This window comes from Cornus florida, unplaced genomic scaffold, assembly GCF_030987335.1.
Source record: "Cornus florida cultivar Cherokee Brave unplaced genomic scaffold, ASM3098733v1 CherokeeBrave_3.0.0_Hap2_Chr06, whole genome shotgun sequence".
Lineage (NCBI taxonomy): Eukaryota > Viridiplantae > Streptophyta > Magnoliopsida > Cornales > Cornaceae > Cornus > Cornus florida.
The window spans coordinates 67556489-67628577 of record NW_026775576.1 but is presented as its reverse complement, the minus strand read 5'-3'; the positions used below and the strand labels follow the sequence as shown (position 1 = coordinate 67628577).

Sequence of the window (72089 nt, the reverse complement as noted above, 5' to 3'; positions counted from 1 at the left end):
CATTTGTTTAAAAAAAAAAAAAAAAAAAAAGACTTTAAACAGTATCATCGGTGTATCCTAGCCGTATCCAAAAAGTATCCTTACATATCCAAGCCATATCCAAAAATTAAAATTTTATTTTTAAAAAACCGGATACTTATCTGGAGTATCAAACACGTGTCCGGGTGTATCCTAAGCGTATCAAGACTGGATACATGTCCGATACCAATTCACTCTACCCTGTTGCTGCATCATATGTTCTTTAATTTTACTAAGGCTTGAGTAGATGAGAGTATCATGTTGTCTTAGGTGTGAGTAGCTAGGCTTTATATCCAGCTGGCTTTGACATGCATGCAGTTTAGCTTTTGCTTGTTTCACCATATACCTGAAAAGTCACTAAAAGCATCATGGTTGAGAGCTTTCAGGGAACCTTTAAGAAGTTCTAGTTTGGTAATAGCCTAAAATAGGGATACCATGGACAATAGTATTATAGTAAATAGACCAAACTCTAGAAAGTCAGAGTACTCACACCCAAACTTGAAAAAACATAAAGGCAGTCTTTTTTCTCTGAAGTCCAAGGTTCACAACTCATATTTTGTTGGCACAACATCTAAAATTAAAGGATGGAGTTACAGGTTGCATTAACACCCTTTGTTGATAAACAGAATTTATTTTAAATTTATAAAGAAAAGAACAGAACAATAAATTTGTACTCTTTTTTATTTGAGTAAATTTTTATTTGATATTTGAGAATAGGAAAATACATAAGTATGTAAGCACTTTTGATTTGAACAACTTTACTCTTAATAGAAACTATAAGTTTGCTTAAGTGGTACTCCCTATTTAATTTTGACAAATTTTCCATTACGGTGTACATGCAGTGAAGCACAGCTTGCGTAACATGCTTTGGAAAGCCACCGAAATGTTAGGTATAGAATGCTTAAATAATAGTCATTTTAGATCAATGAAGAAAACATTTTTATGACATACATCACAAACATTTATAGTATATATGCCTTCTCTCCTAACTTTATCTTATTAGGTGGACCATGTTAATTGAATGGATTATCATTTTATATTTCGCCATGTTAGTTGATGCTTAATGATTGTAATTTAGTGGTACTTAAAGTTTGAAAGTTCAAATCTTTATAATGACAAAGTGGGTGTTTGAGTACTTTCTAACATTTTAAAGTAGAAAATGAAAGTTTATGTACAGACAAAGTGGGTGTGTGAATACTTCTTTCACCTTCCAAGTATAAGGTGGAGGCTTCCGTAAAGACAAAGTAAGGATGTGAATGTGTCTCTTGTAAATGATAGTTGATCATTTCATTTGCACACTTGAATTTTAATTATAATATTAAATGGTTAAAATTTACACTTACGTAAATATGATAAATTTTTGAGATGGCTATCTTAAAATATAATTTGATGATATCTAACTCACTCTTTGTTTATAGCATTCATTACATTCTTATAAATGAGTTCACTTGAATTGAAGCAGTACCGCATGTCAAGCACATCAGAGACACGAAATGGATGCATGATCAAGCAATTCAGTTTGTGAAACAAGTTTGTGTCGAAGCTGCAAAATTAGATTTTCCAAAAGCTAACGGGATAATTGGACCATCGATACTTGTCGCAACGACTTTTGGTATTTCTGAAGTTGTGGAAGAGATTCCAACTGTATTTCCAGAAGCAATTTATGTTAAAAACGAGATGAACCAGAACGTGTTCCATGTTGCAATTGCAAACCGTCACAAAAACGTATTCAACCTTATTTATCAATTTCATGATGAATTTATTGGACAAATTAATTTGTCATCACAAGATTTAACTGGAAATAGCGGATTAGATTTGGTATCATGTTTGAACAGTGAACAAGAACTCAATCTTAGAGGTGATGCAGCTGGTGCAACCCTACAGTTGCAACGTGAATGGCAGTGGTTTAAGGTAATTTTTTTCTTTTCTTTTTTGTCCAACTTAATTTTCTTTTGAAAAATAAATAAAGAACTAAACAATGGACTTTTGTTTAGCAATTAACAATAACCTAAACATTAATTTAAAAGAAGGCACAAGTCTCGTTATTCAGGCCTCATCTACACAAAATTATGTTTATATTTTCTGTTTAGGAATTCTTTTAAGCCAAACCTTTGAATTCTTTTTATTTCTTTATATATATATTTAAATTACTAGGAAAGATTTGTACTCTTTAGATCATAGAGAAATTTAATTTTAGATTTGCTAAAAACTAGAAAAAAAAAATTTATTTATTTATCGTCTGTAGACAAATATATTCCTTCGTCGATTTACATCATTCTATATATTTTGAATGGCATCATCATTAATTCTATATATTGAACTATCAAAATTGTAAAATTTATAAAACTTGATTTCTAAATGGTAATTCGTCATACTTAATACAGGAAGTAGAAAAATCTTCTTGGACGTATAAAAACAAGTGGAAAATTGGAGCAAATACACTTGCACAGCCAACTCATGTACAATTGTTGCAGCTCTTGTTGTTACGATAGTTTTTGCAGCTGACATTACCGTACCTGGTGGAAGTAATGATAACAATGGCCTTCCAAAACTTTCTAAAGATAAAGCCTTCCCAATATTTATTATATCTGATGCACTTGCTCTTTATTCATCTACTTCTTCTCTGTTAATATTCTCGTCTATCCTCACTTCACGCAATGTAGAGGTTGATTTTCTCCACGCCTTGCCGAAGAGATTAATTGACGGTCTCATAACCCTATTTTCGTCCATAATATCTACGATGATAGCTTTTGGTGCCACACTGTACCTTGAATTTGGACATAACAAAGCATGGATTCTTGTTCCTGTGATTGTATTTTCTTGTATACCTGTGACCTTGTTCATGTCATCACAATTTCCTCTGCTTTTGGATATGATTGAGTCCAGCTATGGCCACAGCGTTTTTGGCCAAAAAAGTGATCGTATCCTGTACTAATAGAAGAAAAGGAGGAAAGTTCAAGATTTATATTGTCTACGAATATGTATTAATTAGATGCCCTTGAGTGAGTTAATTGAATTTTCGTCTTTGTTATGACTTATGGGGGTCTGTAAACGTTGCAATAGTAATGTTAAGGTTCTCTTTTGTTTAGTATTTATTATATTTTCTCTCATTTTCAACTATAATTCTTTCCTCTCTTTTATTCTTATTATCAAACAAAGGTCATGAATTTCCTTCTTCTCCATGCATGTGATTTTACCGCGAACAGACCAAGCATCCACTTCAACCTGCATAATCTTTTTTGGCAACTGCGTTTTACTGTTGCTCTCTATGAGTGTACACGAAAAACTGTTTAACAAAAAGAAACTTCACTTGCCAAAATTTGTTAAGGTTTTTGTTAGCAATATTAGTTCCCTACAACTAACTTTTATACCAGTTGTTAGAACTAAATTTCTCTTCATTTAAGTACAACGGAAACATATTATCACAAAATCACAGACAAGCATACATGGAGATACAATCATATATCAATAGAGAGCACAACACACAATACTTACGTCGTTCACCCAATTATCTAGGGCTACATTCCTCGAATAGAACTTTTACTATAATGAATCAAACAGAGAATGAACACTCACTCACTTCTAATTGTCACAGCTTTTTTTTTTTTTTTTCTTCAAGACAAGAAGTGTCAGATCTTAAATTAGTAGATACAAAGAGTCGAAGTCTAGCACTCCAAAATTTAGAAAAAATATTAATTCACAGTGCTAACTAGACAATTATCATTTTGTCCTCTTGTTTAATATTTAAAATATAATATATATATATTTTTTAATTTTATTGGCTGAAAACACATTTACTCGTTTGTCCCACGGAAACTTAAGGGTAGGTCTTTAAATCAACAAAGGAGGTGCTTGTAAGGTTTAATTATGTATTTATCCTAATACTAATATTGAAATTATTAAAAGAAAGAAAAAAGGCTGAATGATTTTTTTCCTACAAAATTATCTTAAAAAATCAGCGTATACATACCAAAGGTTCACATAGTTTATCAAAAAAAAAAAAAAAAAAATCAGGAACAAAATCGGGTGGGATCCACCAATCTAGCTAGCTTTAAGAACATTAGTGAATGCTCATCACATGTGAAGCACATGATCATATTAAACCAAATATTAAAATTATCAAAATAATTTTTACCAAAAAAAAACACAGAAGTAAGTATCCCAGTGTCCTAAAATATATATATAGTTATATTATACAAAGTGAACACTATGTCTATGTGCAAGCAAGGTATACTTAATCCTAACTACCTAGGGAACAAAAACAGGGTCCATCGATCCGACTTTAAGAAATTTGGAATGCTTCTCAGGGACGGTCAATTGAAAATTTGAGACCAGCCTCACCCATGTGAAGGCACAAGATCATTGTAGCTGTAAAATTTCCCTCCATTAAAAGAAATAAAAAGAAAAATACAACTCACTCAAAATAAGCAATTATAATACTTAAAGAAAAACATATATTGCTCGATCCTTTTATTGGGGTCTAATCCTCTATTTATATGAAACAATGTGGTGGAATTATGGTATGACTCGCTTTACTTGCCCTCCAATTCATTCCATACACAGCATTCTTTACAATTAGAATTTTTTTCTTTTTACAATTCTTTCCATGCCAAACTTTCCTTACACAGAACTTGCCTTCTTTGTTGAATCCTTTGTCAGGCAGGACTAACCCGTCTTTAAATGAAGTTGGGCTGAATGTAGCTTGGTCCAGATGACTCAGTCAATGGGCTGGAAGTTCAACATTAGCGACCTTGGACTGTTGATGTCTTTATCGGGCCTGAGCAGGGCTGGATTATTACAACCCATTAAAAAAAATAAAAACAAAGCTTCAATTATAGCCACGTGGATGACCTTCATTGGAGAGGGATTTTTCCCTCCACACTTTGTCCCCAATTCCCTCTTTAATTGGACTACGACTCTTAATTAAAAGGAAACTGAATTTGCACGGTTGCCACTTTTGCAAGTACGGTTCAAGGAGTGTTTATTGTTATTCTGACTCACGAGCTTCCTCAAGATTTTTTTTGCCTTCACTGCACTTATTTCGTTCACTGCGTTCTTCACCTCGTCATATCACCAAGTCAGTTCCTCATCTTTTTTCCGATCTTGCATCATGAGCACTTCAACTACTCATGACCGCGTAGAAATTATAGATTCTAAATCCACGCCTTCGTCTTCCCATACTCTCATTAGGGTTCCTCCCCCTAGGGTTTCTAACCCTCTTAACCCTGTGAATGATTCGGCCAATCAATTAAATGATTTCTTAATTCAGGATGAGACCTCCACCTCTGGGTCGAATGACATCTTTACTAAGGAAGAGAAAGAGACGATTTTGTCTGTTCGACGTATCAAGTTCACCATTAATTCGATAATGGAGGAATTTGAAATCTCTGAAGGAGTAGAAATTGTTGAATACCTGTGGATGGCTGACTTCAGTTCAGGCGAGGGCGTCGGAGAGAATGAGTTACTTCTCTCAGTTGGGCATCTTAACGCCCTTCGATTTCTTCTTCACCCCTTCTACCATTTGGTCTTCAATAAGTTAGGTCTGGCCCCCCTTCAAGTAAACCCTAACTTTTTCTGATAAGCTCGGCACTCTTGGTTCACCGAAGGCTTGAGAGTCTTGATTTGACTCTCGCCGATCTATTAATTACTTACACCATCTCCAGGCATGGAACCGAGCCTGTTCGTTTTTATTTCACCTCTAACCTTCAGCAAAGGATATGCAAGGACCTTCCTTCCTCCGAGAAGAAATGGAAAGAGATGATGATTGTAGTTAAATGGAAATAGTTTGTGCCTCAATCGAACGCACTCCCAATCCCTCGCAAGTTTGGGAAGTTAGGTATAGAATGCTTACCCTCCCTTTATACCAAGTGCTCTGGCTACTTCCCATGTCAAGTCTTAATTTTTCGTCATACTTAAGAGTTTTTTGGTGTTTTTTCAGTGACCTTCCCCTCCTCTGTAGCTAAGAACAGTTCTTCTTTCTAGAGGGACAAGTCTAGAGCAAAACCCCCTCTATTGAGGAGTTGCTTACTTCGTCCAACCTCTAAGAAATCGCTTCCAGTGCCGCGGCTGTAGACCTTATGGATTTGGCACTTCCATCCTTCGACAGCTTCCCATTGACTAAGGAAGAAAAATAGAGAGTTGAAGCTCTAAAGAAGAAAGTTACTGAAGCGCGGCCTTTGGCAGTCATCAGATCTATTAAGCATGAATATGAGGTTGATGAGCCTCCTCTAAAGAAGTCAAGGCCGAATCCTCCTTCCACCAGCAAGGGCAAAAATGTCTCCAAGAGTAGGGGGAAGAAAGTTGGGGAAACTGACCCAGAAGAAGAGGTTCGGGCTTATGTCTAAGCCGAATCTGGAGCACCTTGGAGACTTGTCTTCTCAAGGGCTGACAAGTCAATTTTCCATTCTGGGGATTCAATAGTCACTGACCCCTCTACTGCTTTGGCGGTAGCCCAAGGGATGTGGCTACCCAAGGATGAAGAGATCATTGGGAACATGGGGTTTGACCAGCTACTACCATCTGTCCTAGTTCACGCTGTGAAGGTTTATTCTTTTCCCTTCACTGTTAATTCTTCAGATTTCTTTTCACTCCATTCACACTGCCATTGTTATTGTTAACTATGTAGAGCTTGTACCATACCATAGCGCTGTGCGCTACTATTGAGGCTCAGTCTCTTTCTATCAAGAAACTGGAAAGAAACCTTGGCAATGCTGAAAAGAAGGCTTCAAGTTTTGCTCTGAATGCAAAGATTGCCTCTGAAGCAAGGGATATCTACAAGAACCGCCTGGCCATTTCTGAAACTAAGGTGGAGGCGTTGGAGGCTGAGGTCTAGCATTTGAAAGACACAATCGGCACCTGCGTCACTGTTGGAAAATGACGTTACACCACTTTGGTGCGCCTATCCAGTGCGAAGGCCTTTAGGTTCGGCTTCAACCAAGGCTCTGGTGACAAAACGAAGGATCCAGACGCCTTTGATGCTGACATGGAAGTGTCTTTTCCTTAAGCTGAGGGTCTACCAGCCTAAGAAGCTAAAGTGTTATTTGCCGAGATGGTGAAGTCTCATCAAAAGGACCATCCAGCTCCAAGTTCTTCTCTTCCACTAGCTCCAAGGCATTTACTCCCTTCAGAAACTGCTTCCAACCTGAATGTGGTTGATGCTTTCGACTCTGCTCCTTTTGATCAAAAAAGGAAGTAAGGTTGTGTAATTTCTTATTTTGAACTGATGAATGTTGAAACAATATATTTTTACTTCTGGGGCTGTAATGATAAAATTTATTTTGAGGTGATTTGCATGTCTGTGAGTGCTTCTGAGTTTCACATTATCACTAAGTTGTAATGTTTCCCTATCCTTGAGGAAGACTCATTGCCTGAGGGCTTCGTACTCCTTGTGGTCCGAAGCAAAAACAAGAAGGATGATAAAAAGGGAATCCCTTTAACAGTTTGATTAATATCCGAGGATGGTTTCCCCATCTAGCGATTTAACCGTCAAAGGAACCTTTCTTGCCATTGATTCGTATGGAGTAGATATATCAATACTTATTTTCCTTGTATTATTTCAATCTGGGATAAGTTATTTACTTGACTTAGTAATTGTCTTAGTCAGACTTATTGATTCTGGAGATAAAACGTCAAAGAATACAGCAACCTCTACTTAGGTTTTTGCTAATTCATTTGGGTTGTGTCCCAGTTCCTTACACTCAGATTCCTTGTGTCTGAGGCGTGAAATTTCTTGTCTTGGGGGAATGTGTTGAGGATTTTTAGAATACCAACCTTTCAATGCAATATTCGTATCATTTTGATCTGAAGATTTTGAAAAGAATTGGCTCAAGAAAGAGGGTCCCTTGATATGTTGATTTCGGACTTTCGCTTGAAGATCTATTTATCAAGGGGCACCTTTCTTGGCGAACAATAAATGTGAGATTGTACCATATATTGCACTTATGTTTTCTATTTGCTTTCGATGTGGGATAAAAAATTTCAAGGGTAATTCGTTATTGGGCCAACAATAAGGGCTTGTAGGTATGACAGCCACATATAATTTTTGCCCCCACCTAGGCTCAAATCATATTGATGTAACCTCAGACTTGAATCGTCCGAGGTGGTACACTCCTCAGCTACGAGCTTGAGAGAAGTTGTACTGTGCCAGACTCTTGAGGTACGAGGCGTCTAGCTCCTCGGCTGAGAGAATGAAAGGAACTGTATTGTACCGGACTCTTGAGGTCCGAAGCGATATGTTCCTCAACTATGAACTTGAGAGGAACTATATTGTGTCGGACTCTTGAGGTCCGAAGCGACATGTTCCTCGGCTATTACCTGAAAGGAACTGTATTGTGCCGGACTCTTGAGGTCCAAAGCGATATGTTCCTCGGCTATGAGCCTGAGAGGAACTGTATTGTGCTGGACTCTTGAGGTCCGAAGTGATATGTTGGAAAAGTTACCAAGTATGTTAGACAGGCCGAAGATCCAAAAATGGTATGTGGCCAAGAAAGAGAGTAACTGTGACTGAAAAGTCTCCCATACATCTTTTTGGGAGACTATCTTCCACAGAGACTTTCTTCATGGCAACCAAATGTGGTGTGCCACCTAAATATTAACTATACACCTCTTGTACTTCTATTCGATATGGGACAAAGAATATAATTTATAATATGGGCCAGAAAGGTGGGTTTTTAAAAAGAATTATTGCAAAGAATGCCCACTGATACTAAGGCTTTGGACACAATTTGGGCTGGGTGTTACTGTTACCAGCGGGCCCTCTTTGCAATGCACTTAAATGCTTTAATATTTCCCTATATAAAGGAATACATAAAGATATTTTTTATCGATGTGGGATAACAATACGATATGTGTTCTGAGCCATATACATTTGCGCTTTGTGTCCAAAAATGAGAGAGAATATTGTAAAGAGCCTTTGGGCCTATAGTTTAAGTAATGCCTGAATGTCCAATGGGCACTCGTTGCAATATACATTCATTCTAAAGTACATCCTTATGTAAAAATGAAAAATATAGCTTAGTTTTGTTAGCTTAGTTTTGTTTGTGGTAATATCTTTCTTTTGACGCAATATGATAATATCTTTTTTTTGTCGTAATATCAGTAGTAGGGTATATGTATTGCCCTCTATGACAAAAAAGAAAGTAGCAACAAGTAATATCCCATATCACTAAAGTAAAATGAGTAACGACGTGTATTGATTAAGAAACTTTTATTGTGTGGGCATATAAACAACCATGTTTGTAGAAAAAAAACATATATATACTGTTTGTAAAAGAAAAGTAAATACACTATATTGTCTAATGATAGTACCTTTTTAGGTGTATTGCATTCCATGGACGTGCAATTGGACGCCGATCAACTTCAGTCAACCGGTAAGCTCATTTCCCTACCACTTCTGTGACTCTGTAAGGTCCAGTCCAATTGGGTTGTAACTTTTTAACATGGGCTGTCTCTTACTTCAACATCCAATCACCTTCCACAAAACTTCTGAACCTGACTCGCTTATTATAACTGTTGCGCAGCTGTTGCTGGTATGAAGTGAGCCTAATTACTGCAACATCCCTCTTTTCTTCCAAGAGATCGAGGCTGTGCTCGAGCTGCTGATCATTGTTCCCTTCGAGCACCAAATGGGTCCGAAGAGTAAGAACTGCTGACTCCGTGGGGATAACAGCTTCAGACCCATAGGCCATGGCAAAGGGGCTTTCACTCGTCGGCCTTTGTGGGGTGGTTCGATATACCCAAAGTACCTGAGGTAGATTCTCATACCACTTTGATTTGAGCTTCTCCAACTTTTTCTTTAGGCAGCTGAATATGGTTCGGTTAGTTATTTCAGCCTACCCATTCCCCTGCGGATGGCTAACTGCGGCCAACTTCTGCCTGATCCCATACTTGGCGAAGAATTTTCTTGTGCTTCTGTTATCTAAGTTTGGACCATTATCTATCATGATAACCTTTGGCACCCCAAATCGGCAGATTATGTTGTTCCATAGAAAACTTTTTACTTGCTCGTGGGTCATACTTGAATAAGCCTCTGCCTCTACCAATTTTGTGAAGTAATCCGTGGCTAGCAACACATATTCCTTTTGCTCCATAGTTTTGGGTAATGGTCCAACCATATCAATCCCCCATTGTGCGAATGGCCATGGATTCGCCTTTGCGTGCAAGTCTTCTGCAGGCTAGTGTTTCATTAGACCATGTCACTGGCATTTGTCGTATCTCCGAGCATACTCTTCAGCATTCCGAGCTAAGTATGGCCAGAAATAACCTTGAGTGAGGACCTTATGTGTTAAGGATCTGCTACTGGAATGGTTACCACAGTCCCCTTCATGGATTTGCTTCAGAATCACGAAGGCCTCAGTGGAACTTAAACACTTCAGGTATGGACCTGAGAATGACTTCCGATACAATTGATTATTGATGATAGAGTATTCGGCTGCGGTGAGCCTTAGTTTCTGCGCCTCAGCTTTCTGGTTCGGAAATGTTCCATGCTTGAGGTAAGCTTCCAACGGATCTATCCAGCATAGCTCTCGTGGAATCTCTAGGATCACCATTATTTCCTGCAAAGGGCTTATGCTAGGTTCATCCAAGATGTTAATTGGTACTACCCGAACCAAATCGTCGTCTGAAGAAGACGCTGCGGTAGCCAACTGATCTGCTTCAGAATTCTCATCACGAGGTACTTGGTGGAATTTGATTTGATCGAATCCTCATATAGCACCTTCCACAGCCTCATTGTATGCTTTCATTCTTTCTTCTTTGGGTTGATATTTGCCTGTCACCTAATTCACAATAAGTTGGGAGTCATTAAAAACCTTTAGACACCTTACCTGGAGCTGATTTGCCAACCGAAGCCCGGCGAGCAAGGCCTCGTACTCGGCTTCGTTGTTAGTAACAGGAAAAGTCAGATAGATTGATTGCTGCAGCTTGGTGCCTCCAGGGGTTGTGATAACGACTCTGGCCCCAGCACTAGTTAGGTTCGAGGAACCGTCCACCTAAAGCTCCCATTGTGGTTCAGGAGGGTCTGGCTCTTTGGGCTTATCTTTATACTCAAGGAGGAAGTCAACCAATGCCTGTCCTTTGTGTGACACCTTTGGCTTATAAGATATATCGAACGAACTGAGTTCGATTGCCCACTTAGTTATTCTTCCAAACAAGTCTGGCTTGGGAAGAATAACCTGCATGGGATAGTTGGTTTGAACTATGATGCTATGTGACTCAAAATAGTGTCGAACCTTTCTCTTTGCGTACACCAATGCTAGTATGATCTTCTTTGCTTTACTGTACTGTGTTTCAGCATCTGTCATTGTCTCACTCGTGTAGAAGACTGGATACTGATTATTTCCTTCTTCTCTGATCAGTACAACATTTGTGGCTATGCTGGAGATTGCTAAATATATTATGAGAGTCTCATCGGGCTTTAGAGCAGACAGAATTGGAGGTTTAACCATGTAACATACACTTCAACTGATTAAGAGTAACTTGTTGTTGGGTCCCCATATGTCCTTGTTCTTGGATCTTATTGCATCGAAGAACAGTTTGTATTTATCCGACAACCGGGAGATGAAGCAGCTGTTGCGATTCGGCTAGTTAGAACCTGTACTTCCCTGCGAGTTTTTGGTTCTTAATTTTATATTAGGGCCTGAGCCTGAGTCGGAGTTACCTCGATTCCCCTTTTGTTGATAATATGGTCGAGGAACTGCCCTGAAGAAACTGCAAAGGAGCACTTCGAAGGGTTCAGCTTCATATTATACTTTCTCAAAGTGTCAAAGACTTCTTGGAGGTGCTTGGGATGTTCCTCTTTCTTTTTACTTTTAACCACTATGTCATTGATATAGGCCTCGACCGTCTTCCCCAACATCTCGTCGAAGATCTTGTTAATAAGGCGTTGGTAAGTTGCCCTAGTATTCTTAAGTCCGAAGGGCATGACTCTGTAACAGTAGGTGCCTTTCTCTGTTATGAAGGTAGTTTTCTCTTTATCTTCTGGATGCATAGGGATTTGGTTATAGCTGGAGTACGCATCGAGGAATGTGAGTCTCTCAAAACCAGTGATAGTGTCAACCATCTGATCTATTTTGGGTAGTGGAAAGCTATCTTTGGGGCAAGCTTTGTTGAGATTGGTAAAATCAATGCACACCATTCATTTTCCATTCTTCTTCTGAATCACTACGACATTAGAGAGCCATTATATATAATGCAATTCTTGGATGAAGCCTGCCTAAAGCAACTTATTTACTTCTTCAGCAATAATTCGATTGCGCTCAGGAGTGAACCTTCTGTGTCTTTGCTTGACTGGCTTAAACACCGGATCCATCTTCAGGCTATGGCATGAGACTGAAGGATTGATACCTACCATATCTGAATGATCCCAAACAAATGCATCTACATTTCGTCGAATGACATCAATTAACGCTTCCTTTTCTTCGGCTGTGGGGGAAGAGCCTATGTAGGTGACTTTCTGGGGATCACCGATGATTACTTCAATAGCCTCGAGAGATTCCTTGGTAGGCTTTGTAACTTCAGCTTCATCCTCCGCTTTCAAATACTTAGGAAGAAGGCTCTGTAATTGCTATTTGGACATACTTCTAAGAGTCACAACTGGTTAAGACTGCTTAACTATCTTCTTCGCCTAATTCTATGTCAACATATAGCATTCTTTGGCAGCGACTTGATCTCCTCAAAGATTAATAACCTCCTTACCATCCGGAGACAAGCATCGCATCACTTGATGAAGGGTAGACGGGACCCCATTTATTCGGTGGATCCAACCTCTTCCCATAATGAGATTATAAGAAGGATGGACCTCTGTTAGAACAAAGTTCTCCTTCAATGTCCTTTTTGCCGCAGTGACGGATAAATCAATCACCCCAAGGGGGTCTACCTTCGTGCCATCAAAGCCAATCAAGGGATTGGAAGTGGGCCGAATTGATGATGACGGTATCTCCAGCTGCTTAAAGATCGCCTTTGTGATAATATTGGCGCTACTACCCGGGTCTATCAGAACCCTTTTGATCATGCAGTTAGCCACCAGAAGGTTGATGACTAGTGGATCCTCGTGGGGGAGTTGAACACTAGATAAATCTGCATCGTCGAACCCAATACTGATATTGCCCGAGGCAATAGTGTTCACCGAGGACAACTTTCTTAGCTTATTGTAATACCCTTAAATTCAAAAGGATAATTCTTGTATTTTATTAATTGTTTTTATTGCATTTTTAAATTGTTTAATGGTGTATTTTCATTAATGATTGAATTATTTGATTTAATTTGAATTTTTTTGAATTAATTGTGATTATTTGAATTACTTGAATTAATTGTTTTTCTTTTTATTATTATTGCTTTAATTGAATTATTTTTTAGTTTAATATTCTTTAAATGCGTTTATTGTAAATTAGGGTTCTATATTGTTTTAGTTGCAGCCAACTCTGTTTATAGGTTTTATTAATTCATACTTGTAATATTTTAAAGATTAGGGTTTTGGTTTTAAAAGTCTATATATATGCAACAATATACGTTGGTATAGGGTTACGAACAAACCCTATTGAGAGATAGAGAGAAACAAAGCGTGAACCTTAGGATACAAAGAGAGGTCCAAGGATTTCTGGATAGAGTGCTTTTGGGTTAAACCAAGAGCACCTGAGGTGTAAAACAGGAGTCTCAGACGTGGACAGAAGTTTCAAAGATGGTGGTTTAGAGTTTCAAAATCGAAACTCAAGACAAGTCACTATTCTTCTCTTTCTTTTTAATTCGTGTTCTGTGCATGCCTAGTTAGACTCCAGGGATTTAATAAAGGTTAAAATGGATGTAAACAAACATAATAACATGTTTTATGCATATAAGAATTTTGTTTAATCTCGTAAATTAACAGTTTTGCATGATTGTTGATTTTTCTGTTATTTGTTCCTTATGTGGTCTACGATTAAACGTTGCTTGAATTGAGATTAGTAATATGTTTGCATGCCTTGTACTTAATCTGGAATTGAGTTTGAACTCTAGAACAAGTGCTTAGAACAGTCTTTAATTGTACTAAAGTAATCTGCATTAAGTCTGTTGTGATTTGCTTAAAAGATTTCTAACGGTGGTTCTGTAATCATGGTTTTAAAACTTGTGTTTCTATGCATGTTAGGATTGGATCTTAGTCGTTTAAATTTATCTAGGACTAAGATTGAACCTAGAAGGAGAATTAAAACACATTACAGAGGCTCTGTTAGTCACCGGAGTTGGAGACGACAAACAGAAACGGACGACGGCTCTCAAAGGAAGAGAGCCGGCTCACCAAAAGAAGGAGCCGGCTCTAGGGCTTGAGGAGCCGGCTCTACAAGGGGTAGAGCTGGCTCCACATGAAGTGGAGGCGGCTCCACTAAGGGGGGAGCCGGCTCAAATTTTTTGGAGGCGGCTCCAACCTCTTTTCTTGGGTTTTTCCGTGGTTTTGGGTCCAGTTTGGTCTGTAGAAAGGTTTCTGGGTTGTTTCAATGGGTGTGGGTGATTTGTATAACTGTTTTAGAGATGTAGAAACTGTTTGGAAGCATGTCAATGTTATTGTGTTGAAACAGGAAACAACTTAAGGATTAAACAATGGAACTGTATATGAAAGGTTGGTTAATTAATCTTAAAACTGCTTACTACTTTGAGCAAATTTGGTTTCTTCTGCATGATTTAAAATTATCAATCATGTCTCAGCTGTGTTACAAGTATATAGTTATTTATCTAGAAACCTAAGCATGTTTAGTTGAAATTAATTGATGGTGACTTCTTTTGATTATTGCATCAATTATGGCATTGTTTGGAGGAAATAAATGTGCAGCCTTATTTCACTTATATAAACAACTGGAATGTGATTTCTAAATCTTACTGAATGTATTAATTGGCCATATACATGTTGGACTATATTTATGCTAAATCTGGAATATGGTTAACTAGTATGTATTACTGTTTTGTTAACTATGTTGGCTGGAGGATTGTATGCACCGGTATGGGACGGTGACATGTTGAGGACGGCTTAGTAAAAACACTAAGACCTACCTATATTAGGGATGGATTAGTTCAAACACTAAGTCCTACCTATTCTGAAATAAGATGGATTAACTACCAAAAGTTAAGTCCTGCTTATAACTATGTGTCAGGTCAATAAACCATTTGAATGACACACTTTGAACGGATTTTATATATTTATGTTATGGTGCCATAGTATGAGCTTGAGTCTCAGGACCATAGTTAGGGTGCGTATATCACCTAGGATGAATAACTGGACAGTGGGTTTTGTTCCCTGGTAGGTCCAGATACACATGACCACATTACGTGCGATTTGCATGGTATCTCTACTCAGGCTGAGACATACCTATTGGACTAGCGAGCGTCCTATAGTGTGTACTATATATACATATATGGACTAGTCAAGATATTGTTGAGTCTTTCTAGGATGTATCTGCGTATCGGATTCCTGTTTGGATTGTAGTAGATCAGGACTTGCATGTGGACCTGACCCACTCTTTATTTTCAGGTGTTCGTCAGTTCTAGAGTTAGAGCTTGGACGTTCAGAGCAAATACAGACACTCATTCCTCCGACTACGTAGGAATCTTTTATATGTTTAGTATTAGATTAATTTCAGTTGAGATTTTAATAAGGGGTCCACTGGATGGATTCCCGAGTTGTTAAACTTATAGAGTTTGGATTATCGAATTTTAATAATTATGATTTGAGGATTTTTATTTTAGTTTCTTTCAGCTTATAATGTTTATTTCTTAAATCATTTTTATATTCCGTGTTTGTTTTAACAAATTGATTGTTTGATATTCCCTCGGGTTTGGGCATGGGCTTGATCAACCCGCTTCTCGGATCCGAGGGGTATCACAGTTGGTATCAGAGCACTCCAGGTTCAAATGTCTCTAGGATTCTATCGTATAAGACTTCTGCGTAGCGTTCTCTCTTGTTTAGAGCTTTAAGATTAGGATTCGTTGAATTCCTTTACGGTCTGTTTATAATCATACTTATGTCTGTCATTCTATTTTAACAGTATGGTTAATGCTGGAAGAGGAAAAAACATAAACGGTCGACAGAGGAGACTGGCACATAGGCAACAAGAACGCTTGTGGCTTCGGCAAATGGGGGGAGAGCAGCAAGTGCCTAGGTTTCAGGAGGAAGATGGTCAGTTGCAGATAGAGCATGAGGAAGTTGGGCATACTCAGGAGTCTCAACATCAGGCCTACAATCAGGGCAGGGATCCAGAATATTCTCCTCAGTTAGTTTACATCATTGTTCAGGCTGTAGCTACAGGCGTAGCAACGACACTTCAGAGTCAGCTACATGTTCAACAAACACTCGAAGCAATACCAGAGGTGCAGAATGTGGTTAAAGTTCATTGTTTTGGCTGCGGAGAGGATGGGCATACATCCAATCAATGTCCTGGGTTAGCTCAAGGACAGCAGAATGGGAGGTCACAGGCCGGATGAGATCAGCCACAGTTTAACTAGCAAAAGAGGCCGTTTGGTACTTTTAGGGGTACTTGCTATATTTGTGGAGGGTATGGTCACACTTCCAGGCAGTGTCCTAGACGAGGTGAAATTGGGCCGTCCCAGTAGGAGGGTACCAAACCACAAGGAGGATGGCTCTTTTAAAAGTAATTTTAATTACTAGTAGTAGTGGGGATTTTAATAAAAGTGTAGTACAGATTTAAACTCGTACACTGATAGTATGTTAAATAATATCTTACGATTATTCGTTTGACAGTTATGGTTTGGAAAAATTCTTAATAAAGTGAACTAGCAGTGTTGGCTATCTTTATTATGTTTTGTGATAGGATTTTTGTGATGTGTACACATATGGTTTTATTAGACTATGTTGGGATGTGTACGTTTTGATAATAGATGATTATCACAGTGGAATGATTGGGTTTGCACGGGTAAACAAATATTTGTTTGTAAGTACATTGTTTTGAGATGAGACGATTACCAAAGAGTTTATAAAGAGCTTATACGGTAAGTTTGATTTCAAAGGAAGAATGCTCAAGATAGAGTGATGCTCTAAATATGAGTGGATTTCAGAATTTGGTGCATACCTTATGTGTTTAGCTCTACAATGTTTTCAGTTTTTTTGATAGTTAGTGGGACAGGTATGGTGATAGATCTCAAGGTATTCCTAGACCTTTAGGCAATACTGCCATTTCTCATGAGAGTGATGGGCCTGTGACACTAGATATTAGTAGACTCGGACTTCTAGCCAATCTTTTTGTTCTGGACATGCACACTCATGACGTAATACTTGGGATGGATTGGTTATCACTGCCATGCTCAAGTTATTTGTTTTAGATGGGTCTATTGTGTTCACCATACCTGGTCAGGATAGGTACGTCATTGATATGCCACGTTCTAGGGGGGGTCACTAGCACTAGAAGAGGTGAGAAAGCTGAGGGATCAGATTCAGCAATTTCTCAGCCAGGGCTTTATTCATAGGAATACATCACCCTGGGGAGCACCGGTTTTGGTTGTGAAGAAAAAAAAGATGGTTCGTTTCGCCTGTGTATAGATTACAGGGAGTTGAACAAGGTTACTACACGTAACAAATATCCTCTACCCAAGATTGATGATCTTTTTGATCAGTTGAAGGGAGCTGTGTACTTCTCTAAGATTGATCTGCGTTCTGGATATCATCAACTTCGGGTTAGGGAACAGAGTGTTCCAAGGACAGCGTTTCTCACTAGATATGGATCTTATGAGTTTCGGGGGGATGTTGTTTGGGTTGACTAATGCACCCACAGTTTTTATGAACTTAATGAACAGAGTTTTCAGGCGTATTTGGATCAATTTATCATTGTCTTCATTGATGACATTTCGATTTACTCAAGGTCAGAGGACGATTATGTTAGATATCTTCGGATAGTCTTGCAGATGTTGCGTGAGCACTAGTTGTATGCCAAGTTCAAGAAAGGTGAATTTTGGCAGCGGGAGGTGAGATTTCTAGGTCACGTGGTGTCAGAAAGGGGTATAGCGGTGGATCCAGCCAAGGTTTCAACGGTGGTTGAGTGGGGACAACCTACTTCACCTACTGAGATTCGGAGTTTCCTAGGATTGGCAGGGTATTATCGTGGGTTTATCCTAGGGTTCTCCAAGATAGTAGGACCATGCACTCATCTGACTAAAAAGAGTGTATGGTTTGTATAGGATGAATACTATCAAAAGGCTTTTGATGAGCTAAGTGTAAGTTGACTTCTGTACCAGTTTTGTCTACCCCACAGAGTGGGATAGAGTATCGTGTCTACACAGATGCTTTTTTGTAGGGTCTGGGGTATGTTTTGATGTAGGACGAGCGACCGATTTCGTATGGATCTCGGAAGCTTAAGCCTCATGAGCTTAATTATCCAACGCATGACTTGGAGTTGGCAGCTATGGTTTTTGCCTTACGTATTTAGAGGCATTGTCTGTTGGGTGAGTCTTTTAGATTATTTAGCAATCACAAGAGTTGCAGTATTTGTTCACTCAGCGGGAGCTGAATATGCGATAGCGCAAGTGGTTGGAGTTTGTGAAAGATTATCACTTTTCTATACAATATCATCTAGGGAAAGCGAATGTGGTGGCGAATGCACTCAGTCACCGACTTATTGCTAGTCTTTCTGCTTTATTCACCATTAAGTGGAATGTTTTGGGGACGGTGGATGAATTGTAGGATGCTTTCATGGTTTGCATGGTAATTACACCTTTTATCATTCACAAGGTGTTGAAAACACAACTTACGGATCAGCAGTGCATTGACAAAAAAAAAAATTCAAAAATAGCTTCTGGTGAGGTTCCATTTTACTATGTTAGGGCTGATGGAGGTTTGAGGTACAAGGGATGGTTGGTAGTATCTTCTGCTGATGGTTTGAGGAAAGATATGATGACTGAGACTTATCACTCGGAGTTTTCCGTTCATTCAGGAGGAGACAAGATGTATCAAGATATGAAACGGTAGTTTTGGTGGGCAGGTATAAAGAGGGACATTGCTATTTTTGTCTCTCGATAGAGTACTTGTCAAATGGTCAAGATTGATCATCAGAGGTCGCTGGGAGTTCTACAGCCACTGCCAATACCGGAGTGGAAATGGGAGAGCATTTTTATGGATTTCGTGGAAGGATTGCCAAATTCCTTCAAGGATACTTTTGAACAAATTGCTCTTATGAGGGATTGTATGCGTACTAACCAGAGTAGGCAGAAAGGTTATGCAGATCGTCATACTCGAGCGTTGGAGTTTCAGGTTAGGGATCGGGTTCTACTCAAAGTGTCTCCTATGAAAGGTGTAATGCGCCTTGGGAAGAAAGGGAAGTTGTCACCATGAAAGGGAGGGATCAAATCCTTCGTAATAAGAAAGAGAGGGATCAAATCCTTCGTAAAAAGATTTTTCCTTTGGTGCGTGTTCAGTGGAGTCATCCCAATGAGGCTGAATTCACTTGGGAACAGGAGGATGTCATTCACTCGCAGTTTCCATAAATTTTGGAAGAAGGTAAGAGCAAATTCCGAGGACGGAATTCCTTTTGTTAGGGGGGAAGAATGTAATACCCCTAAATTCAAAAGGATAATTCTGGTATTTTATTAATTGTTTTTAGGGTAAAGTGCATTAAACCCCCCTGAACTATTGGGGTATGTGCAAGAAACCCCCCTGAATTATAAAAGTTGCAAAACCCCCCCTAAACTATTGGGGTATGTGCAAGAAACCCCCCTGAACTATAAAAGTTGCAAAAAAAACCCCTAAACTATTGGGTTATGTGCAAGAAACCCCCCGAAACTATATATTTTTTTGTAGTTTACCCCATCCGGGCAAATTGATTGACTGAAAGGGACAATGAAGCCGAGGAATTTGTGGTTGGGATCAGGGTGGTAGATGTCGTCTGAAGAGTGTTTGGATAAACCAAGGAATCTGTTGCTGGGATCTGTGGGTCTCTTGTCATAGCTCTATCATAGCCGTTGCACCACCCACCAGATCCGTCGGCTATATATATTGTACTTCTCTGCACCGTTACGTCAACCCATCGCCGTCACCGCCTTGCCCGCCGTTCAGCTCACCTTGCTCGCCAGTCAATTCCACCGTCCATTCCAAGCTCGCTGGCCCATTCTGCCATCTCCATAGCCGAGCACATCGCCGTCCGTGTTTCGAGCACACAGCCGTCCACAGTTCACCGCCGAGCCCCCTTGAGCTCGCCGTCGCCTCCACAGTTCACGGCCAAGTCAATCGAGCTCTCATCATAGCCGAGTCCTCCGCGCACAAGCCGCCATCATCTGAGACCGAGCCATCCCGCTAACCTCGGATTTCTTTGGTATCTTCTCTCTTTCTCTCTAGCTCTCTGTTTTGGGTTATGTTGGGTGAAAAACATCTTTTAGCAGAAAAAAAAATGTAAGAAGTGTATAAGTTAAAACGACGCAGTGTGTTATAAGGGTAAACTGGTCTTTCAAAATTTTCGGTGCCGGAAGCTGATGTCATAGGGGTAAATTACAACAAAATCATAGTTCAGGGGGGTAAATTGCAACAAAATCATAATTCAATGGGGTAAATTGTAACAAAATTATAGTTTATGGGGGTTTTTTGTAGTTCAGGGGGGTTTCTTGCAAATGACCAATAGTTCAAGGGGGTAAATTGCAACAAAATCATAGTTCATGGGAGTTTTTTGTAATTCAGGGGGGTTTCTTGCAAATAACCAATAGTTCAAGGGGGTTTAATGCACTTTACCCTTGTTTTTATTGCATTTTTAAATTGTTTAAGGGTGTATTTTCATTAATTGTTGAATTGTTTGATTTAATTTGAATTTTTTTGAATTAATTGTGATTATTTGAATTACTTGAATTGATTATTTTTCTTTTTATTATTATTGCTTTAATTGAATTATTTTTAAGTTTAATATTCTTTAAATGCGTTTATTGTAAATTAGGGTTTTATATTGTTTTAGTTGCAGCCGACTCTGTTTATAGGCTTTATTAGTTCATACTTGTAATATTAAAAGGATTAGGGTTTTGGTTTTAAAAGTCTATATATATACAACAATATACGTTGGTATAGGGTTACGAACAAACCTTATTGAGAGACAGAGAGAAACAGAGCGTGAACCTTAGGATACACAGAGAGGTTCAAGGATTTCTGGACAGAGTGCTTCTAGGTTAAACCAAGAGCACCTGAGGTGTAGAACAGGAGTCTCAGACGTGGACAGAAGTTTCAAAGACGGTGGTTTAGAGTTTCAAAACCGAAACTCAAGGCAAGTCACTATTCTTCTCTTTCCCTTTAATTCGTGTTCTGTGCATACCTAGTTAGACTCCAGGGATTTAATAAAGGTTAAAATGGATGTAAACAAACATAATAACATGTTTTATGCATATAAGAATTTTGTTTAATCTCGTGAATTAACTATTTTGCATGATTGTTGATTTTTCTGTTATTTGTTCCTTATGTGGTTTACGATTAAGCGTTGCTTGAATTGAGATTAGTAATATGTTTGGATGCCTTGTACTTAATTTGAAATTGAGTTTGAACTCTAAAAAAAGTGCTTAGAATAGTCTTTAATTGTACTAAAGTAATCTGCATTAAGTCTGTTGTGATTTGCTTAAAAGATTTCTAACGGTGGTTCTGTAATCGGGTTTTAAAACTTGTGTTTCTATGCATGTTAGGATTGGATCTTAGTGCTTTAAATTTATTTCGGACTAAGATTGAACCTAGAAGAAGAATTAAAACACATTACAGAGGCTCTGTTAGTCACCGGAGTTGGAGACGACAAATAGAAACGGACGACGGCTCTCAAAGGAAGAGAGCCGGCTTACCAAAAGAGGGAGCAGGCTCTAGGGCTTGAGGAGCCGGCTCTACAAGGGGTAGAGCCGGCTCCACATGAAGTGGAGGCGGCTCCACTAAGGGGGGAGCCAGCTCCAATTTTCTGGAGGCGGCTCCAACCTCTTTTATTGGGTTTTTCAGTGGTTTTGGGTCCAGTTTGGTCTGTAGAAAGGTTTCTGGGTTGTTTCAATGGGTGTGGGTGATTTTTATAACTGTTTCAGAGATGTAAAAACTGTTTGGAAGCATTAAATGTTATTGTGTTGAAACAGGAAACAACTTAAGGATTAAACAATGAAACTGTATATGAAAGATTGGTTAATTAATCTTAAAACTGCTTACTACTTTGAGCAAATTTTGTTTCTTCTGCATGATTTAAAATTATCAATCATGTCTCAGCTGTGTTACAAGTATATAGTTATTTATCTGGAAACCTAAGCATGTTTAGTTGAAATTAATTGATGGTGACCTCTTTTGATTATTGCATGAATTGTGGTATTGTTTGGAGGAAATAAATGTGCAGCCTTATTTCACTTATATAAAGACTAGAATGTGATTTCTAAATCTTACTGAATGTATTAATTGGCCATATACATGTTGGACTATATTTATGCTAAATCTAGAATATGGTTGACTAGTATGTATTACTGTTTTGTCAACTATGTTGGCTGGAGGATTGTATGCACCGGTATGGGACGGTGACATGTTGGGGACGGCTTAGTCAAAACACTAAGACCTACCTATATTGGGGATGGATTAGTTCAAACACTAAGTCCTACCTATTCTGAAATAAGATGGATTAACTACTAAAAGTTAAGTCCTACTTATAACTATGTGTCAGGTCAATAAACCATTTGAATGACACACCTTGAACGGACTTTATATATTTATGTTATGGTGTCATAGTATGAGCTTGAGTCTCAGGACCATGGTTAGGATGCATATATCGCCTAGGATAGATAACTGGATAGTGGGTTTTGTTCCCTGGTAGGTCCAGATACACATGACCATATTACGTGCGATTTGCATGGTATCTCTACTCAGGCTGAGACATACCTATTGGACTAACGAGCGTCCTATAGTGTGTACTATATATACATATGTGGACTACTCTAGATATTATTGAGTCTTTCTAGGATGTATCTGCGTATCGGATTCCTATTTGGATTGTAGTAGATTAGGACTTGCGTGTGGGCTTGACGCACTCTTTATTTTTCAGGTGTTCGTCAGTTCCAGAGTTAAAGCTTGGACATGCAGAGCAGATACAGACACTCATTCCTCCGACTACGTATGAATCTTTTCTATGTTTAGTATTAGATTAATTTCAGTTGAGATTTTAACAAGGGGTCCACTGGATGGATTCCCGAGTTATTAAACTTATGGAATTTGGATTATCGAATTTTAATAATTTTGATTTGAGGATTTTTATTTTAGTTTCTTTCAGCTTATAATGTTTATTTCTTAAATCATTTTCGTATTCCGTTTTCGTTTTAACATATTGATTGTTTAATATTCCTTCGAGTTTGGGTCTGGGCCTGATCAACCCGCGTCTCGGATCCGAGGGGTATCACACTTATGGGCTGTCCTCAGCCTAGATCTATATACTTCTTCCGACTCTTGATCGTCTTCTGATCTCCCATGTATTACATGGATGACATTTACCTGACTACCTTCTACTTTCCGAGGATTGGCCTCCCTAAGCTTCACGTACTCCTTTGTTATGAGGTAGTCTGCTAGCTCACCCCTGATTATCATATTCTCCTCCACTTACCGACTAAGGGATCTGCAATCATTGGTTGTATGCCCATAATCTCTATGGTAGGCGAGCGCAGTGCTTGTTCTTGTCCCTCTGCTCCAAGGGTTGCTTCATTGGCTGAGGGGCTGGGAATTTCATCTTGCTTTCTTGGAATAGCCAAGCTAAGGTGGTGCGAAGAGGTGTGAATTTTTCCTCTGTCCTTTGCCTCTTCTCGGGTACCTGAGTGACCAGTGCTGAGGCGTGCTAGCTTTTATGACTTTTTGAATTTGACACCCTTTCCCGAGGCTTATTCTCCACTGTGACGAGGGTGGCATGCTGCGCTCAGTGGGCTACATTCTCCCCAAGTCAGATGTAGATCTGCGCCCTAGCATTGAGAGTCTGCATATCCGGAGGGGAATATTTGACTAGGGAGGTATGGAACTTGGTTCCCTGAATCATTGCAAGCTTGAACGTTTCTATTGCAGTCGCAGGATGGCAATCTGCTATTTCCGAGGCCTCCATGTTAAACCTGGACAAGAAATCCTGTAACGTTTCTCCTTTCTTTTGCCTGATAGTGAAAAGGCTAGCAATATTCTTCTTTTGCTTCTTATTTCCACAGTACTGTGCTAGGAACATAGTGCAAAGAGTTTCGTAGTTCGGGATAGACTTGTATGGCCTGTTTCTGAACCATTCCAACGCAGTTCCTGTTAGGCTAGTCGGAAAAACCTTACACTTGAACGGGTCATTATGATCGTCCAGAGCCATCTTTTGTGCATAGTGATCGAGGTGACGAGAAGGATCTCCCGTACCATCGAACTGGGTAAAGGAAGGCAAATTGAATTTTTTCAATCTGTCGACAAGGTATATATCATCGGTGAATGGAGTCTTCACTAGTGAGTTCTTATGCTCTCTGGCTATCTCGGAAAGCGTCTGAATCCTTAGGAGTCTTTTTTTGTCAAAGGCCTCCTGTACGCCTGCGCCATCTGGAATGCCATTGGACCATACCGTAAACTTACGACTAGACTCGACTTGTTCGTCCTGCGTGTGACGAGGAAGATTATCTGAAGCAACTACCTTGGACCTTGTCCTCTGCTCTTGCTGAACTTCGTTGGGTCGAGCCTCATTAGGTTGCGCCCCATTGACCTGAGGCTCGTTAACTGGAGGAGCGTTTTGGTTTGGGGGAGGTGCGGCCACATCAACTGGTGGCGGTTGTGGTTTTAACTGAGCCATCGCCGTTTGAAGGGTGTCGTTTTGCTGTTGAAGCAAAGCAATCTAGGCTATGCCAGCTTCGTTTGCCTGACGAAACGTTTCGAACTAATGCAAGAATTCTTCTCGCATCTTTTGCATCAACTCTATCTGTTGATCAGCCGTTGTTGCAGATTTTCCATTTGACATTCTATATCGTAATAACAGAAATGGTTTGAAATAATAGTGGGAGTATATTTCTATACGTTTCTTACAGACGGCGCCAAAGTGTAGGTGTAAAATTTCTCTCTATTAAAAGAAATAAAAAGAAAAATACAACTCACTCAAAACAAGTAATTATAATACTCAGAGAAAAGCGTATATTGCTCGATCTTTTTATTGGAGGTCTATGCCTCTATTTATATGAAACAAGGTGGTGGAATTATGGTAGGACTTTCCTTACTTGTCCTCCAATTCATTCCATATACAGAATTTTTTACAATTAGAATTCTTTCCTTTTTACAATTCTTTCCATGCTAAACTTTCCTTGCACAGAACTTGCCTTCTTTGTTGAATCCTTTGTCTGGCAGGACTAGTCCGTCTTTAAATGAAGTTGGGCTGAATGTAGCTTGGTCCAGATGACTCAGCCAATGGGCCGGAAGTTCAACATTAGCGACCCTGGGCTGTTGACGTCTTTATCGGGCCTGAATAGGGCTGGATTCTTGCACCCATTAAAAAAAATAAAAAATAAAAAAAGCTTCAATTATAGCCACGTGGATAACCTTCATTGGAGGGGGATTTTTCCCTCCACAATCATATTAAACCAAATATTTAAATTATCAAAATGATTTTAACAACAAAAAATAATTACATTTTTAATAAGAAAATAACTCTACCCTTACAAAGAAAACTCTAGTAATTCATTTTTAGTCTATTGTATATTACCTTATTCAACCTTTCAGTAGCATCTCACATCCAAATATAAAAAAAAAAAAAATGTGTGTATTTTAATGAATAAAATACTTGGGTTACAATTACATGATTATTTTTTATTCAAATTAATTGAGAATATAGTTTTTTTTTTTCTTTCTTTTCAAAAAGATATTATAATGAATTAAGGCAAGTTAAATTGAATTATATATAAAGGAAGAAAAGAATTAAAAGTACACAAGAATCTGTTTTAACAAAATTAAAGCACTTTAGGTCACCCGGTTGCTTTTATTCCAACCAAAAGCAAAATCCAATGACGACATATAGTCTAAATTCATGTTGTTTGTCCGAATAATTATATGTGGTCTATTCAACTAAAAAAATAGTACGTGGTCCATTTTGCTTTTACTTTTTCTTTAGAATCAATTTCACAAAAATATATCTGAAGTTAATTCTCATATATAAGTAATTTTGGAGAATAACAATACTCTTCATGAAATCTTTAGGGAGACACCTATCCGAATACTTTTTTTATTTTTTTAAGCATTATCCATGACTATTTTAGTTCAACCTAACTCCAATACAAGACGTATACCTTGAAACTATTTGATTAGAGCAACCATATATTAAGCATATATTTGTCAAATAGAAGGGGAAATTTTTTTTTAAAGTAAACCATTATCAAAGCTTAAAACATCCCATGCAGAAATATTTTTTAATAAATAAAATCACCCATACATGCATTAACATGCTCTGTTAATTAAATTTATTTTAATTATATGTATGCTTCCTCATTCGACTCTCAAGGACATTTCATCAACAAAAAAGGGCACATACTTTGCTTTGCTTCATGAAAATAAATATTTAGCCACATGCATGATGCCTTACTTCTATTAATATATTGCTTTTGATAAAGTTCTAAAATACTTTGCTTGCTTTATAGAACTGAATAATTCTAACACTCCATGTCTATATATATAGCAGTTTAGAGGAAGGGATTCTATATTCTAACTCTACTACTTTGTCATATTGGTGTCAATTGATAGTTCAACACACCTTATTCAACGTGCATGTGAGAGAGTGATTCTCTAAAACTTTCACCCACATTAGTGGCTTCCTCAAACCCTGCATCGTCTGTAAAGTACCCATATCCAGCTCTACATTCAAGCTCGAGTACACCTAAGAGATCCGCCTCTTAAACTTTCACATACTCCCAGTCTTTGCCTTCCAATATTAATATGGCTTCTTCCTCAAACTCTGAAATATTGTCTTCTGCAAAGAAGTACCCATATCCAGAAGAGGTTGACGTGAGGCATTTTGTCAATGTCATTCTCTCTAGACAAAACTACTTTGTGTGGAAAAAGAAGATGCTTCATTTTTTTGGGCGGCAAGGTTTGGTTGGTTTCATCAATGGTGAAGTTGTGGCACCACCAGAAAAGATCACAATACCAAATGATGATGATGTTAATTAACTCTCCCACGGGCACAAGGGAGATCGAGGACCAGGATTACGAGGACTGGAAAAGATCGGATGAATTGTTACAAAGATGGATAACAGAGACAATTAGTGAAGATGTTCTTCCGCATGTGGTGTGCTTGAAAACTGCTCAAGATATGTGGTCAAAGTTAATTACCCTGCATGAAACAAAAATAGGTATGTATGGTCATGACTTAATTAATTATGTGAATGATTACATACGTATATATGGTTGATTAATTTACATGTAAGTATGAGTAGTACTTCAACCTAGCATATCCATCATTAATTGATTAATTTTTCTCGAACTTATCCTATTTTTGCAGAGTACCCACACCCAGCAGAGATCAATGTGAGGGACTTTGTTCAAATCAAGCTCTCTAAATTAGATAACTATTTTAGGTGGAAGTCATTGATGATTGGTCTTATTAAGAATCAAGGCATGTTTGGTTTCATAAGTGGTGAGGTTTCAGCACCACCTGAAACGATTAGAGTACCAGTTGATGATGATGACGATAGCTTCTACTTTCGCACCAAGGAGATAGAGAACCCGGATTATCAGGATTGGAAAAGATCCGACGAGCTCTTGCAAAGATGGATAAAGCAAACCATCAATGAAGATGTTCTTCCAAATGTGGTGCGGTGGAAAACTGCTAAAGATATGTGGTCACAGTTGGTTATCCTGGGTGAAAGAAAAATGGGTAAGATAGCTTCCATGATTAATTGTTTGGATGTTTTAATTTAAATTAATTATTTGGATGTTTTAATTTAAATTAATTTACACATATATGTAGTGCGTACTTCAAGTTTTCAACTTAGGTAGCTAGCTTCCACGATTAATTGGTTAAATTAATTCTCAAGCTCTTCCTCTCTTTTTAATTTGCAGAGTACCCAAAAGATATCAAAGTCACGGAAGTTGTTCCCATCAAGCTCTCTAGTAGTACCCATAACTACTCTAGTTGGAAAACGCAGATGCTTCATTTTATTGAGAGTCAGGGCATGCTTGGTTTCATCAATGGTGAGGCTTCAAAACCAACACCTTCTGACGAAAGCAGCAGCAACAATGAATGGAGAAAATCAGACGAGAAGTTGCAAAGATGGATCAAGGAAACGATCAATGAAGATATCCGCCAAGACTTGGTACTGCTTGAAACATCAAAAGATATATGGGAAAGGTTAATTATCATGCATGAAACTAATATGGGTACGGAAGTTCTTTACTTAATTATATTCCAACCTTAATTCCATCAATGACGTCTTAATATATTTCTTAAACTCTTCCTCTTTTAATTTAATTGCAGTTTACCCATACCCAATAGAGGTGAACGTGTGCGACTTTGTTCCCTTCAAGCTTTCCAATAGCAACTATCGTGAGTGGAGATGTCTGATGCGTCGTCTTATTGAGAATCAAGGATTGATCGGTTTCATTTTGCCACCAAATATCCCAAGAATAGATTCCTTGGCGTGGAAAAGAACAGATGGGTTGTTGCAAAGTTGGATAATAAGGACAATCAATGAAAGCTTCCTTCCAAGTTTTTTGAATTTGGAAACTGCGAGTGATATGTGGACAAAGTTTGAGATACTGTTCGATTCAAAAACTCTAATTGGTAAGGTTACTCGGGTCATCACATTGTTCAGTAAAATAAAGAATTTTCAGTAGGTGTGTTTGATTGATAATCTAGTTAATTAATTATCGTAGTCCAACAAATAATTTCCCTCATTTAATGTGTAAATGGGTAAATACATATAGACTAATTAATTCATTTTGATAACATGCAAAACTGATGTGCTTCAATTAATTAATCTTGTGTAGAAAACCCATACCCAGTAGGCAGTAGAGGTTAACGTGGGGGACTATGTTCCTGTCAAGCTCTCTAGAGAAAACTACTCTATGTGGTCAAAATTGATGCGTCGTCTTATTAATAGACAAGGCTTGCGTGATTTCATCAATGGCACAATTCCGAAACCAAAGCAGTCATTAGAGAACAAGAGTACGAGCGAGGCATGGAAAAGAACAGACGGACTATTACAAAGCTGGATAATGGGAACGATCGATCAAAAAGATGTTCTTGCATGTGTGGTGGATTTGGAAACTGCCCATGATATGTGGACTAAGTTAGAAAAAGTGTTTGATCCCTTGAAAAGAAGTGAAACAAGCAAGCCCACTCTCCTGCACCACATATATAGATAATTTATTATTATTATTATATTTATTTCCTCTTAGTTTATGAAAATGCTTTATTTATTTATTATACACGTACCCACTTTATAAATTATTTATGTTTGTTGAATTTGAATGAAAGTGAAAAACAAAGAAGGCGAAGAAAAAGATGTAGGGTTTTACCGGCCACTGCATAGAGCTACACTGAAAGGTGAGTGGGAGAAAGCCAAAGAATTCTTGGAAAAACACCAAGATGCAGTGAGTGCGGACATCACCGGAGAGGGGGATACAGTACTGATGGTAGCAGTTAGGTCTGAGAAGAGATATCATTTTGTTAAGTATCTGTTGGAGTTTATGAGTGCGTCATCACATGTGGATTTGACTAAAACTAATGACAAAGGGAGACATGTCTTCATTTAGCAGCATCAGCTAACAACCTTGAGGTAGCCAAGTTGTTAGTGGCCAAGGACCAACATCTGCCCAATATTTATTATGAGGATGATTTTCTACCTCTCCACGTAGCTGCTTTACTTGGCTACAAGAATATGGTTCTTTACTTAATGGACGTCACCGGAAAAGACGGCGACGTTGGAGGCTATGGGCCTATTTTTGTTGGTGCTTTGTCAATTCGTGGTCTATACGGTGAGTATAATTTTTATTTTTATAATAAACAGAAATAGAAAATGCAATATGAAATACTGTAATAGTACGTTAACCTTTTCTTTCCTCTCTCTTTAACAGACATTGCTCTGCTAGTCCTTCAGCGCTAGGGTGCTTTAATTGCAAAGGAAGGAAACCTGTTGGAAGTAATTGCTATGCAAAATTCTGCATTCAAGAGTGGAACAAAATTCAACTTTTGCCAAAGATTAATCTACTTTTGTTAGTCTAATCTATCCTTTCTCTCTCTTCTTCATCTATGGATTTTTTGGCAAGGATCAATCTTTTTTAGGAATGTAAATCAGCACATATATTCCTTAAAATCTAGGAATCAATATTACTAAGTAAATTTAACCAAAAAAATATTACTAGGTAAATTTAGCACACTTAATCTAGGTTTTTCTTTTTTAAATAGTCTTGTGGAGTTGGAAGAGTCTATATACAGTAGAGACATTAACTGCTTACTGTTTTCTAATCTAGGTGTTCCTACGAAGTTGGAAGAGTCTACATGCCATTGTAGTTGAGAATCCTACCCATTGCTGCATTTCTGGTCTGTTTAAATCCAATAATTCTATCTCTATTTGATATATTGTTTTTTCTTTTCTTTATTTTTTATTTTTTATGGGGATATTGGTAAGACTTGAAATGTTATTTCCACCTTTCCATGTTAGCTTATACTACAATTCTACAACGTTTTTAGCCTAACCAATTATCAATTCAAAATTATTCTCTCTAGTCCATAATAAAATGTCTTATCTTTTTTTTTTTTTTCTAACAACGTTTTTAACCTAACCAATAATCAATTCAAAATTATTCTCTCTAGTCCATAATAAAATGTCTATCTTTCCTTTTATTATGCCTCAAATATATATATATATTACTTGGGTGCCAGCCCCGTGACTTTCATTTCTTCTGCAACACTGGTCGGGAACTGGAGCCGTTCCCTTGATGAGGCCAAGGCAGGCCGAAACCAGTCATTTCTCTTCCGAGCACAAGATTACCAGATCCTGTTCCGGATGGCTAGATCATCTTGTGAGTCGACGATCTTCTTTTTGTTAAATGGAATCAAAGCCAAGTGGCGATCAATCAATGCCCATTTCAGCTGTGAAGATGATGAGTTTTATGGTTGCCGAGAAAGTGGTGGAATCAGTGATTTTTTTCCAATCCGACGATCCAAACAGTAAGACCCGAGCCAAACAGTAAGACCCAGTGAGACCTGAGCGGAACGGCATGAGCGGATGATTGCAGGGAAGGAAATCAGACAAACCACGAGGTAGCCGAATAGATGAATGTTTCATCGATGCTGATGTCAGGCGTGACGGTTGCTCTTGTCACATCCATATATATATATATATATTGAAGTAAAAATTGATAATCCTAAGTTATCTAACGATTAAACGCTTTTTCAGATTAATAATATAAAATATTAAATTAGGGAGTTATGTTTGTAACTTTTAGAGAATCCATGTGCCCTTAAAAAGTTGAAAACTCTAAAATGAAATTTTAATTTATTTTAGAATCTAGTAGGGGAGTATGATAACCAATTATAATGGTAATACCGTAGAAGTTGTTTTAGGGGCCAAGAATTTTAGGACTAATCAATTTTAATTCAGGTTGGACAACGGTTGTTTGTATGATATTTTATTTGATATAAAAAATAATAACATAAATAATATTTTTATTCATGGCATGTGACATCTAAAAATTAATGGATAGACGTTTTAGTGGTGGCATTGATATTATCAAGTACAAAAAAAAAAAAAAAAAAAAAATTGAAGAAAAAAATCAAGGATCGTTTAATTTGTACTCTTCTTAAACTTCTCTTTGATTTTGACTTGTTTAGTTTTGTTGTATAAGTGTGAAGAAGTATTTTTATTTTATTTTATTATTATTATTATTATTATTATTTATTTATATATATATATATATTTGGCAGGTACAATTAAGCAAAAGTTGTTGGGTGTATTTTGGAAAGTTGCTGAAATGCTAGGTAAGGAACGGATAAATACGCAAAACAAGTTTTTATGTTCAAAGACATTTACTGCATCCTGCTAAATTATTCGATCGCCTTAAAACAGTGCCATGGATCAAGCACGTCCGAGGGATAAAATGGAAGCATGATCACGCAATTCAACTTGTCAGACATCTTTGCATGGAATATGAAAAATTAGATTTTTCAGAAGCCAGATATATGGTTGGAAGATCAGTAATTGCCGCAACAACTTTTGGGATTCCTGAAGTTGTTGAAGAGATCGTTTCAATATTCCCTGAAGCAATATATAGCAAAAACGAAGAGGGACAAAATTTATTTCAAATTGCAATTTTGAAGCGTCAAAGAGACGTATCCAAACTTATTTATCAACTTTCTGACTAGTCTGTTATCAATTCTCTTTTAACATGGCCTGATTCATCCGGCAACAGTAGTCTGGATCTAGTTGCATGTTTAAAAAATGAGCAAAGTAGCAAACTCAAAGCTGATGCAGCTGGTGCAACTCTACAAATAATATGCATTGTGATACTAATTTTCTTCATTTTCTCATTTACAATACATGTGTCTTATTAAATTTGATTTGATTTATTTATATTTTATACTTGAACTTTTTCTAAAATCCTATTACTCTGCCACCATTTTTTTGTTATTATTTTTTTTTTTGTAAAATCTCTTAAATGGGGTAAATTAAAGATTGTTGCTTGTTTAATCTCTCCCTAAAATTGTTTATTGATTCTCTAATATATTATCTTTTATTAATACGTCGGACTTCTTGAACGTGGGTTCACCACAAATTTTCTAAAATCGTCTCTAACATTTCCATTTGCAAAAAAATAAAAATAAAAATAAAAAATAATAATAATAATAATAAAGAAGAAAAAAACTATGATCAACTAATCATATCAAATATAAAAATTCACAATTTTATTTTTTTTAATTTTAAAAATTAAGAGTACAATTGAGTCTTCCTGGAAAATTTTAAACTTTTAATATGTTATCTTCATAATAATTAAAGAAAAGTATTTATTGGAAGAAAAAAAAAATCAAAAATGCATGGCTGTATGAACAATTTTTTATAAAAATATTATTTAACATTAAAGTTATTTTGTTCCTTATAATATTTTAAAATCTTTTCCTTATACTACTTTTCTTAACGACCCCATCCAAATTATTTTTGGACAGCATCACTTGTTTAATATCATTTAAATTTTTTTTTTTTTTTTTTTAGTGTCATTCCCAAAAAAACACACCTACTTTGTCTCAAATCCTCAACATCCACTTTAAGAAATAGAGGAGATACAATTAGGCCACAAAACCCTTGATGACAAGCGAATGGTATATAAATTTATTTTCCATTTATTATTATTTTATATATATATATGAGTTTGATTAAGGAACAAAAAGAAGAATTCATAAATTCAAATTCCTTTATTTTTCCTAAAAAAAATATATAATTTTAAATTTTCTTTACACCACCCCCATATTGAACTCTCAATTTCTAAAACAGGTCAAATTTGCTTTCTAATCGAAAACTATTCAATTTATTGCAGGAAGTAGAAAATATTTCATTTATGTGTGAGAGCAAGTTTGAAATTGGAAGAAAAACACTTGCAATGATCTTTTCTGAGACACATGAGGACTTATTGAAAGAAGGAGAAAAATGGTTAAAAGACACTGCTAATTCGTGCACAATTGTAACAGTTCTTGTTGTCACCATAGTATTTTCCGCTGTTATTACAGTACCAGGTGGAAGTGATGACAAGAGTGGCCTCCCAATTCTTTCGAGAGATAAAGCCTTTGTAATCTTTATGATAGCAGATGTGCTAGCTTTTTTTTTGTTTACTTCATCTCTATTGATGTTCTTGTCCATTCTTACTTTGCGTTACGCAGAGATTGATTTTCTCTACACTTTGTCTAAAAGATTAATTTATGGTCTCGTAACTCTGTTCGTCACTATAGCGTCTATGATGGTAGCCTTTGGAGCCACAATCCACCTTTAATTTTAGACAGAAGACAACATGGATTCTTGCTCCTGTAAGTGTTTTTTCTACTATACCCGTGATATTGTTTGCATCCTGGCAATTTCCTCTCCTTTGGGATATGACTAAATCTATCTATGGTGAGGGCATTTTTGACAAAAGACATTGATGGTTTGCCCGTTTCCTAGATCAAGTAGACAGAGGAAGTAGTTTTATTTTTATCTCATCTAATATGTATGATAACATTCTGTTGTCTATAATATTGTTATGACAAGGATTTAAGATTATTTGATTTGATATTTCTAATATTTACCCTCATTCGACTGTCCATGACGTGTAAATTAATAATTTCTTATGTTGTTTCATATTTTCGTTTTCAAGGTAATCGAACAAAAAAATAATAATCTCTTCCCTCCATATTCCATCAACTTTTGTGTATATAAATCAAAACCCCTTAATTTGTACATGACCACATGTATGTCCCACACAAGCAAATCCAAGTTCGTGGTGGAGGACTGTAGACGTGGGTGTTAATAAGGTGATGAAATATAAAGTGAATTCATAGTTTTTTCAGCATGCCCCTAAGTTGTGCCACTCTGAATTATTATTTTTTTTTTATTTTTATTTATTTTATTTTATTTTTGCTTCTCCCCAATTTATATTGAATCTACCCATCTCCTATTGTACAAACTATTAAATCCCAAGAAAGGACAAGGAAACTACCTCAATCAAATTCATGTTTAACTAGAAATGCAGGGCACTATCTGTTTAAATTTTTGAAATATGAAATCACGTAAAAAATTTAATGAGGAATAAAATCAAGCACTTTTTTAAATTTAAATTTTAGAAAATAGTTTACATAAAAACTATCAATCATTGGATTTTTTTTTTTTTTTTTTTTTGATTTTTTATTTTCACGATGTGAGAACACGCGTCACGATACGAACTTGGTGATAAGACAAATCTAAAACAAAAATTAGTACATTATACCTCATATGTCAAAAATTAATAATTTTTATTTATTTTAAAATTCCAGCATGTGGACCTTGTGTGAGTGCCTCACTCGACTGAGCCTTCAACCTGCAACCAAATTTAAATTTTTCCCTTTAGTGAAAGGCTCTAATTCCGTAAATGTTTCTCTTTCCTGTTTATTATTGCTTGGATTTACCATTTTTTTCAAATTTAATAAAGTTAGTTTGGAATTTTGGGAGATTTCATGTGCTGACACTTGAAAGCTACGTAAACTCAACATTTTTCTAACTACTTAGAGTGGGTTACATAAATCTTAATTTCAATTCCATTCTATGCAAGTCTGTAAATTCAATCAAACCACGTGTACCCTCTTTGTGCCCAATTTTACTCTTTCTAACTGTCCCACTTATCATTCTAAGCTTCTTCGTACACAAGCAAACCATCTTAATTAATCAATTTTCTCTCAATTTATCTGGTGATACTCTAACAATTTCATTGATGGAAACATCATCAATGCTCAAGATACAATTAAAAAATCACTAATAACAGCAACAACTTCGGGATTCCTGTAATAGTTGAAGAGATCATTTCAATATTTCTTGACGGAATTTTTCTTAGAAGCAACGAGAAACAAAGATTATATCATATTGTAGTTTTGAACCGTCAGACAAATGTATTCAAACTCTTTTGTCAACTTATTGACAAATTTACTTTGCTTTGTATTTTATCATTGTCGGATTTATCGAGCAAGACTTGTCTGGACATGGTTGCCTGCTTGAAAAGTGAGCAAGGATTGAAACTCAAAGCTGATGCAACCGGTCTAGCTCTACAAATGCAACTTGAATTGCAATGGTTTCAGGTAATTATTATTTTTTTTTATTGCAAAAATTATCATCAAGTCCTACTTTTCTCATTGTTATATGAGAGATAAGTCCTAGCTATAAATTTCATCTAGGACCAATAAGTCTTATTTTTAAAAAAAATATTATCTATTCTTTTAATTCTAGTTAATAACGACTTTAATACAGGAAAATAAACTTTTTATAAAAAAGTCAACAATATTTTATCTTTGTTTTTATTTAAAAAAAATTATATAATTTTGTAAAGGTATAAATGAAATATTGATTCCAAATTTTATATCTAATTTAACAGGGTATAAATGGAAGATTTAGTAATTTAGAATTTACAGTAAAAAAAATTAAAAGTTGAAATTATTGATCCCATAGGAAAATTATAGGACTTATATATGTGTCTTTTAATTAAAATTTTAGGGCTTGGCGATATTTTTTCCTATTTTTATTCCTATTAAAAATATGCCTTATGATATTCACTTTATTTATAAAAATATGCCTTGAGAAGTTGTGATACTCCTATTAAAAACATGTGTTTTTTTAGTTTTGACTTCTTCAAAAGTTATACACCCCACCCCCCCCCCCCCCCCCCCCCCCCCCCCCCTTTTTTATATAAGTTAAAAAGTTAATATACCCCATACTATTATTATTCCTCATTGAGTAGTACTATATAAATTGACATTGGTGGAATTTTTTTTTTTTTTCTTCCTATTTATTTCTTTCACGCTAATTTGAATTGAATCAGACCCTTTAACATGAAAAGGATTTAGTAGAATTAATTTGAAGTTGATTCAATTATGAAGGTTAAATGCACCAATTGTTTGGAAGACTAAAAAAATTCGATGGTGGCAAACTGGTTGCTACACTAATAATGAAATCATGTGTTACACACTATTTTTTGTGTCAAAGTATAATATTCACATGATGCATTTACTTAGACATAATTGGACTAAATACATTACTTGCACTACACTTGCATTTCACCTTCCTTACACATTACACTACGACCTTATATGATTTTACTTGTCTTGCACTGTAGCAGGGTTCATTTATAATATTCTATGCAATATTACAATATAATCTATGTTTTATATTTATTCTTTCAATATTTTTAACAAGGTATTGGAATCGGAGAAAAGTAAAAAAGATGACAAAACTCTTTCAGTTTCTGAGAAAGAACATACGGATATGGATGTAGGAACGGTAGATTCATGATTCACCAAAACCGGAAAGAAAGCTGCCCAAAAGGATGTCTCTCTTTCAAAAACTCTCTTTGTTGCCAACTTATCCCATAAGGTTGAAAAGATGATGCGGTGAATTTCTTCAAAGATGTGGGAGAAATTGTCAACATCCGTTTTGCATTTAACGGCACTACAAGAAAAATAATTTTTTTCCACGCTTTTTTTATCACGGTTTTAAAAAAAAACCGTAATAGAAAGTATATTTTTTACCACGATTATTTTAAAACCATGATAAAAAAATATACTTTATTTTTTATCATGATTATTTTAAAACCGTAGTAAAAAAAAATATACTTTCTATCACGATTAATCAAGTATATTCTTCTATCACGGTTATTTTAACCGTGATAGAAAATAAATTATTTTAAATATAATTTAAACATATCTTTCTATCACGGTTTTAAAATAATCATGATAATAATTATATTTTTTAGTACAATTTTACAATAACCCGTCGTAGAAAGTGAATATATTTCACTCAAAGTCTTAGTAATTTATTAAACCACGGTGCAACCACCGTGGTCGAAACTGAAATTCTGTAAGCGGGTCTTATACCCACTAGTTTCTTAAAAAAAAAAAAAAAAAATTCCAGCCTTTCAATTTTAGGGCAAATCATTTCAGCCTTTCAATTTTAGGGCAAATCATTTCAGCCTTGGCCTCCCCAATCGCCTCCATCTCTATTCTTGGTCTCAACTCTGAACTTGCCCTCTCTCTGTCCCTGCAACTGCAAACTACAAAATCTACAAGAATCAAACCCATATAATTCAGTTTATCTATCTGTCTGTAAGAATCAAAATTTCAAAACCTATTGCCTATATCAAAACCCATATCGGCATATCATTTCAGATTGTTCAAAAAATCAACACCCATATCCTTCAGTTTCCATCGCCCACTGTTCTAGTTCGAGTTCGCCGTTTGCAAGCTTCAGCCGCTGGCCCGCTGTCTCTCAACTCTCAAGCCCCTCTCTCTGCACTACTTAAATCTCTACAATCAATATATATATATATATATATATATATATATATATATATTGACTGATATATATATATATTGACTGCGTACTCAAACCCTAATCTCTCTCTTGACTACAAACATTCCTCATATCAGGTCCATATTCTGTTCCGCCTCAGCTCAACCTTTGCCCATAATCGTTCATCTTTACACCCTAGCCATAGCATACAATTTTAGCCGCCATCAAATCAGCAACTGATCGGAACAACGAATTCAACGGTAAAACCACGATTTTCATCAATGTACCTCTCCATTTAGCGCATCAGAAGGTTCCATTCTACCCATGGGGATTTTGATTCGTTCTTCGATTTGGGGATTTTGTAGTTTTGGTTATGTTGCATTTCGCAGAGGGTTTTTGCCTCTGATTTGCACTTCTCTTCGTGGTTGCTTTTGTTCGATCTTGGAGATTTCGGCCAAATCTCGTTGTAGGGTAAGCTTCGCCGACCCGAATTCGAATAGACAAAGGAGCAATTACAAGTTATCTTGGAGCTTTCGGCCAAATCGCGTTGTAGGGTAAGCTTCGCCGGCCCAAATTCGAAGAGACAAAGGAGCAATTACAAGTTACCAGTGAGTGTTTGGTATAAATCATTGTTTGTAATGAACTGAAGAGGATTTTTTTATGAAGAAAAAATAATTTACTTAGATTCATCAATTTTATTTGGTTGCAGGTTGTGAGGAAAAGGAAGAGGACATTGTTGTTGCTCGTGGTCTCTAGGAAGAAGAGAAAAACAAAGGTGAAAGGAAGGAAGAAAAAAGGTCTGGACTATAGGCATTTCATATCATCATCTTCAACTTGTCATCTAATTGGTAGGGATTTTAGTAGTTTAATTATGCTGCTTTGAGATAATTTCTATAATTGTTCCCATTCCTTTTCTATTCTGAATCCCATATTTGTTTACCATTAAATATTGTAAATGCTCAAGTTTGTGTTCCGTTCGGGAGTAATAGAGATCTAAACTGTGCATCAAGATAAAAGCATATTGTATAATCTTACAGGAACATGTCCTATTATTTTAGATTATCATGATACTTTTGCATTCTGTTTTCACATAGATGGTTTTTACTGTCTATCAATCTGAAATCTAACTGCTTTTCTGCCTTTTTTCATATTGTCTTATTTCTTTTATGACAGCGTGTCTCTTCTCACCAAGAAACAAATTAAGATGCCATTTATCAAAGTTAATTCCTTGGTTGTTCCTTCTTTTCTTTTTCTTTTTTTATTGTCACTTGGATCTAGCAAGTTGAGACCTGCTAAAAATTTACAAGCAATATCTATAAATAATATATGTACTTCATGTGCAAAATATATTTTAAATATCTAGGTGGACTTGGTGCAATTGCATCATTTTTTGCAACAAGAAACAAAGATGTAGGTATCACTCAATTTTGCTTGTTTTTCTTTCTCATTTCATGTATAATTCTTATCATGCTATTCTAGGAGATCCTCTAGCTGTTCGTTGATGCTAGATTCAGTTGTTGACTGAGCACAATAAACATAAATTATGGTATTAACTTTTAGCATAGTTCTTACATATATATATATGCTATTTTTTCCAACATGTAAAATTGTCATGAGGCATTTTTCACTCCTCACCTGTTTCCATATAAAATCATTGAATCTGAAAATAATCTGTCGGTGGTGGTCCTGATGGAGCACAATATCTTACCTTTTTGAATCCCTTGACATACTTAAATGTTTAAAGGTAGTTTTAGATATGAATTATTGCATTAGCATGCTATATAGCACGTCTGTATCCAGGACTGTCCTTTAGGGGTAAGAATTTATATTTTCAAGAGACTTATTTATTCCTTATTACTTAATAACAAAATATTAGGAGCATGAGATTATGAGTTAAATGAACAAACTATAACCAAGAACTGAAGCTTCCCTTCATCTAGAACAAGTGGCAAATTAGGAACTTGTCACCAAATGTAGTACAAAAACTTAATTCTAGAACTTGTCACCAAATGTAGGCTAACTTCCAGTACATTGACAATATTTTCCTGAAAAAAGATTTCCTTCTCCTGAAAATAGTCTCATGAATCCTAGTCAAAAACTTAATGGGTGAGTGGTCACTTGGAATCCAAGTACCAGCTGTCCTTTAATTCTAGATTTTATTATTCTTCAACAAAGATTTTGAATGAAATTAATGATCCCAACTTTTCTTGGATTTCTTTAAATGTTAAGTGATAAGAGATATGAGAGATAGCTAATATGGTCCCAAATTGAAGATTTTATACTAAATTGCTAGAATTACCAATATGCTTAGTCCAATGCATCAAGGCAAGGATGGTTCAAAAAATTCAGAGACTTGTACATAAAAAAAGAGAGAGGATTATTCTCAGCCTCCCAACCTTAGCAAAAATGCATCTTTCAGGCCCCATCCATGTGTAATTAAGCAAATGGTTAGAAGTCTCTATTGTGCAAACATTCTTCTGTTTCTTCTTCTTTTTTGACCACCACCATCCATGCCTTTTTGAGATGGCCATAGAGAATTTCCCTCTCTCATCCGTGAATAATGTTTATTTTGTTTGGTTTAATTTTTGCAACTTTACAATTTGCTTTACATTCTCTTACTTCAATATTACATTTTGTAGGTCAAAGTTAGGATTACGGGATTGCGGTTCCCGTTACTTTTTTTGTTGCCGTTATATTTTTTGTATGGCTCATGATCAAGAAGTTACATATATGGAAGAGAGAGACTAAAACAAAGCAAGAAGATATGAAGAATTTTTGTTTCATTTTGGTTAAGTAAAGATATAAGATGTGGATTATGTACTTCTTTGAAATTTGTATATATTTTTGTATAAAATCATGATTTGGAATTGGTTATATATATATATTGTTATTGGCCAAGTTATTTTGGTTATGATGTTATTTTTTATTTATAGGGTTTGCTTATGGGATCTTTGCAAAGCTAGTAGTAAGGCAAAAAAAAAAGGCCTCAAGAGGGCTTTACACTATTTTTTTTAAAAAAATTATATAACACTTTTTATTACAGTTTTGCACCGTGGTAAAAGACTTTTTTTCTACCACGGTTCTGCACCGTGGTAGAAAAAATACTTTCTACCACAGTTCTGCACCGTGGTAGAAAGAATCACTTTCTATCACGGTGCGGAACCGTGGTAGAAAGGCTGTTTCTACCACGGTTCAAAACCGTGGTAGAAAGCCTTTTTTACAGTGGTAAAAAATTATTTTTCTTGTAATGCAGTGAAATTTTTAAGGGCTTCGGCCTTGTTAAGTTTGCAACACGAAAAGCATCAAAAAAAGACTCAAGTTATATAGTGACGATTTTATTAGTTCGCCCTGCGACAGTTGAATTCACTGGGACAGGTAGCTCATACATGGATTTTTTCAGGGATGGCATCTAATTGACTCTCGCATCTAAGGCAGCGGTAGGGAGCTCCAACTTCGCGCCCTTTTTCGCAATTGTTTCCTATTTATTCTCTCTCAATATTTCTTACATTTTGGATCAATTTCGAAGGTCAATTGACTCGAGTACAAAATGAACTAGGTGTTGATCCTCATACACTTGCATAGCCCTCACCATCTAGTTAGTTTCTAATAGAGCAAATGGAACTCCAAGCAGACTTTTCTTTTTTATCTATTTATTTTTAACCGAATTCAATCAAACCCAGATTTCAGTAATAGCCACTTTATTGAAAGATGTTTTTACTTATTGAATTTTTTTTTTTTTTGTCACCTCTTATTGAATTTACTGCACTAAGGAAAATACAAAAGTCGTCATCAAATACCAAGGTTTTAAGTTCTATTACTTACACTGAATCAAAGATTAAGAGATATATGATTTTAAAGTCTATATTTTATAGTGTGTTTGTGCATTAAAAATTGGTTCCTAATTGGCAAAGTAGAAAACTATTTTTTTAACTAGTATATATAAGTATTTGGTTAAATATTATGATCAATTGGTTCAATTATGTAATTATGCATACTTTGTGATAACTATATATTAATAATTGAGATGAAGAAATATATATATATATATATATATATATATATATATATATATATATAATTATTTTTTTCTTAAGGAATAAAATAAGATATTTAAACAAATAAGTATGTAATTTTATAAATGACTTAGGAATTTTGTAATTCTAATATTGTGATTGCAAATATAATATTGTAACCTTATTTATCTCCTTAATATCACTGATGGTAGCATTTGGCGTCACAATCTTATCTTATGTTTGCACATGAGATTACATAAATTCTTTTTCCTATTATTGCATTTTCCTGCTACCTGTGACTTTGTTTGTCTACTCGCAATTTCCTCTCCTTTTGGATATGATCATTTCCACTTATGCCCCGACATTTTTCATCAGAGGAGTGATCGTATCCTTTTCTAGAGATGCAAGTTGAGAAAGAAAAAACATTAATCTTGTAACATTTGCTATCTGTATTAATTAAGCCCTTGAGTGAATGAACTAAAATTACTTTTTAGTAAGTTTTCATAAAGTCTGTTTTGCCACTCGATCATAAAGGTTACAGACAACCACCTTAATCTTCACATTGACTTTTGGTTTTGATATTTCTTGTATTTCCTCTTTTTTGTTAAATATAAACTAAAGATTACTCGGAAATGATTGGGAATTGAAAGGAGGGAAGAGGAAATGATAAGCTTTTGATATATTTGTATACTCATTAATCCAAGTATTAGGCACAGTCTAGTCTTTATTGTTATATAGAACGGAAGGAGTTCAAGCACAAAGAATGAAGTATCGCCACCTCACAAGGTTCTCAACCGGGGTCATGGTGCTTCAAGCAACCGTGGCAGAAATGGTGGTGGAAGGCACCATTATTTTCGATGGTCAAACAGCTCCAATGCCCCCTCAGTCTCGCATCGCCATGGGAATGGAAGGATGTAACAGAGGGTGTTGTTGGACACTTGAGGAAAAAGAAGTCTAGAACTCTCCATCAATTGCTGAATTCTGGAGCAACAAAAGGGCTCTCCATCACTAGAAGAAAATAAAATAAAAAAATAAATTTTTTTCTCTTCTCTGCACTAGAAGAAAATAAAATAAATAAATAAATTTTTTTTTTGATAAACGTGGAACCTTACTAAAGCAGGGCTCTTTGAATCCACCCTTAGAAGATAAATCACAAGGACACTAACGAGGTCCGAACACCACCCTCCAGACAAATCACGAACAATCGAAGAAGAGTATTGCCTTTAATATGCTTTCTGAGTGTCAAACTACGGACCCCCTCCTCAAGAGCATCTATCTCACGCCTCTACTCCAGTAGCAGCTATGTTCTCAGGTATGTTGATGTGTCCGCCTAGGTCTATGTGGGCCATTTTGACATCTTCTGTTCTCAGTTTTGCTCTTTTGGTTGTTTGGTTTGCCCTTAGTCCGATGGGCCTGATTTTCTTGTTCGGGCCTTGGGAAATGCCCCAAGTATACTTTTGTTATTGTACCCTTACTTACCCCGAAAAAAAATAATAATAATAAATAAATAAATGAAAACATGAAGTACAAGGTAAAAGTTAAAACTGGTATACAATTTTTTAAAATAAGTACAATAAAACTGGTACAATTTTTTTAAATAAGTGCATAAAAGGGTTGCTTGTAGTGCACTTCTATAAAAGAGTTAGCTTTTTTAAGTAGTAAGATTCTCTCAAGCTTCGTTTATTGGAAATCTAAATTGAACATCTTGAATTGTCGTATTGGGTGCTTGTATCTGATTGAATTGGAGGATTGATTTGCTGCACCTTAAATTTGAAGAAACCATTGAAACAATAAAAATTGAGCGATGGGTTGTTCAATTGGGAAGAAATTGAGTATTTTTCAAAATCGGTTTTGATCAATTTTCAATTAATTGAAGAAGCTTTAATGATATGATTGTATTTTTGGTCTAATCTTGAAGAGTACATTTTTTATCCAAAAGAGTGTTTTTTTTTTTACTAAAAACACCCACCAAGCAAGATACATTGTTATGTTGTGACGTATCAGTGTTATCTTGTGATGTAAGTTATTTTTCGGTCAAATAATATTGTTTAGGATTTTTCTACGGCCAAATACTTTGTAAGGATTAACTTTGTAAGGATAGCCCGCTTCATATGTTTTCAATAACACACTAAAATCACCATTGTTTTTAATAAAAAAAAAAACCTCATTTTAATTCACTTCTTTTGATTTTTTTATATTTCACAAAATTTATCACTTGATTCAAAATTTAGGCGCAACAAGGACCAGAACCAAAATAATAATAATCATAATAATAAATATGATAATTAAAAAAATCCTAAAATACTGAACCAAATAGGTCTTACGTTTCTCTTCTCTGCACTAGAAGAAAATAAAATAAAAAAAATAAATTCTTTTTTTGATAAACGTGAAACCTTGCTAAAGCAGGGACCTTTGGATCCTCCCCTAGAAGATAAATCACAAGGACACTAACGAGGTCCGAACACCACCCTCCAGACAAATCACGAACAATCGAAGAAGAGTATTGCCTTTAATACACTTTCTGAGTGTCAAACTACGGACCCCCTCCTCAAGAGCATCTATCTCACGCCTCTGCTCCAGTAGCAGCTATGTTCTCAGGTATGTTGATGTGCCCGCCTAGGTCTATGTGGGCCATTTTGACATCTTCTGTTCTCAGTTTTGCTCTTTTGGTTGTTTGGTTTGCCCTTAGTCCGATGGGCCTGATTTTCTTGTTCGGGCCTTGGGAAATGCCCCAAGTATACTTTTGTTATTGTACTCTTACTTACCCCGAAAAAAAAATATAATAATAAATAAATAAAAACATGAAGTACAAGGTAAAAGTTAAAATTGGTATACAATTTTTTAAAATAAGTACAATAAAACTGGTACAATTCTTTAAAATAAGTGCATAAAAGAGTTGCTTGTAGTGCACTTATATAAAAGAGTTAGCTTTTTTAAGTAGTAAGATTCTCTCAAGCTTCGTTTATTGGAAATCTAAATTGAACATCTTGAATTGTCGTACTGGGTGCTTGTAACTGATTGAATTGGAGGATTGATTTGTTGCACCTTAAATTTGAAGAAACCAATGAAACAATAAAAATTGAGCGTTGGGTTGTTCAATTGGGAAGAAATTGAGTAATTGAGAAATCGGTTTTGATCAATTTTCAATTAATTGAAGAAGCTTTAATGATATGATTGTATTTTTGGTCTAATCTTGAAGTGTACATTTTTTATCCAAAAGAGAGTTTTTTTTTTTTACTAAAAACACCCACCAAGCAAGATACATTGTTATGTTGTGACGTATCAGTGTTATGTTGTGATGTAAGTTACTTTTCGGTCAAATAATATTGTTTAGGATTTTTCTACAGCCAAATACTCAATTTAGATTTTGTACTTTTTATAATTTTATTTTTAGGGTGTTAGTTTCTTTTCGAGATTAGGTTTGCTCATTTTATAAAGTTTCAGAGTTAGTTTTGAGGTTGCAGTTAGTTTTCTTAATATTTAGGATTTTCTTTCATTATAAATACACATAATGTGGAGAGCAATTCACTTATTTAATTATCAATACATTATTAAATTTTTTTTCTGAATTTATCTCTTACTTTGTAGATTCAATGTTATTATTTTGTTGATTCAAAGTAATTTGTCGCATGAACAACCTTAGTTTCTGCTTAGGTGAAATTTCTGTGTTGCTTTTGTGATTAGAAGATGTGCAGCAACTTTACGGAGCAGGCTATATATATAGTGCATATGAAGCAGGCGGTTGAAGAGGATAACACGGGGAATCATGCCAAGGCTTTTTCCCTTTATATGAATGATTTAGACTACTTTGAGACCCATTTGAAGTATGAGAAGAACCCAAAGATTAAGGAAGCCATTACCCAGAAATTCACTGTCACTGACCAATTGAGGAGGGCTCTCGACGAAAAGCACCAAAAAAAGGCTCTCAAGTTATATGGTGACGATTTATTAGGTCACCCTACGAGAGTAGAATTCGCCAGGAAAGGTAGCTCATACCTGGATTTTTTCAGGGACCGACATCTACTTGTCTCTCGCATCCAGGGCAGCGGGTAGGGAGCTCCAACTTCTTAACTCTTCTAAGGTCTATTGACTTGAGTGCAAAAGAAATTAGGTGTTGATCATCCTATAGTTGCATAGCCCTCACCAACTAGTTTCTAATAGAGCAAATGGAACTCCAAGCAGACATTTTTTTTTTTTTTTCTATTTATTTTTAACCGAATTCAATCAAACCCAAATTTTAGTCATAGCCGCTTTATTGAAAGATGTTTTTACTTATTGTATTTAAATACAAAAGTCGTCATACCAAGGTTTTAAGTTCTGTTACTGTTGGCACCAAAACTTGGCAGCCCTTCAGCAGTGACGTGGACCAGTGAGGAGCTGACAAGTGTGCAATAGGATTCCAAGGGAAGTCGGCCAATAGAGAGACAAAAGGAGAAAATCTAGGAATTCAACCACCTCACCCAACAAGGTTGTTGCTGAAATCTTGGTAATTAATATTTGAATTAATTCAAATATGTTATTTGAAAAGGAAAGACTTGGAGATTTAGTTACAACAAATAACTAAATCTATACGAGGTAGGAATTTAGTTGAAAAAGGAAATTAAATCCCTATGAAATAGGAATTCAACCAAGGGGCAGCAGTGTGAATAAATGGGTGAAAGCTACAAAAGGTTATTCAGGCTATTTAAGGATCAGCCGAGCCTATGGAAGGAAGTTGCTAAAAATTAGCAATTTGTCAGCAACTTTTTAGCAACTAGCATTGACTAAATCAAAAGGAGTTTTCTTCGGCAAAGTATCTTCAACTAAAACAAATAAAAGAAAGGAAAATTCAAAGACGAAGCAAGGCGTAACAGGAAAACTGAAACATGACTTTGTTTGAGTAACAAAGTGAAGAAAATCAAGGGCAGCGAGATATTTTAGCAAGAAATAAATAGATTAGTTGATTTAGAACTTCTATAAATAGAAGTCTTGTAATCTATTCCAATTTGTCCAGCACTAACCACAAATCAACATGAATCAAAAATTCATCAAATGACTCAACGTCATCTTTATCTTCAATGGCAAATTTCATTCGAAGAAGCTAAGTTCCAGTAACTTATTCTTCTTTTGCAATGCTTAATTATGCTATTTACAAATTAAATCTTTGTTTTATGCAACGGATTCAATGACAAATCTTTAATCAGATTCATGTCATTTTAATTCAGCCAGGATTTCATTCAAAAATGTCATTATTTTCCGTGTTATTTCAATTTAGCTAATTTATTTTAAAGTCCATTTCAATTTAGCTAGTTCATTTTCATTTACTTTAAATCGCATTTTATTTTCTTTTAAGCACCTTATATAAAAAGTCTTTGCTACAAACAAGGCATAAAAAGAACCTTACTGGGAGTTCTTACTAGTCTCTCTCCCACACAATCGCCTGACAGTCAGCCATCGGAAAAAGGGATAGGCTGGTGTTCGAATCAACATATTTTTGAGTGTTTTGTACAAATACACTGGCACGCCCGTGAAGAGTCCATCGACCGGCGTAAAACCGCGCTAACATATTTTGGCACACCCGGTGGGATTACTAATGGGTGTTTAGAAGAAGCAAAAGTGCCACCACGGCTTACAAAGAATTCTAAGGCTGTGGTTACTGAAGAAGAACTGGAGGAAGGACATCAACCAGATCAGGCTGAGAACTCTACATCAGGCCCTGCTAATGAGCTAGCAGTGATGCAAGCACAGGTGAGCTCTTTAGTAGATGCAATGGGAAGGATGAGTACACGTTACAATGACTTGCACGATACTATGTCCCAACTCTCAGCTGCCATTTTAAACAGGTCAACTCAGGCAAACAGTTCTAACAATCAGCAATCGGCTCCTCAGCCAAATCCATCACAATCTGCTCAGCCAGAGAGGGCAGTTAAATCATCACAACCATGGCCGCCAGTAATGATACTTCAACCAGGTTCAACATTAAGTCAGTCGGCTCATACGCTACCAACCTGGGCAGAAAATCATCCTTGGCCTACTGTGTCAAGTTTCAATCAGCCGCCAATAGTAAATCCGTGGCCACAGGTAATTCCACCAAACCCTCCTCGGGTATCTTTAAACTCGGGGGGCAATCAGATTAGGTGGAGACCCCCAAACCCACTATATAATCATGTGCCACCACAATCAGGCTCGGGGGGCAGAGCATGGCTAATCAGCCATATGAATAGCCAAATTACTAGCAACCAACGGCTAATCAACTGCCAGTTTATAATTAGGTACCACCAATAATAAATCAGCCACCACAGATCATGTTAGACAGAAGACAATTAGCTGATTTACTTACCCAAGAGTATGGCCTGAAACTTAGAGGTGCTGGCCAACCAATATATAGAACTCCATATCCAGAAGTGGTAGATCAAGTTGAGTTTCCTAGAGGATATAAAGTCCCTGACTTTGTAACCTTTAGTGGGGAATGGCCGTTTCACAGTTCAATGTGGGGAGGCCAGTGTGAGCCCTTGGTTAAAATTAAGACTTTTTTCTAACTCATTGACAAGGGCAGCTTTTTTATGGTATATACGTTTATCGCCTAACTCTGTTTTTAATTGGCCACAGATGGAGGAGTTATTTCACAATCAGTTCTATCGAACCGAGACGGAACCAACTCTGGCCGATTTATCCAGGCTGAGCCAATTGCCTAGTGAATCGGTTGAGACATTCATTGCAAGGTTTAGGAGGGCAAGGTTAAGATGCCGTGTACCTCTTCCAGAGCTGGAGTACATCCGTCTAGCTTTGAATGGCCTTGATTTTGAACTTCAGAAGAGGTTTGAAGGATTCCCATTCCGTGACATGTATGACCTAGCCGAGAAAGCTACTAGGTATGAGTTGGTCCTCAAGGAGGAAAAGGAACGAAAGAATTCCTCGAAAGGTACGTACTATAGGGATCCCAATAATGAAGTTTTCTCAACCGATTTGGTTGAAGAAGAAGATCTTGATGCTAATCTTGCTGAAATTATTATCAAGAAGCCTTATGTATGTCAGGCATTGACAAAACCGAAAGCATCTACCAGTGGTACTCAGCCATCGACATCATTGGCCAGGAAAGGTACGGCCGATACTAATAAGGTTTATACGTTTGACTTGGCCAAGACAAAACAAATTTTTGATCATTTGTTGGCTGACAAACAAATTGTTCTGCCAAAAGGACACAATATACCATCAGCCACTGAATCCAAAGGAAAAGAGTTCTGCAAATTTCATAATTCATGGAATCATACTACTAACAATTGTTATGTATTTAGAAATGTATTGCAGAAAGCAATTGATGAGGGCGTGTTGAAATTTCCTGAAAAGAAGCCAGATGTGATGGGGGTTGATGGTGATCCATTCCCTAATATTGTGAATACCAATTTAATCAGCTTAGCACTTGAAAAAGCCGCTGATAATGATAAGCAAGAAAGATCACTAAAACTTCTGGGTAGTTCGTCATCGGCCAGCAATGATGAATAGAAGGTAAAAGATTTAGAGAATCAGTTGAGAGAGGCTCAAATTACTCTCATCAACCACGGTTGCTGCCCAAATTGCAAAGGCCGTGGGAGTAGTCAAGACAAGAGGAGCTATTTTCAATCGACCAGGAAGCTCAGTGTTCATGAGAGGTTGGAATTTCAGCCCAGACAGAATCATGAAGAAATCAATAGGCCAATATTCAGAGAAAATGGGCCGAGGGCAGTAAGAATCATTTAGTCATCTGTGGCCGATAGAGTTCTACAAGAGCAACATTCTTATCCTAGCTTCAAAAGGAAACCAGTAATTCAGTCAGAAATATTGGTTCAAAAGGGGAAAGAATCTAGCCGTGTAAGAATGGTCAGACCTCCCTTGGTTAACCATGGCAGATAGACTCGAGTGAATCATCCGAAGTTTCCTAAGCAGCCTCCTACACGTACTCAAAAAAGGATAATGCAAAGGAAAAATGCAGAACTTAGAAGAAATGAGAATAAAATCAACCAGGTTCAACCAGCCAAGGAAGATGAACTAGGGGTGGCTGAAGATATGGAGGTTGCTATATCGTTTGGAAATGAGGCATCCTCTTACAAGGAGAAAGACGAACATGAAGATCAAGACCCAAAGCATGCAGCCAAGTACAGGATTCGTTTTGGCTCCCTACCGGATGAGGTAAATTGTAACATGGTTTTTGTTTTACCTTCAATTTTTGAAGCAAGGACAGAGCCAATGGTGAACAGGGATGTCAAATCAGCCAAACTTGAAGAGGAGGCTGAATCATTAGAGATCAAGGATAACTCAAAGAATTCATCGGCCGGGTTAGGATTGGTCTCTTAAGGCCAACCAACTGAGGCCAATAAAATTATCTTTGAGAAACCACCTCTGGCCATGACACAGCAACTGAGGCCGTTGTATGTTAAAGTGTGGGTTGAAGGTCAGCCAATTAATAGGGTGTTGGTCGACAATGGTTCGGTGGTAAATGTCATTCCAGCAACTACTTTGAAGAAATTGGGCAAAACCATGGATGATGTGGTTCCAACCGATATGGCCATCAGTGGTTTTAATGGGGGATCTAGTAATACCAAAGGTATTCTGCCTTTGGAGATTATTATAGGTGGCAAAACATCCTTCACGGCCTTCTTAATCATTGATTCAACTACAGCCTATAATCTCTTTTTAGGCCGAGATTAGATTCACCCTAACATGTATATCCCATCAACATTACATCAAATGTTGATTTTTTGGGATGGAAATAAGGTAAAAATTATTGAGGCCGATAATAAACCTTTTATAGCCAGGGTGTATTCGGCCGAAGCTTCACTTTATGATGAAACTATTGTACCTATCAAGTTTATAGGCATCAACAGGATGGGTCGACCAGCAGCAGCAACAATGAAGAAGAACTTGATTAATACTGATATTGAAGAGTTATTGACAAAAGCAGCTCGGCCGAAAATTGATATTTTCAGGTCGACCATCAAAAAAATTGAAGATGTTTCTGATGGATTACACAACTAAAGAGGAGAAGAAGCAGCAATCTTTCAGGGCCGCTTGCATAAGACTGAAAGCATATTTGGCTGAAAAGAGATTGGCCAAAGAAGAATTGTTATATGAAGAGGTATCGGCCAGTATGGCCGATATAGTTCAAGAAGGTTTCGAAAAATTAGATGCAATCCAAATTGAAGATCTGGAATCAGCCCCTTCCAGGATGGAAGATATAAAGCAGAAGTGCATGATCCTTTATTTGAAATTAATGTTAGTACTGAAAATGATCATCGGCCATTATTTGTTAGTGCTTTGCTTGAGCCTAATTTTCAGGCCGATTTGATCAAGTTACTAAAGGAATATAAGGATTGCTTTGCTTGGAGTTATGAAGAGATGCCTGGCCTATCAAGGGAGTTGGTAGAACATAGATTACCTATCAAGAAAGATTTCCAGCCTTATAAACAACCACCAAGAAGGATGTCCTTGGAAGTGATGCTCAAAATTAAGGAAGAAATTGAAAGACTTCTTAAGGCAGGATTTATTCGAACAGTTAGGTTTGTGGAATGGTTGTCTAATGTTGTTCCAGTAATAAAGAAAAATGGCAAACTTAGGATTTGTGTGGATTTTCGTAATTTAAATATTGTCACTCCAAAAGATGAATATCCAATGCCAATGGCCGATCAGCTTATTGATTCGGCTGCTAAGCATGAAATATTGTCTTTTATGGATGGCCATTCAGGTAATAATCAAATCTATATAGCCGAGGAGGAATTCACAAAACGGCTTTTAGATGTCCTGGGTCAATTGGCACTTTTGAGTGGGTTGTGATGCCATTCAGCCTGAAGAATGCAGGGGCTACTTATCAAAGGGCAATGAATTCAATCTTTCATGATATGATTGGCCGATTAATAGAAGTTTACATAGATGATGTAGTTGTAAAGTCGTCGGCCAAAAAACAGCATTTGGAACACCTAAAAAAGGCCTTTGAAAGAATGAGAGTCCATAAGTTGAAAATAAACCCATTAAAGTGTGTTTTTGGGGTATCAGCCAGGAATTTCTTGGGATTTTTGGTACACAAACGAGGCATAGAAGTTAATTAGAATAAGGCCAAAGCTATTATGAATGTTATGGCTCCAACCAACAAAAAACAAGTGCAATGGTTTCTAGGCCAGGTAGGTTTTCTTAAAAGGTTTATTTCTAATCATGCTGGCCGAGTACATGTTTTTTCTCCTTTATTAAAATTGAAGTCACATGAGAAATTTCATTGGGAAGGCTTTTGACAAAATAAAAGAGTATTTGGCAAACCCCCTGGTAGTAATGCCTCCAAGTAAGAAATTGTCGTTGAAGCTTTATCTATCGGCCGCGGAAGAATCAATTGGTAGCATGCTTGCTCAGAATAATGAACTAGGGAAGGAACAAGCTGTTTATTATTTAAGCAGAGTACTAACTGATGTTGAATGCAGATATTCTTTAATTGAGAAGCTTTGTTTATCTTTGTATTATTCAGCCATGAAATTAAGAATATATATGCGGTCGGTTGATGTTTACATTCTGTGTCAAACTAACGTGATTAAATATATGCTATCAAGGCCATTGATCACTGGCCGAATAGGTAAGTGGGAATTGGCCTTGATGGAATTTAATTTTATTTTTGTTCCACAAAAATCAGTTAAAGAAGGGTTCTGGCTGATTTCTTGACCGATCATCCTTCAACTGATATTGATCCACAGGTATTTGATGAATTTGAGTCATCAACCATAATTCTAACTCCTTGGATATTGATGTTTGAAGGATTAAGCATGACCGATGGAACAGGGGCAAGTATTGTTATCATTTCACCAGCCGAAAGAAAGACTTCATTTTCATTCTTTTTAGATTTTAAATGTTCAAATAATCAGGCCAAATATGAAGCACTTATAATCGGCCTGGAAATTCTAATTGAAATAGCTGTTGGGGATGTTAAGATTTTGGGAGATTCAAACTTGGTACTAAGTCAAATTACTGAAGATTTCAAATGTTTAAGTTGGCAATTAAGGCCGTTTCATTCTCTGGCCACTTCATTGTTGAATCAATTTAATACTGTTTAATTTAAGTTCTGGCCGAGAGGACAGAATAAGGGGGCTAATAACATGGCCCAAGCAGCATCTGGAATTAAAATACCAATTGGAATGGAGGAACAGTTGATAAAAACCACACGAAGATCATTACCTTCGGCTGAATTAAGAAATACTATGTTGGCCGACTCTTGGGTAATTGATATAGAAGATCTGGCCGATGATGATTGGAGGATACCATTCATAATGTTTCTTCGAAATCCAGACATCAAGGCTGATAGAAGTATCAAGAGAAGAGCAATCAATTTTTTACTTCTTAATGGGGATTTATATAGAAAAGGGCTTGAGGATGGACTTTTACTACAATGCATAAGTAAAGAAGAGTAACTTCAGGTTATGACCGAGGTACATGAAGGCAACTGTGGAGCCCACCAAGCTGGGTTAAAGATGAGATGGCTGATTCGAAGGTACGAATATTATTGGCCAAGGATGAGAAAGGATTGCATAGATTATGCAAAAGGGTGTCAGGCCTGTCAAACACATGGGCCGATTCAAAATGTACCAGCAAAAGAATTACAGCCAATAATCAAATTATGGCCATTCAGAGGTTCGGGCCTTGACCTTATAGGTAAATTTAATCCACCATCAAGTGAAGGCCATCACTGGGTGATTGTTGGTACAGATTACTTTACTAAATGGGTTGAGGCTAAAGCTTGCAAAATAGTTGATCAACAAACAGTAATTACCTTCATGGAACAACATATTGTCCATAGATTTAGAATTCCAGAATCATTTGTTTCAGAAAATGCAACAGTGTTCAGGGCAGTTGACGTACTACCATTCGGCCATAATATGAACATTCATATGTCAGCCTCTACACCATACTATGCCCAATCAAATGGTCAGGTCGAGTCCTCAAACAAAATTTTGATAGAAATCATTGAAAAAATGATCAAAAATAAACCAAGAAGATGGCATGAGACTTTATCTGAGGCTCTATGGGCCTATAGAAATTCAAAGAGAACAGGCACAGGGGTTACACCATATATGTTGACTTATGGCCATGATGTCGTTCTACCTATGGAAATGAAGGTTAGATCGGCCAGGGTTGCATTCCAAAATAATTTAACTCTGGTCGATTATACTCAAGCAATGTTGACAGAGTTGGAAGACTTGGATGAGGTTAGACTGGATGTTTTGGATCATATCATAGCTCACAAAAGAAAGGTAACGAAGATCTACAATAAAAGGGTAAAACCTAAGTTTTTTGCTGAAGAAGATTTAGTTTGGAAAGTCATTCTGCCAGTAGGTAAGGTTGATAGAAAATATGGAAAGTGGTCTCATAAATGGGAAATGCCATATCTAGTTTATCAAGTCCTAAGTGGAGGAGCATACAGGCTGAAGTATCTAAGTGGCCAATTGCATGATTACCCTATTAATGGCAAATACCTTAAGAGGTATGTGCCAACGATCTTTGAAAGAGAAAATTAGAGTCAACCAGTACCTTTGGTTGACAATATGTAATAAAATTCGGCCTATTTATAGGCTGATATAGTTGTTAAAATTTTAAATAAAAAGGAAAATTCTTGTTGAAGTGTTAATGTTTGTTTAAAGCAGCAAAAAAGGCCATTCATTTATTAAAGTGTATAAGGATTACATCATCTGAGTACATACACTAAAATGGTTACAAAAAGGGTCCCGTTGAAATAAAAGGTTCACATGTTTGCAAATTTCTTCTTGAAATTGGCCCAAATCACCAAGGACCGATTGAAAGCAACCATGGCTTGCCTCTTTGATTCTTCTAACTTAGGTAATTCTTCACGAAGATTTACATGCTCGTGAGCAAGGTCTTGTGCTTCAAACTACAATATGGCAGCCTCGGTAAACAAGATGGCCTTACGAGCATGAATTTGGTCAATCTCTTTTTGGAGGATTTTCACTCTTTCCTCAAGGCTGATGAACTCTGTATTCACTCGGTCAAAGGTGGAAGCTTGAGTCAACAATTGATTGCCGAGAGTATCCTTCCTGCTCTTGCTCTTATTGAACTGATTGATTGATTCATTAGCTTGAAAAATTTCATCAACCAAAGCTGGCAGTTGGTCTTTGAAGGTAGCTATGGTGGCTTGCAGGTCGACTGGGAAGTCTGGATACTGGCTGAGCGTAGTAAGCACAGCTGTGAGCTCATTCTCAAATTCAGGAAGATCAGCAGCGTCTCTTTTGGTTTCCTCTATGGTTTGAGTTGGAACACTAGCTGAAGTGACTGGAGTTGCTCCCGAAGACTCACTTTCTTTTTCTTCATTCACTAAAGCTACCACATCTTTGAAGAAATTGCTCAGGGCCAGTAGTGATGAAGCAGGAACTTTTGGTGGAAGAAATGAAGGGATGATTTGTGTCTCTTCATGTACAACCTGTTGAAATAAAAAAAGGGGGGTTAGATCCCAAAATTTTGGAGTATAACAAAAAATTATGAGGTAGTCAATACCTTAGATGATTCGGCCATGTCTGCAATCAGAGGTGGTTGATGACTGGTCACTAAAGGAGGAAATTCTGGCTGAACAGTTGTACTGTCTCCTTGGGATGAAGCTTTGGTAGGAGTGACTTGAACATTAAAGGGCACCTCAGTGGGATCATGAAAATCCTTTAAAGGACTGAAGTTCCTAACTAGGCTATAAACCAGGTCGAGAAGAGGAGATTGCTGCAAGAGAAAGACTATCGATAATTATCAAAAAGTGATGAACATTTAAAAAAAAAAAAAATTTCATTACCTCTTTTTCACCCGAGGAGTGATCAGAATGATCATCAGCCACATTGATGATGGGGTCATCGGCCAGATCAATTATGGGATCATTAGCCACGTTTTCTGTAGGCTGCGGACTGTCAGGATCTTCTTCAATTTTTTGTTTCTTACCCTTGCTGAGTTTTGTCCTCTTTAAAGTCCCAGGACAGTTGATTTCTTTCTTTTTCCCTGAAAAAGAAAGTTTTGTTAAACATTGTCTCGGCCGATTATAGTAGTGGCCGAGAGTTAAGTATCGATATTGGCCAAGTATTTTAATAATACGGCCGATATGGTTTACCTTGCCTATAACTGGAGGGGCTGGAGGAATATTAGGTTTGATGGTTGATTCAGTTGCTGCAGGCTGAAAAGGTTGGACGGAGGAGATCTCATCATCTTGAAGCTCAACATTTTCTGGGTTAAGAGAGGCTGATAAAGTTTCATCGTCTGAATCTGCAAAGGGGTAAGGAAATTTAATTCAAAACTTTTAAATAAACATATATATATATTTATATATATGGAAAGAAAAGAAGAGTATACCTTTGAGAAGGCTGGCTGTGGCTTTTGCCTTAGCTTTTCTCTCTTTGTTTATCCTTGTTGGAGCATCTATTGGCTAAGAGAAAGGAAGTTTCTTGGCTGTTTGTTTCTTGCCTTTGGGAGGATCTTTTTGGGGTACCTTCTTTGGAGTAACAGCCCTGGTAATTTTGAATGTCCCCTCAAAGGCCACAGATATGAATTTAAATGACTCCAAGATTTTAATAACAAAGGGTTGGCACTCAGCCGTCCTGGTGGAGGTGATGTAAGAAGACCACCATTGGTCAAAACTAGAATCTGAGGCTGGGTTTTTTTATGAAGGGTTGGAATCTGAATTCAGCCTGTAAACTAGAAAACCGAGAAGATACATTCTTAACATAAGATTCATCCGGGAATACCACACGTCGATTGAAATTTTTGTTAAAAGAGAGGTAAGGAGGCATGGAAATCATTTGAGTCAGACCGAATTGCCTAGCAAGCTGACTAGGGTTATAAAACTCAACCCCAACCTTTGAATTTACTGTCCCCAAAGGACCAGTGTTGAAATGAAGATCTCTTGGAAGAAGGAAACTGGCCCACATGGTCGAAAGCTCATCAGTAGTCTTCTTGGTGGATAATCCTTGAGGAGGAGTCAGCCATCGAAGGGCTAGAGAACAGTGAGAAAATGGAATGTACTGGCTGATGGTTTTATGTTCACAGCCAGAGTAGAAGAAATTAAAACAATCTCCAAATGAGTTAGATTTGGGCACGGCCGATGCATAACTTACAGAAATGAGTGAGTCATTGGCCGATGGCCTCACCATAGGCCCCAATTCAGGAAAGTAAACTTGCAACCAAATTTGAAATAACAAGAGGGGGACACCGTAACGTCCAAAGTTAGAGGTAAGCAGGTCATAAATTCCTCTATATAAATGGGATAACATTAAAGGAGCTAGAGCAAAGGGTTTACCTCTGGAAATAGCGACGGCCACATGAATGTAATCCTTGGTAACTTGAAAGGCTGGTACACATAGGAGGAATTTGTTCAGCCAGGACAACAAAAAGGCAATATGCTCGGCATCATTTACAGGAACGCGAGGATCCATGGTAGAGGTTAAATATTTGCCGTATGAGGATTCAGAGGATTTGGTTCCACTTTGCTTAGAGGGGAAAATAAAAGGGGAGTCCTCTTCTACCAGTAAAGTACTCACATCAATTCCAAAGGGTTTGAGGCCGGTTAAATAACATACATCTTGAATGGTTGTAGCCATCATGCCATACTTCAAGTGCAAAGAGTTGATGGTGGTCGACCAGTTAAAAATAGCTGCTATCATCAGAGCCCTGTCCTGAGCAATATTTGTTTTACTCAGTTGAATGGCATCGTAAATACCACAAGTTTTCCACGTCTCTCTTTTTACAGCTCCAACTCGGTCGACCCAATTGATCCAAGCATCATTGGGAATATGCCATGTCCTGAAATGAAAATTTGGCAAACTGTCATTTTCATTAGGAGGGAAAGTTTGAAGAAATGGAAGTGCCTCGGCCGAGGGGTAGTAAGACGAGATGGATGAGGGAGCTTCATCAAGGAAAGCAGGACCTAAACCCTTGAAGTTAGTACAAAGATCTATGAGAGTATTAAGGCAATACTTGTAAGAAGAAAGAGTTTTTAGGGATTTCTCGATGGCACTGCTATGAGTTGAAGAATCTGAAGGTTGTGGGGCCGAAGTAGAATCGGTTGACTTGGTTTCCTTAGGAGCCATGAAAGATCGTTAAAGGAATCTGGATTGTTGAGAGATGAGGAAAGGAATTTTCAGAGTTAGCGATAAGGAATAATGATCTCAGAAATTTCAGGATAGGAAGCTAAATACTAGCTGGGTGTAATGACGGATTGATGTAATCACCGCTTTAATTGGGAAGTGGATAACCATTAGGGCAGGTGGTTGGAAAGAGAAAGAATTAATTACCAAAAAATTTGAAATTCAAGCTTGGTCGACTCAAATTCCAAAAATCTTATTGGCCTGAGTGGCCAATAAAACATTTGAAATTCAGGGGGCATTTGTTGGCACCAAAACTTGGCAGCCACTTCAACAATGACGTGGACTAGTGAGGAGCTGACAAGTGTGTAATAGGATTCCAAGGGAAGTCGGCCAATAGAGAGACAAAAGGAGAAAATCTAGGAATTCAGCCTTTTCACCCAACAAGGTTGTTGCTAAAATCTTGGTGATTAATATTTGAATTAATTCAAATATGTTATTTGAAAAGGAAAGACTTAGAGATTTAGTTACAACAAATAACTAAATCTCTACGAGGTAGGAATTTAGTTGAAGAAGGAAATTAAATCCCTATGAAATAGGAATTCAACCAAGGGGCAGCCGCGTGAATAAATGGGTGAAAGCTACAAAAGGTTATTCAAGCTATTTAAGGATCAGCCGAGCCTATGGAAGGAAGTTGCTAAAAATTAGCAATTTGTCAGCAACTTTTTAGCAACTAGCATTGACTAAATCAAAAGGAGTTTTCTTCGGCAAAATATCTTCAACTAAAGCAAATAAAAGAAAGGAAAATTCAAAGACGAAGTAAGGCGTAACAGGAATATTGAAGCATGACTTTGTTTGAGTAACAAAGTGAAGAAAATCAAGGGCAGCGAGATATTTTAGCAAGAAATAAATAGATTAGTTGATTTAGAACTTCTCTAAATAGAAGTCTTGTAATCTATTCCAATTTGTCCAGCACCAACCACAAATCAGCATGAATCAAAAATTCAACAAATGACTCAACGTCATCTTTATCTTCAATGGCAAATTTCATTCGAAGAAGCTAAGTTCCAGTAACTTATTCTTCCTTTGCAATGCTTAATTATGCTATTTACAAATTAAATCTTTGTTTTATGCAACGGAATCAATGACAAATCTTTGATCAGATTCATGTCATTTTAATTCAGCCAGGATTTCATTCAAAAATGTCATTATTTTTCGTGTTATTTCAATTCAGCCAATTTATTTTAAAGTCCATTTCAATTCAGCTAGTTCATTTTCATTTACTTTAAATCGCATTTTATTTTCTTTTAAGCACTTTAGATAAAAAGTCCTTACTACAAACAAGGCATAAAAAGAACCTTACTGAGAGTTCTTACTAGTCTCTCTCCCACACAATCGTCTGATAGTCAGCCATCGAAAAAGGGATAGGTTGGTGTTCGAATCAACATTTTTTTGAGTGTTTTGTACAAATACTCTGGCACGCCCGCGAAGAGTCCATCGACCGGCGTAAAACCGCGCAAACAGTTACTTACAATGAATCAAAGATAAGAGATATATACCACTTCTAAAGTCTATATTTTATAGCGTGGTTGTGCGTCAAAAATTGGTTCCTAATTGGCAAAGTAGAAAACTATTTTTTTTTACTAGTATATATAAGTATTTGGTTAAATATTATGATTAATTGGTTCAATTATGTAATTATGCATACTTTGTGATAACTATATATTAATAATTGAGATGAAGAAATAGATTTTTTTTTTTTTTTTTGGTTAAGAAATAAAATCAGATAGTTAAACAAATAAGTATGTAATTTTATAAATGAGTTAAGAATTTTGTAATTCTAATATTGTGATTGCAAATTTTGTAATACAAAATTCACTCAATGTAATTTAATGATTATATGTGTAGTGAGTAAAATATAAATAGAATGGGTAGTTGATTTGAGTGTGAAGTTAAAATTGCTTAAAGATGACATTTAAAGAACAAAAAAGGTTCAAAATATTCTCAAAACGGTAAATCACTCCAAGAATCATTGATTTTGGCTATGTTTGGTAGGGTGGGTTTGAAGGGGAAGGATAACATTAGTTATGAGGGAAAGGGAAGAAAAAGGAAGGGAAAAATAATTTTAATTTGGTATTGTTTTGGTTGATTAATGAAGGAAAAGAAAGGGAAGAATAATAATCATGTTTAGGGAAAGAAATGGAATGATAGGAAGGAGAATTATTTTAATAAATTTACTATTATGCCCTTTTATATTTTAAAATATAAATTTATTTATATATATATAAATTTGTCTAGTAGGAAAAAAAATTTTAGGGCAAATTTTTTTAGGCAAATCAACTCCATCTCTCTTCTCGTTCTCAACTCCATCTCCCTATTCTCGTTCTCAACGCCAAACTTCTCTCTCTCTCTCTGCAACTACAAACTACTACAAGAATCAGAAGTTCAAAATTCATATATTTCAGTTTATATTTTTGTCTGCAAGAATCAAAACTTCAAAACCCATAACGGCATCATTTAAGATTGTTCAAAAAATCAAAACCCAATTTCAGATTGTTCAAAAAATCAAAACCCATATCAATCAAAACCTATATCAGATTGTTTAAAAAATCAAAACCCATATCAGTTTCCATCGGCCGCTGTTCCAATTCGGGTTCGCCGTTCGCCGTTCGCAAGCAAGCTTCGCCGTTCTCAACTCTCAAGCTTGCCCTCTCTTTCTCCAACTAATCAAGGGCAAGATTGGCATCTGAAATCACACACCAAGCCTCTCCTTTCCTTTTCCTTCATTTCCTCCCATTTTTGAGAGGTTAAGAAATTTACTATTAAAGGCACAAGTTAACCCTCTAAACCCTTCCCTTCTCTTCTCTTTCCTTCTAACAATTTTTGGCAAACACAAATTTTTAATTCTCCTCCATCACATTCCCTTCCCTTTCCTCCCATTTCCACTCTATCAAACTGACCCTTTATGATTTGGCATTGGAAAGATGAAGATATGATAGTTTAGGAATATGTACCCACAATCAGACAATTCTGGTGGCCCATATATGATCTAATAGTGGAAGTAGCTGGATTGAGAGAGAACCCTGATGGGTTCTAAGGTAAAATGAGCTTAATTTCACCATCAAAGCATTAATTTGAGTATTTGATGATGGAAATATGAAGTTTTTAAAAAATTCAGAATAGACAACAAGGGCTATAAAAATCCTAATTAATTTCACAATTTTTCAAAATTTGCTCAATTAGATGCGTCAATTTAAAATCAACTAGTGCAATTGGAAGATCTAAGTTTGTATTTCAGACAACTTGATTGACCTTTAATGAGGATGATGACATTCTAATATTGGCTGAAATTAAAAAGTAGAGTACTAGAAACTCTAATTTAGGGCTTCAGTCCCCATATCAACAAAAATGTATGATTTTTAAAAATCAATTTCACCATCCAACAGCAAAGAAATTTTGAAAGGCTAGGGAAGGGTCATGTGCAAAAAACACTCTTATAGTATGCTTATAGTGCATATTGCACCCCTCCCGTGCAAAAAACACCCGTAAACTATGATATTTGTGCAAATAGGTCCTATTTATAAAAATTGGACTAAAATGCCCTTATTAACACATTTTATAATCTATATAAAATAAAAAAAATTTGTGAAATGACTAAAAGGGGCCGGCAAGAAGTTGAAATGTTCTTATTGGCAATACTTTCGGCAACGAGGAAGGGGAACGGAAGGCGGCTGCCAAGACGCACCGAGGCCGGTGAAGAGCTTGGGTCACCCACCGGCGATGAGAACGGCGGCGTGGATCCGCCTTTTCCAGCGAGGAAGCGATGGTGAGGATCGATCGTGAGCTTGCGGCTTCAGGTGGTGGTGGACAGCGAGCAAGAGGGAGCTCGGCGATGGATGGGATGACGGTGATATGAAACCGACAAGCAAGGATGGCTGAATGGCCGTGATGAATCGACTATGAACTTGCGGCGTGGCATCGGAGGGCAAGGAAAAGCTCGGCTGTGAGCTTCTCCAACATATAACTACCAATTCGCAACCCCAATCGGAATCGGACTCATCATCCGAAGCCACAATTCACAGCCTATCGCCGGAATCGCGACTTCACTAGTCGCTGTTCACTGCTATTGCCACAACCCGCCAAGTCTCCCTCCTTGCTGATCGGCCGTCTTCATCCTCGCCAGTCCGTCACAGCTCTACCCGCCACAAGGCCACTGCCATTTAATCCCGCCGAGTATCCCTCTTGCTCACCATCCACAGTTCACCGACCAACCTCTCCACAACCGACCCCTTCATCGCCGATCAGACCATCACGGCCAAGCCCTTCACCGGCCGAGCTCACCGCTGCACCAGCCGGTCTGCATCGGCCAAGCTCGCCGTCATCGTCTCTCCACCATCCAAGCACTGCCGAAGTTTGTGATGCCACAGGTTGTGGTGATGGTGCCAGAATGCAATACTTTTGTTATGGTTGTTGGGTTTCCGAAGACAAATAAGGCCCATCATGATTTGGGTTTCAGGTATTGAAGAATGAGTGTAAAGAGGACGAACAAGGCGGATCGTGATCTCTGGGTTTGGTAAGGGCATTTTTGGAAAAGTGAAAGGGTAAAATGGGTATTATATTAGTTGAGGGGGTATTTTTGTACAAATTGAAAAGAATAGGGGTATTTTTTACACACCTTTTAAAATAAGGGATAAAAGTGCTATGAAATGTATATTTCAATGGTGTTTCTTGCACTTTTCCTGCTAGGGAATGATAAAACTCCATCTTTGGGATTGATTTAGGATCTCTAGGACTCCTTGATATCAACCACAGATAAGGGATCGAAAACTCAAATTGAGACTCAATTTGAAAGTGATGGAATAACTTGTACTTATAAAATTCACCTTTTATACTGAATGTGAAGTCTTCAAAATTTCTTCATCGTACATATTTGTAGGTGAACTAGCGGGTGGGACAAAATCTAGTGTACGGAGTAACTAGTAAAAGGTCCTTCAAAAAAATTTTGTTTTCTGAAAAAATAAAAAAATAAAAAATTGCCTTAATGAAGTTCAATTGCAAAGGTGACTTTAACACAACCACAATTGCATTATTGGCTATTTGATTCCATTGTGGTCTCCTATTTCAACTTAAAATACTTCTTCTAATTCTTCTTTTCTTTGTTTATTATTATTATTATTGTTATTGTTATTGTTATTATTATTATTGTTATTTTTTTTAATTTTTTTTACTAAATTGAAATTCTGGCACCACCGTTAGTGGAAGAATCCCACTTGGAAATTTAGTATGAGGCGTAGCAACTTATTTGGTCTCTCGTTCTCGTTTCTCAGTCAAGGTTTCCAATCAAAAGCCGCGATTGCCAATTCAGAGAGAAAATTAACAACAACCGTTTGCTTTTGTTGAACCTCTTTCTCTGTCTCGCATCGCAAAATGCTAGTATAAGGTCTGTTACCCTCAATTTCTCTTCTCTTCAACTGTTGATTGCTGATTTGATTTTGATTATCTTTTTAGCGTTTTCCAGTTTTTGGGTTTTCATATTCTGATCAAATTGAAGGTCCTATAAAATTTGCTCTCACTCAAACATCAAATCAAAGAGTATTTATTATGTTGTAAGGAGTTTTTCTAGCTTTTTTAGTACTAAGATTTTCTTTAAGCTTCGTTTATTGGAAGTCTCAATTGAACATCTTGAATTTGTCGTATTGGGCTGTTTTGTATCTGATTGAATTGGAGGATTGATTTGCTCGAAAGCACCTCAAATTTGAATAAACCATCGAAACAACAACTTGGTGTTGGATTGTTCAATTGGGAAGAAAGTGAGGGTAATTGGGAAATCGATTTTGATCAATTGTCAATGAATTGAAGAAGCTTTAATGATATGATTGCAATTTGGGTATTTTGAGGATTGATTTCTGTGCTCATTATGTCATTAGAAAATGTGTAGCAATTTTAAGGAGCAGGCTATATCGTATGTGAAGCAGGCTGTTGAAGAGGATAACGTGGGGAATTATGCCAAGGCTTTTTCCCTTTATATGAATGCTTTAGAATATTTTAAGACCCATTTGAAGTATGAAAAGAACCCAAAGATTAAGGAAGCCATTACTCAGAAATTCACTGAGTACTTGAGGAGGGCCGAAGAGATTCGGGCTGTTCTTGATGGAGGAGGAACTGGTTCTCCCTCCAATGGGGATGCTGCTGTTACCGCGCGGCCGAAGACAAAGCCTAAGAACGGAGGTGGAGACGGGGAAGACTCAGAGCAAGCGAAGCTCAGGTCTGGGCTTAATTCGGCGATAATCAGAGAGAAGCCAAATGTGAAGTGGAATGATGTTGCAGGGCTTGAGAGTGCAAAGCAGGCGTTGCAGGAAGCTGTTATATTGCCTGTCAAATCCCCACAATTTTTCACTGGTTAGTTTCTCAATATTTGTTTCTGTTTGTATGTTGCCTCTGGTTGCTTTCAATTTGAAAAACAGAACGATGGTCACACCAAAGACAAGAAATTCACACATTTGGTTTAGGTTAGTTTGGCATGGTTAACGATATTGTAGGACCCATATATGCATCAATAATTCTTTTTGCAATGTTTGTTGCTTTTAATTTGAAAGGGGAAGTCTGCCTGTGGTGCAGCTCAACTAGTCATAACCCAGGAAACACGAACACTTCTCCTGGTGTGTCGTGGCGGTATGGGATACTCGAACACACGGACACAGCCTAGACACGTGTTGGACACGGCTAGAAGTGTCCTGAAATTTGAATATTTTATTTTCTAGTTGGACATGGCAGGGACACATTTTGGACACTTTCAAGACGCGGTCGGTGGTTTTGTGATTATTTTTTTAGAAGAATTGGATTCAATGCAATTTAGAATATCTTATGGGTTGATTAGACATTTAAAATATAATAAAACAAAAATAACAAACATATTTGACGAGATTTGTCGTGTCACCGTGTCCGTATCGTGTGTTTGCACCTGTGCTTCCTTGGTCATAACTGCGTGGAGTTAAATATTTGGTTTGTGAAGATATTTAGCTAATCTCTCTTAGTGGGAAGATATTTGGTTTGTGCAAAATATTTAGCTAATCTCTCTTAGTTGGAATTGGCTGTTGTGGGGTTAAATCTTTGAGCATAAGAATTAAAGATAAAGTTACTATAAGTAATTGCTCCACCTTAAAATATTTTATGTCCCTGGCTAATTTGGTAATTTCAGGTATAAAGCAAACCGAAGAAAAATGCTAAACAAGGGGATTAAAAATGGGTATAGACATAGAAAGACCATATTTGGCCTGGACGGGGGTGAGTGGAGGATCATTCTGAATTATAATTTCCAGTGGAGAACTGGGTTGCTCTATTAGCTGTTTTATATATGATATACTTTTCTGATTGCAATCCAAGTTCTATACAAGGATACGTCATTATGAGTTTGTATCTGTTAGATTAAGAATGTTTTATTGTCAAATTATTGTAATAATTGAAGTTCCCCTTATTGTGTATGTCAATGTGCTTTTGTCACCTTTTTCTTATATGGTTCTTTTGTATTAAGCTCTACTGATGTTTTTATCACATTAGATGCGCTAAAAGTTAATACAATGCTTCTATTCCTACCTATTTGCTTCCATGTCTCTAAATGATCAAAAGAAATTCTATTTGGTCTGAAATTTGTGATTGAATTACATTTTGTCTAGTGTAATTGTGTCAAATTTCTGGAACTAGCAGTTGGCAAGTAAAGATTTTAGCATGAACAGTTTCAATTATGTCTTGTTTTGGAAACTTTTGGGGGAGTTTCTTTATAATATATGTATGATTAACCTGAAAGATAGTGTGTAGACTCTGTAATTACATTTTTGTGCTATCCTTACATTTGATGCTTCCAAAAGTACTTCATATCTACAAGTTAGATATCGGGAATGGTACAATTCTATCTTGCAGTTGATGATTCTACTTGATCTTATACCTTTGTTTAGGGAAGAGGTGACCATGGAAAGCATTTCTACTGTATGGCCCACCTGGAACGGGTAAATCATACTTAGCCAAAGCTGTTGCAACTGAAGCAGACTCAACTTTCTTCAGGTTTTTCATGCTATGATCAAGTGTGTGTTTATGTTTGTTTCCACTTTCCATTATAATGGATTGGCCAACATAGACACTTATAAATCAATCTCCTGATACAATATGTCAAGCTCGTATCATGTTTTTCCACATGATATACTTTGTGGAAATATGGAATGCAGTCATTTTCTAGTAGATTGCATAACATTGGTCTATCCTTTGGTAGGTTTAATATGTTGAAGTTGATTTGTGGTGCACATGAACCTGCTTGAGTTCCTGTTAGGGTTTCTTTGTTGTGTTTGTAAATATATATAATCATTTATTCATTTTTTGATTGCAAATAACCGAGATTGTCTAGATTTTATTTGCATTCTGTATGCCTGATCATATCTATTGTTCTTGGATTCACGCAACTTTCCTAGATAGCCACTTTGCCTCCCATGTATGCCTTGCTGGTTCACATATGTAGTTGTAAGTCTGTATTGTGGAATTGTGCTTTTTCCGTCAGTATCACTTGGTTACACTTCTTCCTTTCTTTCAGAAATTTTGGCTGTTGAATATTTCACTTTTTTGAATGTATTCTTTTAGCTGTAGTTTGCTTAATGGATTGACAAGCATCAAATGCTGTCTCTATGCAGTATTTCTTCATCAGACCTGGTTTCAAAATGGATGGGAGAAAGTGAAAAGCTAGTTTCAAATTTCAAATGGCTCGTGAAAGTACTCCTTCCATCATTTTCATTGACGAAATCGATTCTTTAATAATAATGATTGAATGAAATAGAACTGTGAGGTACGACTACCATTCCCTATTTTACTCAGACTTGGTTTATTGATCAGATTCCTTTTCTCAATTTTGAAACCATCAAATTTCCTTTTTCACTGAACAGATGCTTTACCAATTTGATCCTTTTCTTGTCTTTTTATGTTAACTTTATCTCTGTAATGCATTTTGACCAGATACATGTTATATTAAATTTTATGAGTTGAAACCTTTAAATGACCAGTATCTGAAAATAATTGTCATTATCAAAATTTTAAACTGTCATCCATCTCTATAATTGCATAATCATCACTGATTGCCTTAGCCGCCTCTTCCTCTTCCACCATCCAATGATAGGTCAAGATATCAAGAATAGGCTGGAAAAGCTGGTTGTGTAACATTCCCTAGCAGACAGTGGTGATGGCTCCCCAATGTCAAGCAAAGCCCTATCATGGTCCACTCATGAGTCATGGGAAAGAGTATGGTCTTTAAAGTTGAGCTTGTGGAATATTTATTGAAAATATATCCTCTTTCTCACAATTCACAAGATTCGGTTCTTGCAAACCGTCTTAGAGTAGCATGTGATGCAACATATTCCCCCCTCACTCTCTCATTAGCATTTCTCATATTATGACTGATAGTTTATCTCTTTTGTTTACATTCTTTTGAGCTTAATTGTTTATTTTTCATGTCAGGGCGTAGGGAACAATGATCAGAAGGTTCTTGTTCTTGCAGCCACAAATACTCTGTATGCCTTAGATCAGGTGAGAAATTCTGGACACTTTACAGGTCTTGACTAGTAAATAGGAACGTCTAAGTTTTTTCAGGAGTGCTAATTTTTATTGGATAGTTGGCTGTTAGTTTGAGTAGAATCTACTGCCACCCCCAAAGAGGGGTGCAGGGTTCAAGCATGTTTAGGACACAAGTGTCATATTGAAAGTAAGAAAAAGAATGCTACTTATTATTGGCGGCTAATGCAAACTAAATCACAGGCCATCAGGCGGCGATTTGACAAGCAGATTTATATTCCTCTCCCAGATTTGAAGGCAAGGCAGCACATGTTCAAGGTACTTTCTTAATGATATTTTTTGAAACGCACGAGGACTTGGTGAAAGAAGGAGAGAAATGATTAAAAGAAACTGCTAACTCATGCACAATTGTAGCTGCTCTAATTGTCACCATAGTATTTGCAGCTGCTATTACAGTACCAAGTGGAAACGATGACAATAACAGTCATCTGATTCTCTCCAAAGAGAATGCATTCACAATCTTTATTATATCAGACGCGCTTACTCTTTTTTCATCTGCTTCATCTTTATTGATATTCTTGTCCGTACTGACTTCACATTATGCTGAAATTGATTTTCTCTACATCATACCCAAAAGATTAATTTTGGGTCTCGTAACCCTATTCTTTTCAATAGTATCTATGATGGCGGCCTTTGGAGCCGCACTTTACCTTGTTTTCGGACAGAAAGCATGGATATATTCTTGCTCCCAGGGACGGATCTAGAAATTTATGAGGCGGGCAAATTTTTATAGAGGGATTTTTCAAAATTTTAGTAGGGTACAATTTCAAAATTTTATGAGTATAAATGCAAAAAAGTATAAATTTAGAGATGTAAAATACAATAACAAAAAATTTCAGGGGATTCCCCCACTGAGCCCTAAATACATTCGTGCCCTTCCTATAAGTGTTTTCTCTATTGCACCCCTGATCTTTTTTGCATCCTGTCAATTTCCTCTGCTTCGGGATATGATCGAATCTACCTATGGTGGTGACATTTTTTTGGCAAACGTAATGATGGTTAGATATAGGAAATAGTTTATCTTTGCCCCTCTACTAATATTTATAATAAAACTATGTTGTCATAACATTGTTGTTGTGATCATTGCTGCTATGGAAAGAATTTACTGACTATTTCATTTCGTATTTCTTATATTGTAATTTAAAGTTTGTCAAAAATGGTTGGGAACTAATAGAAGGAAAAAGGAAATGATCTAGGCGAAGAAAGAGTAAAGCAGCAGTTTTCAGGGTGGATGATCTCAAGCCAAGATGATATAGCTAACCTTTGTGCGCGCGCGTGCCCGGGTATGTTGCAATCAGCCATTTCGTTTGTGCCATAATGAGAAATACAATGAAATGCATAATAACCAAACTTCCTTAATTTGCATATATCTGTCTGTCCTGCACAAGCAATCCAAGCTGTTGGTGGAAACTGTAGATGAGTCCTCTCTCGTGACAAGAAGTAAAGTGAGACATGATCTCTCAAATTATATATTGAATGATTTATAAAATGATTCATTTGACATTTTATAAATTTATAAAAATTTGTCTTAATTTAGAGGTTAAATAAAGAGAGGTCAGATTTTTTTGTAATGAGAGAGTTCTTTGACAATAATACTTAAATAAATTTTCAGTCATGACACATAGATTAGAAAAGGTAAAAAATATGGCGAATTTACGGCTTTTTCATCATGTTGGTTGTGCCACTCTGAATTATTTTATTTTATAATTTTATATTATTATTTTTTTAATTTTTGTTTTTCTCCAATTTAAATTGAATCAACCTATTTTGTACTGTAGAACCATTATAACACATTAGATGGTGAAATGGTGAGTATTTCTCATGTATATTAAGTCTAAGAAAGAATAGAAAGCTTCCTCAACTAATTTCATGTTTAACTAGATATGCAGGACATGTTCTGTTTAACCTTTTGAAATATGAAATCACATAAAGGTTTTCAATGACGAATCAAAGCACTCTTTTAAACTTAAATTTTAGAAAATAGTTTCTGGATAATTGTTTTTGTGCCTCTTATTGCTTTTAATGACAATAAGTCAACACATTTGTTTGGGATTTTCCTTGTTGAGTTAAACTAGCTCAGTATGTTTGAAAGTAAAGATTTTGTGAAATATTAAAACCTAATAAAAATAACTCATTCATTAATTTTTGACATGTTATTTTTCACGTTCCACCCGGTGGACTTGACATCAACCTACAACTAGACCTTTATTAAATCCCAAAAAATAAAAATAAATATTTTACGTCAGAAACAACAAGAGGGTATAAAAAATAGGCATAGACATTGAAGTACCATATTTATTTAGACTAGGTTGCTCTATTCGCTGTTTTTTAACGATATGATATACCAGTTGTAAGTTCTGTGTAAAGGATATTGGCACCTGTGAGATTAAGAATGCTTTTAAATAGTCAAATACTCAAAATTATTGTAAGTAATTGAAGTTTCATTATGATTGATAATTAAAATTTCACATATTATAATGTTGAAATTCACAATTAATAATGGTAAAATTCACTAATCACATGCAACAATGAAAAATTGTTATGGAAAAGGATTCAAGTCTTCAAATATTCGTTAAAATTGATTCAATTTTGGTCAGTCTTGAAGCAATAATTAATACCGTAAATGATTTCTGCCAATTCTTTAATTTTTATTTTTTTCAAATAAAAGGCATATGAACCTATACAAAATGTTGTTAAAACAAGGAGCATGCAACATTAGTACGCAGACCACCGAAATATTTATTTGAATTACATGAAAAAGCTAATATTTAACAAGCGAATGAAATCTAAAAATCTGTCTTTTGATGAAAAAAATAAGAGAGCATATGATTGGTCTTCGGACTCTTCGAATTTTGAAATAAATATTTCTCTTCTTCAAATTTTGAAAGTTACATATAAATATATATTTTTTTTCTCTTGCCTGTTGACGAATAATATTACCCACATTTATATTAATTAACAAATAATTATCAGCGAGTAATTTTAAAGAGTTGAAGAGATGTCAGAACAATTGTTTATACCTAAATTCAGAATTAAAAATACATAGATTTTTTTTTTACCGCAGCACAAACTACTTAAACTGTTGTACTAGTACGAAAAACCATTTGTCAACATACTCCAATATTAATCCCAAGGGGTTGGCCTAGCAGAAAATTCTCTGGGTTTGGAGTCTTATTAAGTTTCAGATCTCAAGTTCGATTCTCCTTAAGTGCGAGCAATTCTTTGGAGTTACGATCGCGGACATAGTTCGAGTTTAATCCGGTGGTCCATGTGGAGAGGTCGCCTTGGACAGGTCTTCGGAGATTAGTCGGAGTGAAGTTTCTGATACCTCAAATTTTCAAAAAAAAAACATACTGGAATATTGTAATATTCTTATATGAGTAAAGTAAAAATAGAGTAGTCAAACATATCAAATCATTCATATGCAATCAATTTATATGCATCATTCAAGTTAGTTGATGTACGGATTCATAAAAATACTCTTAACTAATTTAAATCATATATTTTAATTAGTTGGACATGGAAATAATTTGGTACGCCCAAATTACTCGGTGGGTGTGAATAAATACATAATATTTGAATTATCCTCGTCATCTTTTTCCAACCGGTCCTGTTATAATGTTATTATCACTATCACAACTTTTTGTATCACACAAGTTTTAATGGAGTATAATTGGTCAATTATCCTTGTGGTCTTTTTAATTCCAAAAAGTCCATGTTATCACGATTTGTGTGGAGTAGAATTGGAGAGAGAAAATTGTATCATGCTTTAAAGTCATGTTTAAAAATAATAATAATAATAAATAAATAAATAAAAATAAAAATGACAACTGTGGGACATATACAGCTGTCATGTTTTGACATATAAGATAGAAAATTTTCAATCTTATTTTATACATGTTTGACACAAAGAAAATTAAAAAACAAATTAGTTTTAAAGTTATAATTTTTTTTTATTTTTTTTGATAAGTCAGCTTTAAAGTTATAATTACAAATATGATAGATATGAAAAATGAATTAAGTATAAAAGCTACTAAACAAAATTAATTACACATATAATTTCTTCATTTGGAAGATTACGAAAAGTCACGTGGGGAATGGAATGCTTTACATTTGGTATTGCCCTTAGATTTATGGTCATAAAGTGAGATTACTTTGGAAGCAGTGATAGGAAATCAAAGGTTCTGTCAAAAGAAGGACCGAATATTATGTGGCTAAGTGTAACAAGGGTCATTTTGTCTTACATCAGAATCGGATGGGAAAGAGATTGGGTATAAATGAGTGGGTATGTAGCATTACCCAATAGTTCGAGCTTTTGAGTAAATGGGCAAGCGCCCACCCGTTATAGTAGGTATCAGAGCCAAACCCAATCATTGATCCGGTGCCACGCCAAGCGCTCGGCCCGGAAGGCGTCCGGGTGAATCCACCCGGATAGGTAGGGTGGCCCAATCGCAACGAGGGCGTTGCGAGTTTGGGTGGGGGA

At 36.4% G+C, this 72089-nt stretch overlaps 4 protein-coding genes, 1 long non-coding RNA gene and 1 pseudogene across 5 annotated transcripts; 5 read left to right on the top strand and 1 right to left on the bottom strand.

The window, feature by feature from the left end:
- The first annotated feature begins 1515 nt into the window (after window positions 1-1515).
- On the top strand, window positions 1516-2953 carry LOC132314261 (uncharacterized). Its single transcript, XM_059813144.1, has 2 exons — window positions 1516-1909; window positions 2493-2953. The coding sequence occupies exons 1-2, from the start codon at window positions 1516-1518 to the stop codon at window positions 2951-2953; spliced, it is 855 nt and encodes a 284-aa protein (XP_059669127.1).
- Window positions 2954-10211: 7258 nt separating this feature from the next.
- Window positions 10212-12076, bottom strand: LOC132314260 (uncharacterized). Its single transcript, XM_059813143.1, has 5 exons — window positions 11675-12076; window positions 11247-11429; window positions 10842-11006; window positions 10733-10793; window positions 10212-10666 (listed from the first exon to the last, which is right to left on the bottom strand). The coding sequence occupies exons 1-5, from the start codon at window positions 12074-12076 to the stop codon at window positions 10212-10214; spliced, it is 1266 nt and encodes a 421-aa protein (XP_059669126.1).
- Window positions 12077-26663: 14587 nt separating this feature from the next.
- On the top strand, window positions 26664-30839 carry LOC132311843 (uncharacterized). Its single transcript, XM_059809966.1, has 4 exons — window positions 26664-27291; window positions 27441-27815; window positions 28001-28318; window positions 28416-30839. The coding sequence occupies exons 1-4, from the start codon at window positions 26961-26963 to the stop codon at window positions 28772-28774; spliced, it is 1383 nt and encodes a 460-aa protein (XP_059665949.1). The 5' UTR covers window positions 26664-26960; the 3' UTR covers window positions 28775-30839.
- LOC132314259 (uncharacterized) lies at window positions 29411-36939 on the top strand. Its single transcript, XM_059813142.1, has 5 exons — window positions 29411-29633; window positions 29699-29917; window positions 32104-32273; window positions 33473-33721; window positions 36844-36939. Exons 1-5 carry the CDS (start codon window positions 29411-29413, stop codon window positions 36937-36939), a joined length of 957 nt encoding a protein of 318 aa, XP_059669125.1.
- Window positions 36940-37569: 630 nt separating this feature from the next.
- LOC132311842 (uncharacterized) lies at window positions 37570-40811 on the top strand. The gene is made up of 3 exons (XR_009483118.1): window positions 37570-38543; window positions 38645-38783; window positions 40575-40811. It is a non-coding gene; the product is annotated as an uncharacterized LOC132311842 (long non-coding RNA).
- Window positions 40812-61691: 20880 nt separating this feature from the next.
- LOC132311841 (protein SUPPRESSOR OF K(+) TRANSPORT GROWTH DEFECT 1-like) lies at window positions 61692-69109 on the top strand (annotated as a pseudogene).
- The last annotated feature ends 2980 nt before the right edge of the window (window positions 69110-72089 follow it).

Coding starts and splice junctions, on each gene's coding strand:
- LOC132314260 (XM_059813143.1), bottom strand. CDS start 12,076: ATGGTTGACACTATCACTGGTTTTGAGAGACTCACATTCCTCGATGCG. Junction 11,430..11,674: donor TCAACAAAAGGGGAATCGAG/GTAACTCCGACT, acceptor TCTGCTCTAAAG/CCCGATGAGACTCTCATAAT. Junction 11,007..11,246: donor TGGTGTACGCAAAGAGAAAG/GTTCGACACTAT, acceptor TGGGAGCTTTAG/GTGGACGGTTCCTCGAACCT.
- LOC132314261 (XM_059813144.1), top strand. CDS start 1,516: ATGCATGATCAAGCAATTCAGTTTGTGAAACAAGTTTGTGTCGAAGCT. Junction 1,910..2,492: donor TGCAACCCTACAGTTGCAAC/GTGAATGGCAGT, acceptor CAATTGTTGCAG/CTCTTGTTGTTACGATAGTT.
- LOC132311843 (XM_059809966.1), top strand. CDS start 26,961: ATGTCATTCTCTCTAGACAAAACTACTTTGTGTGGAAAAAGAAGATGC. Junction 27,292..27,440: donor CCTGCATGAAACAAAAATAG/GTATGTATGGTC, acceptor CTATTTTTGCAG/AGTACCCACACCCAGCAGAG. Junction 27,816..28,000: donor CCTGGGTGAAAGAAAAATGG/GTAAGATAGCTT, acceptor TTTAATTTGCAG/AGTACCCAAAAGATATCAAA.
- LOC132314259 (XM_059813142.1), top strand. CDS start 29,411: ATGAAAGTGAAAAACAAAGAAGGCGAAGAAAAAGATGTAGGGTTTTAC. Junction 29,634..29,698: donor GTATCTGTTGGAGTTTATGA/GTGCGTCATCAC, acceptor TTCATTTAGCAG/CATCAGCTAACAACCTTGAG. Junction 33,722..36,843: donor TTTCGAGAGATAAAGCCTTT/GTAATCTTTATG, acceptor ATTTTTAACAAG/GTATTGGAATCGGAGAAAAG.